The 71019-nt window shown below is 39.8% G+C and overlaps 2 protein-coding genes across 4 annotated transcripts in view; both read left to right on the top strand.

Moving 5' to 3' along the window:
- Window positions 1-22766, top strand: part of PIK3AP1 (phosphoinositide-3-kinase adaptor protein 1) — a 47020-nt gene extending 24254 nt beyond the window's left edge. For 2 of the 3 annotated variants that reach the window (XM_035330429.1, XM_035330427.1), the window contains exons 4-17: window positions 279-423; window positions 1878-2020; window positions 3167-3299; window positions 4036-4232; window positions 6389-6578; window positions 12813-12908; window positions 14327-14506; window positions 15345-15407; window positions 16343-16548; window positions 18137-18209; window positions 18528-18683; window positions 20335-20405; window positions 20944-21059; window positions 22144-22766. In XM_035330429.1, coding sequence (XP_035186320.1) covers window positions 279-423; window positions 1878-2020; window positions 3167-3299; window positions 4036-4232; window positions 6389-6578; window positions 12813-12908; window positions 14327-14506; window positions 15345-15407; window positions 16343-16548; window positions 18137-18209; window positions 18528-18683; window positions 20335-20405; window positions 20944-21059; window positions 22144-22198 — 1824 coding nt within the window. In that variant the 3' untranslated portion in view covers window positions 22199-22766. The remainder of the gene's footprint in view (window positions 1-278; window positions 424-1877; window positions 2021-3166; window positions 3300-4035; window positions 4233-6388; window positions 6579-12812; window positions 12909-14326; window positions 14507-15344; window positions 15408-16342; window positions 16549-18136; window positions 18210-18527; window positions 18684-20334; window positions 20406-20943; window positions 21060-22143) is intronic. The other variant, XM_035330428.1, reaches the window with a different exon arrangement.
- A 2836-nt stretch (window positions 22767-25602) lies between these two features.
- On the top strand, window positions 25603-69785 carry TM9SF3 (transmembrane 9 superfamily member 3). The gene is made up of 15 exons (XM_035329622.1): window positions 25603-25809; window positions 33827-34022; window positions 40481-40603; window positions 43823-43983; window positions 46268-46345; window positions 48146-48277; window positions 48796-48962; window positions 51544-51638; window positions 53513-53643; window positions 61289-61428; window positions 62933-63001; window positions 63091-63237; window positions 63666-63749; window positions 63859-63935; window positions 68146-69785. The coding sequence occupies exons 1-15, from the start codon at window positions 25696-25698 to the stop codon at window positions 68211-68213; spliced, it is 1782 nt and encodes a 593-aa protein (XP_035185513.1). The 5' UTR covers window positions 25603-25695; the 3' UTR covers window positions 68214-69785.
- The last annotated feature ends 1234 nt before the right edge of the window (window positions 69786-71019 follow it).

The raw sequence follows: 71019 nt of genomic DNA, 5'->3' as shown, positions 1-71019 counted from the left end.
GGAAGAGGCTGCTGTGGTTGAAACTAAATCAGATTATAAATACAGCATCACGGAGTTTTATCAGCTTAATGTCTGTATTTGTGCTGGTGCAAGCTGTAACAGAAGCCACCTGCCTATTAACTCAGTGACTGGAAGATGTTACTGAAAATCATTCAAGACTGTGGAAATGACAGATGTTAACTTGTTAGTCGCAATAACAACAAAATCCCTGGAAAAGGGGCTTAAAATAAGTGTTCTTATATTGTGAAACTAAATAATCTAATGCCTTTCTCTCTTAGGTGCAGACCACTGTTTATATTATCATGAAGTGTAGACTAGATGGCAAAGTGAAAACTGAAGTGGAATTCTCTCCAGAGAATGCATCGTCTGTGTGTGTGCTGGCTGAGATGGAGAATGAGTACACAATCTCCGTGGAAGCTCCAAGTAAGCTGGGCTGAGATTTGAATTCCCATCTCCCCACCTCTCATTATTTCCTTTCTATCCCAACCTACCTGTCCTGAAAAGTGTCAGGGGTGTAAGGGTGGAGGTTGAAATGCGGGAAACCAAGACCAGGAAATCTTGAACTTGCATTCTCATCTATGATGCTTTGGTGGTGTGGAACTGAGGAAACTGCTGCTTGGGATCTCTGTTTTCCTCATAGCAGTGGTGGGGTTGCAATGTGGAAATAACTTAGTCGGAGTTCTGAGGAAAGATTACAACTTGTGAAGCACTTTGAACTTAATTATGTGTTAGTATGTTGGCAGGCATGAAGAGAAGATAAGTGCTTGTAAATAACTGCATGATTATAACAGTACATGTTTAATACGTGATGATCTCTGTGTGATTAGAGCTGAAGCTGTTTATCCTAGCTTGTCTTTTAATTCAGATGTGTTCTGTCATTCTAGATATTTAATCTTACAAAAGCTTAAGTTGTCTAAACTTCTTGTTCAATAAACATTAGTGGCAAGATTTCTGATCTTCTTAGTATTCCTGGGTTGTTTCCCAGGATTATTTTATTTAACCTACTGTGATCTCTCCTCTTGAAGAGTCAATGTATTAGGTCTGGGAACAGATGCTAACAACCAACTCTGAAAAAGTCAATGAAGTGGATGGGTTTAAGGAAGACTACCTCAGACACATACAAATATTCAGCTTAATCTGTCCTAAATCAAGACTTCTGATTTAAACACTTACCTGGAAACTAACATGTGCTTTGGATTATAAGCCTGCCTTTCACCTTGATGTAGTGTACATATTTTAGCTCTGCAGTTTCTAACAAATACATTTTGAATTCCTTTCAGGTGTGACAGTAACCATTTCATTGTTTGCTTAGTTGTTACAGCCAGGCATATATACGGGGAAAGATTAATTTCAGTGGGATTCAAAATATGTGTGCTTCAGAGCTCAGACCTATGAGTACACACTGGGTAAAATATTAGGAAGCTCCCAAGCCGCATGTAAGAGAGAAATCCTGTGCCTGTGTAAACTTGCAAAGCTGAAATTCTTCTAAGCTGATTTCATTCAGAGAGTAGTGAGACTGACTCAGGATGCAAAATCCCAAGCCAGAGGTGGAGAGGGGTGAGGTTCTGTAATTTGAGGTGGTGTTATCATTAGTGGTCCAGACTAGGGTTAGCAGATGACCTAGAAGGTCACAGGTGATATGCTTTGACATGCCAATGAAGGAGGCAGTTCCAAATTACTTTAATACTTGGTATTCAGACCAATATCATCACCTTTCTTTTTTTTTTTTTGTGACTTTTTATGATCTCTATACAACAGAAACTATTTTGGTATCCAGTTGATAGTATCTCCAAATTCCTCCCATACTTGGAGCATTTGATGAAGGCTTGTTCCCATCGTTTGTTCTTAAAGGTGATTTCTTCTCTTTTCTTTCAAAGATTTAACCTCGGGGACAGTGCCTCTAAAGATATATTCAGGGGACTTGATGGTGGGAGAAACGAGCATCACCTATCATACCGACATGGAGGAAATCAGCAGTTTGCTGGCAAATGCAGCCAACCCTGTACAGTTCATGTGCCAGGTAACAACTCTAGCAAACAGCTGCTTTGGAAACCATCTCTTCTCAAAGAGTAGATAGGAGGACATGAGCTACCTTGTGGCAACCACTCTTGCTTTTCTGAAATGCAGAAATGCAAAGTTGTTAGGCCTATGAGAAGGTACCTAGAACTCCCCTTAGATCAAAAGCACAGGTACTTTTCCCGTATCTGGAGCAAATAGTTAGCTAAGGCAATTCAGGCTATTCAACTAACAAAGAAAATACTATCAGCCAACATCCATGTTTAGACCTTGATTTGAAAAGATTAGGGTGACAGAACCTGATACAGTAGAAAGTACCACATAAAATGTTTGGAAATTTGTACCAAAGGATTTTTGGAAAAGATGTGAAAATGTAACAAAGATTCAAACGAGCTGACTGAAGAAGGTTAAAATAAATGCTAAGAATAAGCAAATAGTTTTATTTCTTTAAAGCCAGTCCTCAATTCTCGTATTGTATTTTGCCCAGTTAGGGTACCTGAACCCCGTTACAGAGGTAAAGCTTGCGCGAGCAAGTTCTCCAGATCTGTTGTCTGTGCTTCCTGACTCCATATCCCTGATGAGCTGTGTAGCAGAAGCCTATGGAGAGCACTGTTAATCATCAGCATTCCTGGAGCAGAGGAGACCGTTTTTCACTTCCTTTTTAATTCAAGTTAAGGAGCAGCGAGTACTGGGCTGTGCTCCTTCTTGGGGTACAGGCGTGCTTCACAGTCTTTGGCTAAGCACCAATCCAAAAGCCAGGATGTACACCAGGGCAATTCAAAATTGACCTATTCATACTTAGAGCATGAGTGACACTTCACTGGAGCAGCTTCAAAAGTGAGATTATGCCTGTCAAGGAAGTAGGAAGTAAGTCTTCTGTGCTTCCAGTTACAGGAGTGACTTTCACCTTGCACTCTGTCTTGTTGTGGAGTTTGTAGTTATTATCTGTTTAGATTAATCATACTTTGTTTCTGGACCAAGGAGTTCTTCATGTTCCTTGTTTGATCTCAACATTGCCACCCTCAGTGTCTATGCATACTATTTCCTGATATATTCTAAATAAATAAAACTTAATACATCATCCTCTAAGTCTCATCTTAAATGACTCTCTAGACTTAACCAAGCAAAATCACTTCCCATCTATTTCTAGGCCTTTAAAATTGTGCCATACAGCATAGAAGCACTGGACAAATTGTTGACAGAGTCACTGAAGAAGAACATTCCTGCCAGTGGCTTACACCTATTTGGAATCAACCAGCTGGAGGAAAACGATATGATGACAAGCAAGTTGAAATATTATTTTTTCTTTTGGAACTTCATCTGTATCAGTAGTTTTTCCTTGGAGCACCTTAATACTGCAGTGTTTGGTACCTGCACAGGCTGTCTCAAGTTTTGAATCTCAGCCAGGAAGCTAAATTTCAGATGATGTCTATAGAAGGGAGATCATAGTTTGGTTGTGTGTCCCTTTTTTTGTACATTTCTGTCTCACTTTATTGTAGTGTGGCAGATATAGCTATGTAGACAGCTTCAACCACAAAGTGAAAAGATGATGCCCCCAGAAATGTTTGCCTTATTTTCTCACCTGTTCTCCCAGTTCCATGTGGTATTTTTCCCCAGCACAGTCTTTTGCCCCCCTACCCCATGAGTCTGTTCTGAGGTGCACAGTGGGCGCTTGGCAGTTGGATCGGTGTGATACCATGGTTTGGTTCCTTACAGCAGCTGGAACTTACTGGAATGATGATTTAAGAGGTCCTTCTGTACGTGTGATCCTACATACATGTGGCTAGTACAGTGCCAGATTCCCCAAAAAAGACCATAGGAATCAAATGTGGAGATGTGCTAGATACCTCAGGGAGTTTACTTGTGCAGAGCTAGCTCCGTTTTGAAATGGTGTGTGTACTTCTCAGGGCTTTCAAACCTGCTTTGGTTGGTGTGTTTGCTAGGAAGTCTGTTTCTCATCTGCTATCTCTGTTGCTGCTAGAAAGAAGTTTAAATTCTAACAGACTTCTCTTCTCACAGATCAGAGGGATGAGGAGTTGCCAACGCTGCTTCACTTTTCTGCAAGATATGGGCTGAAAAACCTCACTGCTTTGCTGCTGACATGCCCTGGAGCACTGCAGGCATATAGTGTGGCCAACAAGTATGGCCACTATCCAAACACAATAGCAGAAAAACATGGCTTTAAGGACCTCCGACAATTCATTGATGAATATGTGGTAAGAGGAAACAGCAGTCCTTCTTTGTTCTTTCAGCAGGTTTGGGCAGTGGCACCAAGCTCAGCACTGAAAGGGCTGTGGGACCAGGAGCGCTGAGGTACAAAATGGTGTGGTAGGGAGTACATGGTAGATGTCCAACTACCATGAAAGCTTCCATGTGGGAAGGTTGATTTCATCTCTGGAGCCAGGAAAGTTCTTAGAGCTTTTCAACAGAACAAGTAAGATGGAAGCAGAGCCTGCCATGCTGGGTTTCCTTATTGTTCAACCATCTAATGATGTTTCTGCAGCCACATGGTGCCTGATGTATTCTTCTAATCTCTGGTCTCAGAAAAAACTACAGCCCCTTCATCCCACTTACTTTAGGGGGTAATATGGGAACTGAATATGTTTGGGAAGGTGCAGTCTGAGGTACATAGTACATAGTCATAGTACAGCCTGATTATTAGCTCATTCACAGCTGATCTTTGTTCTACATGAAATGCATTTTTTCCTGTGTTGGGATATCTGTCCATTCTCCACTTGTTCTAGCTGTGCAAGCCCAATTCACAATTCGGTTCTCCTTTGAGCCATCCCCAGAAAACAGCACCCTGACTCCTTCCACATTATGATGTGGACATCCCGTCCCCTCCCCACCATAGGCAGGGATGCCACCCACTAGATCAGGTTGTCCAGAACCCCAAATTATTGAGTAGATTTTATCTGCCTTTGCTTTTTGTTGAAATGGTGTATGTAATTGTCCCTAGAAGTTGCCTGAATGGTGGGATTTGAGTATGCCGGTCTATTACAGCAGTACTTAAGCCCTATTTAGGCAGCATGGGTAGTTCTTAGACTAGAGACTCACTTCTTGATAAGAAGATAAATTTAGGGTTATATATCAGAGCTAAATAAAGGTCATATCCTGTCCTGAGATCAGGAAGGCTGCAGAAACTGTAAACCACGATTAAAATCTTTGCATTGGGGTAAGAGAGATGCTCAGGAAGTCCTTTCAACTTTATTGCTGTGCTGTGTTCCTCCCATGTTTTCTTTACCAGCACAGTGACAGAGCTATGTTAAGAGTAGGTCCTGCTTACTAGCCATCAAACTATCTGTGCAATTTAGCACCACAGCACAGAAATAATCTGCACCAGTGTGTCCACAGCAGGGTAGTGACTAGGAGCACTGTGCGTTTAGGAGTAGTACTAATATGGACATCTGAAAATCCTAGTAACCCCCTTTACTCATCTCATTTTATGTCTGGCAAAAGTTCCTCTTCACCTCCCTAAAGCATTGCATGAGCTACTGACCCATTTTGGCTGCGAACAGAAGCATGTGTAGACAGTTTTGACACATGTCCTGTGGATGAAGGCCAGTGAGGTGATGGCTGTGGATAGAAGAATGTCTTGTAGTATTGCAACCAGTTAAGATGTCTGAGCTTGTGACAAAGTAGGAGCTTGGTAAGGAAGCTGGGATGAAGTTTTTCATTTTGCTCTCTTGTGGTGTTTGGTAAAGATCAGCACTGCCCTCCACACCTTCTCTTTTCTCACCTCATGTGGCAAATGTATGAGAGGGTTCTGCTGTCCTGTGAATCGAAAGTTGCCCATATTGCACAAGCAGCTGCCTGCTGTGACATTTCCTGTTAGTCTCACCAAAAAAGGTGGTCTGTGGACTCCCACTCTGTGTGTTACGTGCTGCTGCTAGCGCCAAGAAATTGAAACTGAATCTACAGTGAAGCTAAAACTTTGCTTTCTTGAAAGCACTCCACATGCGGCAAGTTTTCCCCCTTATGGTCATGTAAGCTACGCTTACACCAAAATAGCCTTTGACAAACCGTTGTAATTTTAGAATGAACTTTGCTATGTTCCAGGAGCTTGAAGACATCAGGTAGAAAATGAAACTGAGGGACATAAAGACAATTCTGGCTATTCTGAATGTTTCAGCACCTCCTCGTTTCACCTTTGTTGCCTAGTGTTACAGCATAGATCCTGAAGGCTGGCCCCAAACAGCTGTAATGGAGATTAAATTCCTTTGAGAAGCCTTAGTCTTTGGGAATGGGCTGCTCTTGGATGTATTTTTTCCATCAGTGGTGGGAGAAAGATGGTTTGCTTTGCATTGATTCTCCAGATTCTTTTTTTAAATGAGCTTATTTTGTTGTTATTCTTGGACTCCTTTCTCTCCAGGAAACAGCAGATATGCTGAAGAGTCACATTAAGGAAGAGTTGATGCAAGGCGAAGAGGATGAGTCTGTTTATGAGTCCATGGCTCACCTTTCCACTGACCTGTTAATGAAATGTTCCTTGAATCCTGGCTCCGATGAAGAGCTTTATGAATCCATGGCTGGATTTGTCCCGGGTGCCCCGGAAGACCTTTGTATGTATAATCACTGCGATATTCTGGGCTTAGAAGCCTCAGCTGCTCTGTCTCTCTTATACAACAATAGTGCCCTGGTTGAGTTTCAGAGTGAGGGCTGGTTATAGCTTTTCTGATGTCACCATAAGGAACCTATGCTCTGGTTTTGACATTGGCTGGCTGATAAAATTGCCCTAAGGATTTCTGCGATTGCCAGGGTACATGGTCAAGAGCCCTTTCCTCAGAGTTTTGAAGACTGAATCCTGAGCAAGTGATGTAGCGTTTGGAAGAGAAAGTTTCTTTTGTTTCTTGGTTCTCCCTCCTGAGATCCAGGGATGCAGAGACGCTGACTGAGTGGAAGACAACTGTGCAAGATGTAATTTTACTTACAACTGTGAAATACTGAAAGATTTCAAACATGAGTTGAGCTTCTACCTCAGCAGCTTAGGAATAAAAGAAAGTGAATATCTAGAAATGTGTTCCAAAAAGATAGAAATTGAAAAATCATGATCCTAATCCACCTTCTTTACTGATGAAAACGTAGAGCTAATTCTGGTAAATATAGCAATGTTGAACTTTTTGACTATTAACATTCAGTGAGGCTGATTGCAAATATAAAGTTAAGTACTTACGCTAAGCAATTGTAAATTTGCTGTTCTTATCTTCCTGCTTGGTCTTGCTTCATCCCGCTGGTACATTTTATGTTTCCCATGATAAGCAGAAAGTGTAGTTTATTATAGTCTAAGTACCTACATAAGGACTTCCAGTGTTTCTGCAGCTTTAAGTATATTGCCTTAGGAGAAAAGCTTTTCCTGCTGAAATACTTTTGCTTGTAGACTGTATCTGTCCTGGGTTGTTTTTCTTCTCTTTTAGATTAAACAATGCTATAAAACACATTTTTATGGGTGATGGAGTCCAGAAAACTCTCGGTTCTCTGCCTGAAATCATATATACCTCTCTGCTAAATTTTGTCTGGCTACTGTGGGGTTAGTTGAGTTGCTGTCAAAACCAGGATTATTGTGCCTTCAGGTGGAGAGTAAGCAGTAAGGGCAGTTGTACTCCTATGGAACAAAGGGGCTGTTGTCCACAGCAAGGGGGTGGGAGTTTCTAGGTATTCAGGAGCTCTGCCTGCTAAAGTCAGTGCATCTCTGAATGGGGTTGATAGAATAATTCTGCAGAGAAGGAAAAACATGCTTAAAACCACTGAGACCAACTTGTTGTCTTCCACTCCTCAAACATCTAGAAATCCCAGACACTGTGCAGGGGGATATTCCTCTCTTCCATGAATGCAAGTCAAACTCTCTGTAATTTACCACTTTTCAACTGGACTCTGAAAAGCCTCTCTGAAATATCCTCATATTGGTTCAGATTTAGATCAGAATTGCTTGCTGTTAAGAAAGCTATTTGCCAATTCTGTAGACTGTTGGTGGAAGAGCTAATTATTTTATGACCCTTGCTTCTTCCCTGCTGAGGATCACCACCTTTCTGTGTGCCACCTGAATTGCTTACATATGTGCATTCTTGCCTGTTTCTGTCAAACTACACTAAGTTTAATGGTTTAAGTATACAGGTTTTCCTGCTCCCACTTACTCTGGCAGATCTTAGGAAGGAACTTGGCTGCTGATGGAATACAGAAAACAACCTGCTTGGCTGACAGGCATGGAAACGGAGAGCTAATGAATTGGCAGCCCTCAGATGGGAAAGTTGTGCATTCAAAGCCTAAGTCAGGCTGCTTTTCTTAGGCTTCCTTAGTAGTGAAAGCCCAGCAGGCCACTGCCCTTTTGGGGACAATTCTGCAAGAGCAGCTACATCAGTAGTGTGGTAGAGGTCTTTAGGGTCAGCACCAGAAACTTTTCCTGGTGTGTACACATGCTGCGGGTTCTGCAGGGCTAGTAGGACTGGAGAGGTACAAACCCAAGCTTGACTCTGAAGTAGATATTTATGATTTCTGTACTAAAAAGCATGGCTGGATAAGTCTGTTTTATAATGTTGGATAGATGTGCTTATTTGTAACACCTTAGCAAGGGCAGCGAGTGTTCCCTGCTTTTTCTGGAGATCTCCCGACTAATTGCTCTTGTGCACACTTCTTTGTCACCTTCCACTCAGGAGTCTTTTACAGAAAATATCTGTATTTCTTATGTTGTCTGTTAGTCTTTGCCTGATGAATATTTACAGCTTGTATGAACAGTGCTTAAAATGCCATAACAGGTGCCTGTTTCATAATAGGTAAAGGTTAAACTGGCGCAATGTTCCACAGCTGGTCTTGTTCTCTCAAACTGAAGGAGTTTCAACATTATTTAGAATACCAGCACAGAGGTAAACTCCCACTGAAATTAGTGGGAGTGCTGGCTGGCTTAGGACTGACATCACAAATAAAAACTTCAGTCTTTTGTATTGTTTTCTGAGGACAAAAAGCTTAGTAGGAAATAGTAAACAGGTCTTACTGAGGTACTTTCTGCAGGTCAAAATAGCCCTTGTGTAAGTACTTACAGTTGTGGTCTAGAGGACAATACGTGTTTTTTTTTTTTTTAAATGTAGACATACTGTGGCAGCATGCCCATTTATTGTGATCAGAATGTGCTTCCACCAGCTTTTTGGGGACTGATCAAAGGAAGGTTGGTACCACTGAGTCAATTAGCCTAGCAGAAACTGATTTGAAAACAAGGTAATGCAGGGCTGGAGCCGTTGTAATGAGTTAAAAGTAGCAGCAAATATTTAGATGCTGGAGTGTTCTGCCAGTTCTTGTATTCTTCATCCCACTTTTTTTAATGCATTTTTTTCCTATCTGCTTTTGGTCCTGGGGAAACAGAGACAGTGCAGAAGCTGTACAAGTGCTAACTTTGCTTAAACTCATGCTGCATGAGAGCTGCACACAGCTGTTTTGAGTTGCTAATTGTCCCTGTAAGCTTTGAGATAAATAATGGGGTTAAAAAATTGAAAAGATTTTCTTCATCTATAGTAATATACTGCCTGCCCTTCTGCTGGAGAGGAGTGTTCTTTGCAAGTTAGGTCTTAATTCCCTGAGCACTGTAAATCATAAAGTACTCCTAACTAAATCACTGGAAACTTACTAGTTTCTGTTATTACCTACCTTTTTTTTTTTTTTTTTTTTTGGTGAGATTGAATTGTCTTATTTAATTTCTTATTACCAACTGTAATCATTCCTGCTTCAGAAGAACACTTCCCTTTTATTACCTTTTCAAATACCTGTAATGTCAAACAATTTTCTTGAGTACGAGTGGAATTTGTTCTAGGTTGGTGCAGGTGGCAGGCAAATATTTAGGTGGATCACTCACACACTGTAACAAACAGCAGTTGAATGGCAAGAAAGGGAGGTTATCTCCATCCTATTGATCTGGTAGTACAAACTACAGCATTAGATGAAGAGCTTTGCTTTTTCTTCTTTCCCCTCACCAGCACCTCCTGAATTTTATAAAACAGTATTTTTGACTATGCTAGAGCTCAGTGTAGGGGTGGGGTGCTGGGAGTAAGGGCTCTTGAAAATGCTGAAAACCTGTTTGATTTATGTGAAAATTAAACTGCCAGGTTTCTGCGTGTGTGTTCAGAAGTGTCTGAAGTGCCTGATTAGTTTTAACAAAAGGAATCCTCAAGAGTATGGAGTGTTAGCACCCCTTATAACCTTCTCTAGTATCTCTCATGTGCCGCCTTACCTTCCAAGCTGACTTTCCAACTGTAAGGCTGAAGTCTGCTGTGACATTTTATCTGTGGAAACTGGTTGTATTTCCTCTATCCAAGATCAGTCACTAGCAGTGGCAAAGGGCTGGTGGAAACAAACCCCAACTCCTAACGCTGTTTCCATATCTATGAACTGTGTCGACATTCAGATCTAGAGTGTGAATTCCATCCTTTATCCTTGGGAGTTTCAACTGAATAAAATCTATTGTCCTGTAATTTGCAGATCTCCAAATCCTAAAAAGCATACAGTAGCTGTGATGCCCTTATTCTACTCCTTCCCCCATTATTTTTATTCTCTTGAGACCAGGTTTTTAACACTCTCCTCACTGACTTTCATTTTTTCTTCACTTAATGCCAGAAACAGCAACCTAATATTCCTTGAATGAACTGTGGGAATCAAGCAGAAAAATATAACTTAAAAACATCTGGGGTGTGATTTATACTAACATGTTGAAGCCTTTGTCTTAGTTAATAAAGGACTGTTCTCTCTAGAGAGGTAGCTTTCTTCATGTTCAGGAATACTTAACTTCTATTGTTTACAAATGTTTAAAGGGGGAAAGGATACGATTGCTTTCTAAAGGGTGCCCATATATGCCTATTTTAGCTCTAGTGAAGGGTCAGTAGGTCATAACGTGTCTTCTGTATGTCTCGCTGCACAGTGGTTGAGCTGCCTTCTGAAGTCTTAAGCCCAGCAAAGGGAAACTAAAACTCTTTTTGAAAAAATATATTTTAGTTACTAAATTCTGAAGACTGACATCTAGGAACTCCCACCTTACCTCTCTTCCCACTAGCCCTTCAGAACAGCATTACCCAATAGCCTCAGGAAGATCTGGGGATCTTTCCTGGCTGCGATACCCAGATTTTGTGTGTGCCTTCTTGTTGCTTCTGTCCCACTGTCCTGGATTTGCAGCAAGTGGAACAGAAGGTGTCATTGGAGAAATTCAGAATTTCTTTTCATTTTTGGTACACAAGTGAGATGTTAGAGCTTATCTGTATGCAAGACAGCCCCATGTGCCAGAGAGTCTAAAGGTGGCAATCATATCTATTAAGTGAAACTAACTGGTTCATAAATTTTACTGTATTTAATATTAAATAAAAATTTAATATTAAAACCTGCAGTATCCTGTTGCTCTGCTGGTTTAGTAATTATGTTGAGCACAGCCAAAACTGGGAGGATAGTGCTCATTCCATAAAGAATCAAAGGAACTTTGCACACCTGTCAGATTCTGTTCTGCCCCCAAATCCATCAAGTATTGGCTTTGCTCAGGGCCTATACTTGCTCCAGGTTTGTTTCTGAAAGCTATGTTAAAAATAATAATCACGTTTGGCTGCAAGGTAGAAAAATTATAGGAAAAATACGGGTTTGTAATGCTGATTCTTTACCATGCTCAAAGGCCAAATCTGGGCTTGTGTAGCATAGCAATATTAAGTGAACTTTAAATTAGGTTGGTGGTGAGCAGATTAACTTCAGCAGCGTGAAACTTGGCATGAACTGCAGAGCTCTGAGACACTGCTGATGTGGTTAATTCGCACAGCATGCAGTATTGCTGTGACTGTACGGAAGGTAAACCTGCGAGGTTAAAGCTAGGCTGGGCATATTCATGTAGCCATAACTGGGTCCTTTGACAATGATTCTTTAATAGGAAAACCAAACAATAAAAAAAAAAAAAAAAAAAAAAAAAACAACCAAACGAAAACAAGAAACCCACAAACAAAAAATGAAAACCAAAACATTCTAAGAAAGCAAAATCTTGGTAGCATATTGTTAGCTTTTACTAGTCTCCTCATCTTTACAGGAATTATAATGTAATCCAGAGTGCTATTTTCTATTCTCAGTTAATCCAAACTATCCAATTTATATGGTAATAGATATTTTGCAATATGCCTCAACAATTCTTTTATATCACTCTTGTTTTTAATATAATTATGAACATGTGAACCTAACTTTTTATCATCATAGGGTTTCAGGATTAGTTTTAGAGTTGCAGTTAAGTTGATCTTTAAAAAAAAAAAAATCAGAAACCTTCATTGCAAAATGAAGACCTCACAAAGTATCTTATTGTTTGCTGTCACTCCTTTCTCAATACTAATTTATCACTTGACCCTCTAAATACCTTCCAGTCCAGCTGGTTAACTCATCAGCTGTTTTGACTTTTATTGAGTAACGAAACAAAAGGTATCTTGTGTGCTATGGACAGATGGCCCATAATGTCTGGTTTTGGAAAGTCATGAAGTTTTCACCAATTTTGGCCTACCAGGAGCGTCTGCTTGGAGCCTTGTCAGAAGTTCTCAGCAAGCAATGTTAGTCACATCTATCTTCCTCAAGCATAAGTGTCAGGCAGCTAGCAAAGATTTGTGCAGGGTGAACTGAGGATAGCAACTTCTGAGCCTTTTCTGAGGTAACTTTCTTGTCAGGTGTCTGATTTAGTCTTTGATTTTCACCATAAAATGAAAATTCAGTCAAAAATATGCCATTTTATATTATATTGTTCCACGTGTTTAAGGGCATAATCAACAAATTCACCTTTCTGTGTTTTTTTTTTTTTTTTTTTTTTTCAGATGTAGAGATGCTTCAGTCCAAGCCAGACACTCCAACTGCCAGAGATGAAATTTCTCTAAATACAAAAGACTCGATGCTCCGCAAGTTTTTAGAAGGTGAGACCTATTTGGAGAGGAGAACAGCATGGTTGAGCTTGAAGTTTCTCCTTGATCTGTTAAGCATAGGAGCTAGTCCTCACCATATGACATGGACAGCCTTGCTTTAGCGGGTACAAATGAGATGCAACAGTAAAAGCAGCCTGTGAAGCTTGTGACATGACTTCACAAATGTGGTGAATTTCTTAACAAGGAATGAGAGAGACTTCCCGTTCCAGTCTTTGCTTACCTACAGGTGCAAACATGGCTGATATCTATTCAGGAATGGCTGTCTTTGTACCTATCTTTGTGATGGGAATTCATTCTGGTGTCCTGATGCTGGTGCAGGTTCCCTTTGTGAACAGGGGCAAAGTATAAGGTAGAGCAGCACAAGCTAGGGATTAATTTTAATGCAGGTGCTTTATTCATGAGCCCATCTACTGAAGACAGCAGCCTGAAAAGAGGAAAAGTACTTTCGGCTCCCAGACCTGCTTTGGGCTATTCCCACTGTGCATGATTGGGTCATCCACACCTTTTCCTGAGTCACCAGGTTCCATAGGATGCAGACTCGCTTCTCATGGGTGACCCAGCTGGACTCAGAGCAAGTTTAAATCTGTCCTTTAACATCTTGTTCTGTTTCCCATGCTGATACTGGTGCTCTGTCAGTTCCTTTGCATTGACTCAGCTAGGTGTACCAGCACCACTGATGGACACTAAGTCCAATGGTTATTTATTTCTGACTTGATAACAGAGGAGGCAGTTAGTCCAGGGGCTCTTAATTCTTTCTATGATCTTGAGTCGGTCATTTGCCAACATAGAGACAGAGGGAAAACTAACTGTTAAATTAGATATGGCAGCATGTGATGAATTTGCAGTGAATTTAGAAGTGAGAATAGAATGAAGACGATGAGGTGGTATAATGGTAGCTGGGACTTGTTAAGTGCAAACAAGTACATCCAACTCCTTCTGAGACATTGTTCTGAGATCAAATACACTGTCAGCTGATAGCAATTGCTTTTTTCAAACAAAAGAAGAAGTCCCTGTTGTACTCTATAGATGACCCAGGTAGCTTTTGGAAGCCAGTGCTCTATTTGATTTGTTAACTACTGTGACATGTTAGTTAACTGGAACTTAGAAAGCTACTGGTGTTAGTGCTTAAAAACATTTATGAGACTTTCTACTTTTTTTTTTTTTTTTTTAAAAAAAAAAAACTGGCTTAGTAGTAAATTGGCTTAGTAGCAAACAAATGCTACTAGGTATTACTTACTTTATCAAGTCCTGTTTTGAAGGTCTTTGGCACGTTAATTCACTGCAAAACTGTATATGTTTGCCTAAGAAATAGTCAGCTTGGTAAGAATGTGGTACGTGGTACATCTGGAGGGATCTGGTGTTCAGTGAAGCAACCAGGTGTTTTGCTTACAAAGTCTATTCTGTTTTAGGTGGTAGCATGGATGTACCAGAGTCAGAGGAAGGAGTTTACCAGCGGTGTGGTGAAGACCTGTATTATTCAGTGGAACAAGATACTTTTCCACAGGAAATGGCCAGCAGACCTCCAGTTCCTGTTCCAAGACCAGAATCCAGCTCTCCACAGCCAGATAATGAGCTGTACATCTCCAAAAGTGAGTTGGGTACCAGGACCTGAACTGTAGAACAGTCAACTGTAGAATGGCCCTGACGTAGGCTCCAGTTGCCAAATAAACACCAAGAAAACACCTGTGGCTTCTGTGACCCTTTGATTATTTGGCTCTGGAGTCTTTCTGAGCCATTAAGAGCACCTTTGTGATCTAGTTTCAGGTCTGCTTTTCATTTTCTGTCTATGCTGAAAATGTTTTTTTGTTTTGTTTTGTTGTTTTTTAAATCCTGAGGTCTTGGCCTGTGATTGTTCATAATGAAAGCAATAAGATAACACATTGCCTCCAGTCACTATAAACAAATCCAACTAAATAGGAAAGATTCTGATATTGTAAGGACATGATCAAGTTAATAAGTTGAGAAATTGCTGTTCTGTAACAGTATCACTGATTTGGAGCATTTGTGTAGGACAATACCTCATTCTGAGATAAAGTTTAATTGGATTTAAAGAGAACTGCCTCTTAGTTTCCTAGACACTTTGTGAAAATTTGGTCGTATGTCACGATCTAGCTAACAAGAACTCCAGTCAAGTATGGGAAAGTAATTTCAGTGACTCCTCCTTCCTCCTATTACTTTACTATGGAAAAGTATTCCCAGATTTCTCTTAGAGATGGCTGAGCTATATTCTTTGAGGACAATAGAAAGGGAGTTTTACCGTGCAGCTCGTTATCCTGTTCTCCTATGGACTTAATAGGGTCCAATAGGACTTAACAGAAGCTGTAATGTGGTGCAGAATTGAATATGATAATATGCTTCCCATATTCATTCACACTATTTCTGTCTTCCTGAGATGTATTCAGTGTTTAACGAATGTTTGTTGTACAGTTTTTGCACAGAAAGCTCAAAGACCCGAGAATCTCTATGTCTCTAGAGGAAAGGTGAAGAAAGGTAAGTTGGAGGTTTATCCTGAAAATCTTTCAAATAATCCAAAAGCAAATCTGAGGTAGCTTTAAGTGAGATGTATATGTGACAGAATAGGCTGTTTTGTAAGACTCTGGGGATAATAGTCCCATATGAATGACCTGACATTGTGTGACATTGGAAACTTTTTATATCTGCAGAGTGTGATGGGTACTCTTTTATCTCATATGATATATATCTGTTGTCTCAGAGTTTATCCTCAGTCAGGATTTTAATGATCACTGAAGTCCCTTTTTTATGTTTTGATCCACATTGCCTCGTGAAGTTGATATTCCTCTTCTGAATATAATCACTGCCTGTTGGTCAGTATTTCCTGAGATTTAACCTGTGTTGAACTGCTTCCCATTGATCTTTGCACTTCCCAAACGGTGACCTTATTCTTTAGTTTCTTATCCTATGCATTATCAGAGTGCTAGGAATTGCATCTGTGCTTTTATCTCCTGAGCTGGATACTCCTTATGTTGTAAATGAGTTGCAAGGATGAGTTTTCAACTGTTTCTGGAGTTATGCTACATGCTATCTAGGAAGTCTAGCTTTCTAATTGCAAAGGTGAAATACTGTTTTATGGATTGCAGAAGGTGCAGAAGAGAGACTTTTGAGGTGAGGAAGCAGAGTACTTTAAGGAGGACCTTTGGTACTGTTCACTTAACTTCTGGTTTTTAAGAATGGAGATTATTGCTAGGATGTATTTGCACACAATGCTACATCTCAGATTTTGTAGTCCTGACAAATAGCAGGATGGCATATGGACAAAATACTCTTCTAATTAGGGAAACATTCAGTCTCTAGTATTAACTTTTTGGCATCTCTGCTATATCAAGGCTGCTTGAATTGCTTTGTATTCAGTGAAGAGGGCAGATGCCACAATTTCAGTGATATTTTTGCTGTTGTTCTCTTTTCAGAGACAATAGTCAGGCCTGTAAGGGACCTGTCTCAATCAAGTATATATGATCCATTTGCTGGAATGAAAACCCCAGGTCAACGGCAGCTGATTACGTTACAGGAACAAGTGAAAATGGGCATACTCAACGTTGATGAAGCTGTACTTCACTTTAAGGAGTGGCAACTGAACCAGAAGAAGAGATCAGAATCATTTCGGTTCCAGCAGGTACAGACTTATTCCACTGTTTAAGAAAGACAACACTCTTTACGTATGTATCCAAAGCAGTTCAGTGTGGGTACACTTTTTTTCTGGTTGGAGCAGGAAGGCTCCTAATGCAGTCCCCCAGCCAGTAGAGTTCTCTCCTGACTCCGGAGGCTCTGTTCCTATGCAGCAGCAAGCAGATGGCTGTTTTACAGATCTGTTTATCTTGCAGTAATATTTTTAGTCTTTCTAACATGGAGATCTGTATACTAGCAGTTAGGCCCAAATCAAGTTGACTAAATTACCTTTCTTGTCACCTAGCACCTACCTGGTGGCAGGGACTTCTGTGAATGAACATTCAGGTTGTCAGTTTGCGTCGCTTTCAGTTCAGTGAAGACTGTGTCCCAGATGATGTATTGTCATTAAACTCCTGTCTTGTAAATAGTCTGATGCTTCTTCAGGTTCTTTAAAAGGCAGAGTGTTTGATGGCTTTCATTCCTAAAGCCTCCAGGACTGCCTGTTCTTTGCAGCTGGGCAAAGCAAAAGTCATGGGTGAAAGTGCACTGTTTGGGTGCTCAGCTGAATGAGGACATTGTTGTGTTGGCAGCAGCAACGTTATCACTGGTGGGAACTAGAAGTCTCATTTTAAAGTTTCCATTCTCACGTTAGTGTGGAGCTTCCTCTTCAGAAGCACTGCCTGTTTCTTTTGGAGCCTTTTGTTCATGCAGTGGCAAAGTCTGCTCCAGCACTCAAAGTGCCGGTCAGTATGCGATGCCAAACAGTATGTGATACTGTTCTGGTAGCTGTTAGGATAAAGCCAAGCCTTTAATCCTTCTCACCTGGAAGGGTTCTCTCTAAATAGAAACAGTCATGGGAAATCCCTTCTTCAACAAGGAAGGCTCTAGTAAATCTCTGTAGCAAAGGAAGTTGTGTGCTCTGAGCCCTATCCCATGAGCAGCTTTCAAGGCCTGCTACAGATCCTGCCTTGCGGTGCAGCTATTGTTCCTTCTGCTTCTCCACCTATTCAAGGACTTCTTCATTTTTACGTTTTACAAGCTGTCTCCCTTCCCTTCCACCTCCCCACCTTTCCTTACTGTAAGATGCAGTTTTCTGCCACACTTTGTTTCCAGCTACATTTTCAGGTATCCGCTGTTGCTTCAGTGGGGGAGCATCCTCAGTTCCCTCATTGTCTGTCATGCTCTGATGTTTAGCAGCCTCCTCTGTCCCCACAGTCATTATTACCTGTTCATTAGTACAGGAAGGACTGTGCAGTTATTGAATATGTGACCTGTTTCTGTGCCAGTGTAACAGCAGAGACAGAAAACAGAGGGAGTTCTAAACCAAATATGCTGCTTATCTGCAACTACCAGTGAGTCTGTGAACTTGACCTGAACATACACAATAAACATCTGAAAAAAATTGCCTTCTGAAAGGCACATACAGATTTCTGAAGGGAATAGATAGTTTCACACGGTTTGGACTTCAGCCTGGTCTAGCAGCCTTTGTTGCAGCTTGGTTGCGAAGTTAGCTGAAATATGTTACCGGTATTTTCAGAAAGCTGTTCATCCTCCTTTATCCAAAGTCTGAAAAGAATGTTTTGTGATATTTTTAGGAAAATCTGAAACGGCTACGAGACAGCATAACCAGGAGGCAAATGGAGAAGCAAAAATCAGGCAAAAGTACAGGTAACAGCCTCTGATTCTGACATTCTCTGGTAGTGAAACAGACACCAATATTAATAGGTTCTTAGGGAAGAAATGTCTCTATTGTAATTATGTGATATGTTAATACTCACATTTATGTGCCTGTTGAATAAAACATGAGGAAGCTGCTTTACAGATTGAGAAAAGGATGTCCACATCTGTGGAGTGAATCTTGATTTGTGTATATACAGTTATGATCACCCTTACACAACTGTGTGTGTTTTGGGGTGTGAAGCTGTCTCACAGAGGCTAGACTCACATAGATAATTTTGAGCTGTTCATTCTCATTTTCTCTTCCAGATTTGGAAATTACAGTACCCATTCGACATTCTCATAACACTCTGGGGAAACCAGAATGTGGCATATATGAATACACCCCTAGGAGAAATGTTTTCCCACCAAAAAAGGAGATAAAGCGAGGAGACTGGAAAACAGAAAGCACATCCAGCACAACAAGTAAGCAAACCTTGATTGTCACCCCTCAGGGTCAGTGCGTTTGTTGCTGAGTCCCAGTGCTGACGCTGCCACCCTGAACCCTACACACCAACTATTCCCAAAGCTGTAAAAGCAACTCCAGTTTCACCAAGAGGTTTGGGCACACTTGTGTCTGCATTTCTATGGGAGGAAAACCTGAAAGCTGGGCAAGAGGTTCCCTTGAGCCTGCCCAAGTAAAGTTTATCCCCCATCTCCATGTCTTAAAAGTAGATGGCAGCTGCTTTCATAGAAAAAAGTATGATCCCTTGCTGTGACTCCCACAGGCAGTGTGCTGTTCTGGCCTGAAGGGCGTAGCCATATTGCAGGCTGGGAACCTGCGTGTCTCTACACGTCATTTCCTCAATTGTTATAGATAAAGGACTGCATTTTTCAATGGTTGCTTTGGGACCTGATCTCTTGAGTGACTTGGATGCTCTGGACATTTTTATTATATTTGTTTTTTTATTAAGTTTAATCAGTGCAAATTAAATCCTTGCATTCTCACTGTGTCTTCAGACTGAGCAATTTTCACAGAAATCATTAAGATCATTTTGGTCCTCTCAACAGAACACTGAGTCCCAGTGAGGTTACTCACCTTTATGGCTCTTGGCAAGAAATAGCTGGCATACATTTGAAGTAGGTGCCAGAGGCACCTGAGCCTTGCATATAAGTGGCTGTGTGAGAATTGTTAAGACCCTGCAGAGTTCAGTGTGCAGCTTGGCTCTGTTTTCCATGGTATGATTGTGAGAACAAACTCTAACACAGTATTTAGTGCACTAAATGCTGTTTGGACCAGCTGATAATGACAGTTACCTCAGCAAGGATAGGGAAGGACTGTATATTATGAGAAACAGTCTCTAGCCTTCATTTCAGTGAGTAAGTTTCTGATCATTAATGTCTCAGTATTGTAAAACCCTATGGAACATTATGTATTTATGACTTTATGACTGAAACCAGCCATAGCAGTGTTAGAGATATTTGTGAGCTGCTGTCCCCTTCAGAGATAGCACAACTGACTGCAGAAATATTCCCTACTCTGAGTATATGCAAGTTAAATGGGTTTGCGTAAATGGTTGCTGAGGGTAGTTTGATCAAACATGTCAGTTTTAGCTCTGAAATAGACTAACAAATATTCCTGTGGTGAGTAGACATCCTTACCAGAGGAGGTGGTGAACAGCTATTGGGAAAGATAGCCTCTTAAGCAGTCAGTTATTCCAGAAATCCGTGTGTGACAGTGCCCTTAGCCATCTACCTCCATGAAGTTAAGGGATGTGGGGACTGATAATTTAAATTAACATATAGGAGTTGAGTGTGTAACACTTGTGAAAATATTTACCTGACTTGCAACATGATATTGGCATTGGACCCTTTCAGTTAGATTATGGTTGAGTATTTACCAGAAGCCTGGAGTAAAGCAGGGGAGAAATCTGCTAGAAAGAAAGCAAAGCTGAAAGAAATGCAGTTATTTGGACCCTGAACATGTGAAAAATATCAGTGGAAACAATTTAATCTAAATGAGCATTAAATAATGTGTGTAAGAGGTATGCATGAGGTTACGAGGAGTTGAGTTAGTGATTTGCAGTTAAATCACCAGGATTTAATAAACTCATTTTCTGTCACTTATTAACCCTAGGTAGCGCAAGTAACCGCTCCAGCACTCGGAGTATACTGAGTGTCAGCAGTGGGATGGAAGGGGACAGTGAGGTAAGCTTTCATCTTGGCTATATACACCTGCTGTTCTTAAATACATGGCTTTGTCTTTATACGAAAGAAAATGGGCTCAGCAATGCCAGTGCATTTGGAGAAATGGCTAAATGTAGCCAATTCTGTCGTGAGGCTAACAAAAACCAAATTCTGCTGGTGGTCTATAACCTATTCTAAAAATCCTCTTCTACTGCTTCTGTCCTCATAGTTCAGATGTTTCTGAACTGCACTCTATGCCATTAGTGCCAAGCACTCAGAAATTTTGCTACCAAAGGTGACTCACAAGCTGTAGCCAGGCCTAGTTTATCTTACTTCACAAAATACAGCACACAGACACATTACTAATAACATGTGTCTTTATTCTCCGTTGCATTGTTCCTATATCTGCATATACTAAGTAGTCCAGTCCAGAAGCTACGTGCCAACTTGGACACTGAGGAATATGTGAATATGTGTGCTTTAGGGACAAAGAAGTGTGTTTCAGAATCACTTGGATCCTGATGTACTTTAAAATTTTATTTTTATTTATTTATTTTAGGACAACGAAGTCACAGAAGCAAGTAGAAGCCGCAGCCCGGTTGCCCACCAAGCAGAGAGGCTGCCCCTCCCACTGCCTGAAAGGCCTCCTAGAGTGCCTCCTCGAGGTGCAAGCAGGTAAAGCTAAAATGCAGCTCAAACGTAAGCTTTCAGAGAACCAATATGGAAGCACTGGGTAGAAATTAAGGCAGGAAGCAAATGTCCCCTCAACAAGGTCTGGCAGACTATGAAGTGTAAACAAACACTGCTAAGCAATAGTAAGATCCTTCTCGTCTGTAATACCCGGTGAAATTGGTTTCCTGGTGCTAACCTGCCTATTGCGATGCAACAGCTGTGGCTCTCACACCCCCAGCAGTGGGCAGCACTGCTGAGGCACACACCGCGTGCCATAGCAAGGCTGGCCGAGCTCAAGTAGCATCCTGTATGTGCCAGAGGTTGAGTCCCGGATCCTCTTGAGAAGATCCTCTCAGAATATACTAAACGTTTTCCAGGGGGAATTCCCTTTTGTCATTCCTTAGGAGGCTTTTTATTTTTCTAAATTTCAGGGCTCTCCAAAGCATACTGTACGATTGGCCCCAAAGAACCTCACTGGTTTAATAAAAGTGTTGGGGAGGGGGTGGAAGTGTTGCATTGATTTGGTCAGGCCACCACAAACTTTAGTAACTTGCAAATATTCCTTTAATCCAACCACTGCAAGTCTATGAAGTCCTGAAGCCAGAGGCTTATATAAGAGTAGATGTTAATAAAATGCTTCAACTGTTAAAATAGAGATTAATGATGTGTGGAACAGTAAGTTCTGTGTTTTGGCTTGGCTTCTCTCAAGAATACAGCTGGATTTTGTATTTAGTTTGAGTACATATATTTATATTTTGAACCTTTTGCTCTTTTCCTATTGCTTTGTCTAGTCTTCAGGGAAAAAAGGCTACCATAATATCAAAGTTTTATTTCAAACAAGCATTATGACATCTCCTCCAAGTAATGGTAGAATTATTGCAAAGTAGGAGCAGAAGTAACTTGGTCAGCAACAGGGCTCTAGTACCTTGCCATCACTTCTATTGCTGAGTCACTGATAGCCTGCTTTTCTTCTTGTATGACTCTTGTTTGTACAGTATTATTAGATATGATGTTCTTGCATGCAGCTTGTTCCAGAACCCTGTTCCTTGATACCTTTTTAATGCATTTGTATTCTGTCTTTTTATAGGCCTGTAAGCTCTGAAGGCCTTTATCCTCCACCTGTGCCCCCAAGAGGTCGCTGAATCTCTCAACATCTGTGGAATATGAGATTTTTTGTTTGTATCTGTGTATTTGTACAGATATTTTTGGGGTTGTTTTAAATTATTTATAAGTGGGACCCAAATGTTTTCTCCCCTTTCTTCCTCTCTAAAGCTCTGGTGACTTTACCCATGATTTTCATTGAGACTTTTTGGCCTTCTACAACATTTTTATTTAGAAGAATTTTTGTGCTTTGAGACTTCAAGGAAAAGTCATGGTTGGAAAAGTGAACGCTGCTGTGTGTCTTGGCAGCCCTGCAGCAACACGGAGTTTCCTTTTGATCAAGAAAGAGCTTGTCCTTTTAGAAACTAAATCCTGACGAACATTGTCAACAAAGCCTTAGATACAACGTACAAGGGCTTTACTGGAAAACATGTTTCAAAGAGTAAAGACAATCATTTTAAAGACTTTGTTTGAAGAACACTCATTACAGCAGGAACAGATGAATGCACTGCTGTTTGGTGTAACATTTTGGGTGGAGACACACTGAAATTCCAGAAAATTTAGAATCTCCTTCCAGTATTCATTAAACCATAGGAGGATGAGAAGTTATTTTTTATTTAAGAATGTGTTTTTCATACACTCTTGAAAATGCCTTTCCCTATCCCTCCCTGAAGAGAACAGACATTAACAAGATGCAGCATGTGACACATTTGCTGTGAAAATTCCCAAGGTAGCTGGTAAGGGATTTGCTGTGTCAAAACAGCTGTACTTAGACCACGGTGGGGGTTCTTGTTCCTTGAAATCATCTGACTGACCTCTCAAATTAGGGGGAAGGAGGAGGCAGCACTGCTTTGGTCTGTATCTCTTGCACATGTTCATTGTAGCATTATGAAGACCTTTCCCTTCCTGCCCTGGAATAATGTAGCAGCTCTCCAGTTATAGATGTGCACACCTCACAAATACTCCTGTGGAAGCACGCATCCTGCCTGGGGGCTGGGCTTTGCTTGCTCTGCTCTGGCAGTGTGAATCAGCAACAGCTGTGTCCAGTCTTTTCTGCCTGAGGACTTGGACACTTAAGGAGAGTTTCCTGGTTGGGCTCCCTGTGCCAAGCATAGAAAGCACATAAAGCAGAAATTAATTTTGATTCCTCATCTAAAGAGGCTGGGATCGTTAAAGTAGGCTTTTTTAAGGCTTTGCAGTCTTCTGTGCATATCCTGACCCTTGGGGGACAAGTCTGGGGCTCTGGTTGTCCATGAATGACATAGATGGGAATTCTGCAAGACAACATTCAGCGCAGAGCATGAAGCCACATTGCCTACTTGCTTTTCAAGCCGTTTTCCCCCCTTCCAGCCCTGAGAGACGCACGGTTTCCATCTGGTCATGTAAGCTTCTCTTGCTCTGCAGCGGAGCAGGTACTAGAGTTGTAGCTCCATGCTCTTGCAGTGGGGTGAAGCCAGCACGGGGAGCTGCAGGAGCGACGGAGGCCAGCTATGACTCAGGCAGCACTGCAGGAAGGTGGAAGCTCCCATGGGCATAGGCGTAAGCTACATGTCATCCACATGTTGAAACCCACAGGCTGTGTTCCAAGTGGAGTTCATATAGCCTCTTCTTTTGTGAGGATGCAGGCTGGGTACTGAAGGCCTGTTGATGAAGAGGATTTGTTGTTGTTTTTGGAGCTGCGCTCCAGAGATGGGAACTGCAATGTGACAGGACTTTGCTTCCACATTTGCCAGGCACAATATAAGGCAGAAATGTGGCATGCGGGGAAAACTGCAAGAAGGCAGGAGGTGAGGAGCAAAATGTGAGTGTCCTGCAGAAGATTTCCTTTCAGAGCTGTTGGACTGAAGCAGCCCAGGGCTGTCTTCCCCTGCCTGACTTTTAATTCTGCACCCCCTGCATGCGATAGCTGAATGTCTTCTCTGAGAAGGATTTATCTGAACTGTATCTGAGCATTTGCCTTTGCATAATCCTGATAACTTGGCCATGAACTGGATTTTTATTGCTAGTACTGCAGCAAGACAGTTTACATCCAAATAGCTGAAATTTGTCTCATAAGTAGCCTTTTGGTCCCTCTCCCAGTTGCAGCTTAGCTCCTTCCTCAGTCTGGCCTGACCTATTAGACAAAAAATAAATACTACCAAGGCTCTGGTTTGGAGGGGAGGTGAGCTGGGATCAGCGAGAACGAGGAGTCTTAAAACAGTGCTCTGTTCACATCCCTTTTGCACTGTGGAAGGGGAAAGATCCAAGTGTAGCTGTAGTCTCAGGCATTCCTTTCTCACTGTCTATCTGTAAGTCTTCCTGGATTAGTTAGGCAGATCGCTGCCCAGCAGTCGCAGCAGAACTGTCACCCTATCAAGGAGAAAAGGAACAGCAATAAAATGTCTTCACTGTGAAATGCACATAAATGATTGGGGTGTAGGCATCACTTCTGCAGATCAGCAAAGATGCACCTTCTGAGCTGCCAAACTCTGTGTTCTAAGTTGGTTTCATTTCATTTCATTGCTTTTACTGTTATGGCTCAGTTATGGAGTCCCTGTAGCTGTGGGCTCTGGCTGTGCCGGAGGAGCGTGTGGCATGTATCACCACCACCCAGGGCGAGCAATGCACGGGAATTAAAGCTCAGAAGAGACCGGAGAAGAAAACTCTGTGACCAAATTGTTGATTCTGCATGAATATGCTTGGGGAGAGGAAACAAAATGTGTTTCATCTAGGATCGGAGCGACTGAGCAGGTAATAAAATTGCTGCTAATAAGTAAATGGCCTTTCCACCTGTCTGTGCACCAAGCAGTTGAGGGAGCTCAGGTGGCAGCTGGCTGGCCCAGGCCAAGTGTTTGCTCTTCATGGCGTCCCTCGCAGCAGATGGCTCTGCCTGGCCCCGCTGTTGACCGAGAGGCTTAAGTGCCGGACACACGGAGGTGCTGAAGCCCCTCTGCCTCCCGGGGGGCAGCGCCGTTTGGGGCTGGGATGCAACGACTGGAGGGAAACATGCGGTGTTGGCAAGCAGCCTAGGTTCTCCTATTCATTTATTTTGTAATGTAAACAAGAGGTTTCAATAGGGTTTGAGGAGTATTTCAGAGAACCTTGCTCCTAGGGAAACAGAGGACTGCAAATGCGCGTGAGTTCGGTTTGCTGAGATACGGACTGTGCAGGAACACGGGGAAGGCCTCACCCTGGTTGCGGAGGCAGGGATTAGACGGGAGGCGCTTTGGGGTCACCCTGCGAAGCCGGGTGCTGCCTCTTGCTGCCCGTGCGTTTACGCGAGGTGCAGCCTTCGTCCCTCAGCGCGCTCCGGCGGCGCAGCCCCGCTGGGGAAGGCTGCGGCTCCGCGGCGCCGCCATGACGGAGCGGCCCGGCCCCGCCCCGCCCCGCCCCTCCGCGCCGCCGCTTGGCCCCCGGCGCCCCCCGTAGGCGCCGCGCTCCTTCCGCCGAGCGGCCCGGATGACGTGGCCGGGCGGAGCGGAAGTGGCGTTGGCGGCGGGGCGCTGGGGCCGGCCGGGCGGCGGGGCCTTGCTTCCTGGCGGGGACGCCGAGGCCCGAGATGGCGGCGGCCGGGCCGCGCCCGCTCCCGCGCCCGCTGCTGCTGCTCCGCGCGGCCGCCGCGCTCCTGCTGCTCTGCCCGCCGCGCGCACGGGCCGACGAGCACGAGCACACGGTGAGGGGCGGCCGGGGGGCGGCAGGGCAGGGCAGGAGCCGTGCGGCCTCCTCCCCGGCGCGGGGCAGCGCGGCACCGTCCCGTGCCCTTCTGCCGCTTGAGGGGCGTTCGGGGTTGGCGTTGCGTTAGGAGAGCTAACGGGGCGTCCTGGCGCTGTGTCAAGCGGCGTGAAAGTTAAACCAACGCCGGGCGCTTGCGAGGAGCGGGCTGAGGGGCGCGGGGGTGTTCTGGCCGGACCCGGCTCCTGGGGTGGGGTTTGCTGGGGCAGTTCCCAGCAAGGCGCTGCGTGCGTCTTGAAGGGTGGTGGGTTTGGGGATTTCCTCGTAACTTGTTTATAATGGGGAGAAAAGCACTTCACAAAGCCGTCGTTAAATTCGTCTTTTTTTCTTTAGTGCTGTCTCTTCAAAAGTGAAATCTTTTAACAGCTTTTGCTCTTTTGAATAACCACCCGAGCAATTAATAATGGAGCTTACAAATTCCTTTTTGAAATCGGTTATTTTTTCACCTAAATGACTTAAATGTCCAAGATTATGACTGTCTCTCAGTTCAGCATTCTGGTTTGCATGATGTCCAGTTTAGTAACGTCACATGGAGGTCAGAAATAGCTGCTGGAAGAGGGTGGTTATCTTTCTTTGGAAGTCTGTCTTGTTGGGTAGACATATTGAAACTTTAATACTGTACAGGAGACTGGGGCGGAAGTATTAATAGTATAAACGAAGCACAAAGAGGTATTCTGTTAGCACACGTGTTTGTAGATTAAGAAGCTAAGGGAAGTGTTCTTTGAATGCTGCATGTCCTTGAATTTTCAGGTTTGAGAATGACTATGCTTGGGAGATGTATCTTTGTGTAATCGAAGTGCTTGGTTACGTTTTGGAGGCTCTCCTTGCTTGTTGTGAAGTGGAGGGGAAATAGTAACGTGCTAGTTCACACTTAGTAACTTCATCTTTAAGTCAGTGAAAGTTATTCTTTGGAGCCCACCTGACAGTGGTACGCAGTGTTATGGGCTGCTGCTTCCTTGTTAATCCTTCAGTGTGCAGCTCCTCGCTCCCGAGCACCTGGCTGCGTGGGGGTCAAGAGGTGTCGTTGTATCCTGCCCCAGTTTTTAATTTTCCCGGCAGATGTGCAGCGTCGGACCTATCTGCAGCATGCTTAATTGGAAGTACTACCTTAAGCATTTGATGCTCTGTGTTAGCAGGTTAACTTTTATATATTTTTTTTTACTGCTCCTGTAATGATATATCAGCTATAATGTGTGTCTGTATATAATACTCAAATTGGCTATTAATGTTTTATCTGTGTCCTTTATTTTATAACTGTAGAACAGCAGAAGTAAATATTATAAAAGGCAGTTGTGCAATAGAGGACTCCACGTTAAGCTCTAGGGCTTAGCGTCCTACTACTTAGAAATAAGTAGTGATGTTTCTGGGGTTATTGGGTGTGCACAGCCATATTGGATCAATAACTGAAACTATGAAGAAGCATGCTTTATCTTATATGTCTTTAAAAGCAACATATGCATTTATTTAGAGAAAGAATAGTGTAAATACAATTACATGATAAAGGCTTAGCTGCTTAAAATCCATAGTAAGTAAAGAGGAAATCAGGATTTGACACAGCCTTTAAAATCTCGGTTACCAAAAGACATCAATGTAACTTCAGACCATCACAGAACAATTTATCAGAAACTGAAAAGTTGCCTGCTGATTCTTCGACTTGTATTCATGCTTCGGAGTGTGTCGTGTCAGAGAATATCAGAGAATATCCTGAGTTGGGAGGGACCCACAAGGATCACAGAGTCCAACTCCTGGCTCCACACAGCACCACCCCAAAACCAAACTGAGAGCGTTGTCTAAACACTGCTTGGCTCCGTGCCATAACCACTTCCTTGAGGAGCCTGTCCCAGTGCCCGACCACCCTCTGGATGCAGAACCTTTCCCTAACACCCAGCCTGACCCTCCCCTGTCCCAGCTCTATGCCATTCCCTCGGGTCCTGTCGCTGTCCCCAGAGAGCAGAGCTCAGCGCCTGCCCCTCCGCTCCCCTGGTGAGGGAGCTGCAGGCCGCCATGAGGCCTACCCTCAGCCTGCTCTGCTCTGGGCTGAACAAACCAAGGGCCCTCAGCTGCTCCTCATATGTCTTGCCCTCTGGGCCCTTCACCATGTTTGTAGCCTCCTTTGGATACTCTCTTAATAGTTTTGTGTCCTGATATTGTGGCACTCGGAACTATGCTATACTTGAGGTGAGGCTGCACCAGCTCAGCCGAGCAGGATGGTCCCTTCCCTCAGCTGGCTAGCCACGCTGCGCCTGAAGCACCCCCGGGTGCAGCTGGCCCTTCTGGCTGCCAGGGCACGCTGGTGACTCCTGTTCAACTTGGTGTTGATGAGAACCCCCAGATCCCCCTCCGTGGGGCTACTCTCCACCCTCTCTTCCCCCAGTCTGTACATACAGCCAGGGCTGTCCTGTCCAGGTGCAGAATCCAGCGCTTGCTCTTGTTAAGCTTCATACAGTTGGTGATATCCCAGCCCTCTGGTCTGTCAGGATTTCTCTGCAAGGCCTCTCTGCCCTCAGGGGAGTCAGCAGCTCCCCCCAGTTTAGTATCATCTGCAGGCATACTCAGAACACCTTCTAGGCCCATATCCAAGTCATTTTTGAAGTCATTGAGGAGAACTGCTTTTTGCCTATGTTCCTGCTTTTTGCCTGTATCCTGATAATTATTCCATTTGTTGACTGTTGGCTGTGTACTTGTGGAAGCGAGAGTAGAGATGAGCTATCGGTGGCCTCATCGCAGTGCCATCTGATCCTGCGGGAGCAAGGTTGTTGGTCTAGGATTGTTGGCTTCTGCGTGCTCTTTGCTTTCACGGTTTCTGTTACCGGACTTGGTTGATTTGATGATAAACTATAAGAATACTCTGAAATACCTAAAGGCTTTTGTTTTGGTGGAATGGTCTAGGGAGTAGGTAGCATTTCAATATTGCTTCAGTTTAGTTATTAATGCTTTGTAAGCATGGAAATAAATGTCAAATAGTGAAAAATAAACACGAGATAGCCTCTGCTGAATAGCAAAAGACTTAATTTGTAATGACTGAGAACAGTATTGTTCTTGAACTTTCAACCTGATGGAGTTATGTTAAAGCCCTGAGACTGTAAATCTTGTTTAAAATTAACACAAAGTTAAGAAATTTGTATAGGATCTGTAAACCGTCAGTTAGAGAGACACTGTACGAAACACTTCCGTGCGGGTAAAATATATCTTTGCAAACAAAGCTGCATGCAGACGGGCAAAGCAGCCTGGTTCCTTTTTGAAGCTCCTGTGGTTCCATTTTGAAGAGGTGGAAGGAGTGTCACAGAAGCAGGACGAGGTGTGCCTGAGAGCCCCGTGCGCCTAGGCAGGGTAACAGTGAAAGGACTGCTGGTACAATAGCTCAGGCTGTGCTGCTGTACTGTTGTAGCCATGCTTTGGTGAGCCCTAAAATTCAGAGAGAAACGTGAAGATGTTGCTAGAAATAACTTCTTCCGTCTGAAGGAGAGCATGAGGCTGAAATCCACAGCTTAATTGACTCTGGATACGAGCTGCAGTTGCACATTATGACAACGCCTGACAGAATATCCAAGGTACTGGGTGCTAGAAGCCCAGGACATTAGTTGCTGATTGAGTCTTACTTGCTGCCTCTATTATTTCCTGCTCTGCTTTTTCCTCTGCCAGAAACAGATAACGTTGGTCCTTTTTTCCCTGAAATAAGTGCTAGCACTTTAGGCACTGCTTTCTGGGAAGCCTCACTCCAAACTTCAACCTGAGAAAAGGGGTAAAATTGTGGTGTGTCTGAAGGGAACCGTCTTGATTTGGAATCACTTTGCTGAATCATCACATAAGTTTTGGTAATTGTAATCCTCTCTGTGCCTCCAGCAGTTTTTGTAAAGTGTTTCTAATGGTTTAAAAAGATCAATAACATACCAGTCTTATACTGTTTTCTGCAGCGTTTCATTTACAGACTTAATCTAGCCTTATTTTTTTATAGGGGAAATTGTTTATTTCTAGGGCTTCTCTGCTCATTTCTACAGTTGTGCAAAGAGAACATTAAATTGTGTTCCAGATCGCGAGTGCCCTGCTGTGTAACAGGAAAGAAATGTGTCCTGTGCTGAAGGTGGTCTCAGCATTACCATGTTTGAATGGTTTTAGAACCATACAGGTGTATGGAAATTGTCTTTGCATTAAGCTTCGAGGTGGCACGCAGACCTGAGTGTTCAGTAGTTGTACTGTCGACTAATGTAAGTTGGCGCTTGGGCAGTGCGGAGTGTGCCGGCTTCATGCCTGTTGAATATTCAGCAGGGGACCGGAATGTCAGCGTGCTGCCTTGTTGCAGGTAGGATGGGCTCGGGCCACTTGTTGCTTGCACACGTACAAGATCCCTGTGCAGGCAGGGTAAGCATCCCATGCATCTATAGAAGGCATCTATCACACTTGCAGTTGGTTACAAAGGTTTTATATTGCTGTGTAAGAACAGTTAAGAACATATCATTAGAGTCTTCATCCTATCTTATTCTATATTAGTATGGACTATGTGCTATTGCTGACTTGCCTGTTAGGGTTAACAAAAGGCTATAGGATTTTGATTTGCTCTGGTGTGTTCAAAGCTCAGAGGGTACAGCGGAACAGTTGTTCATCAGCCAATATCAGAACAGAAAAAGGAGAAATTCAGGGTTCTGTTTGATCATTTTGTCTAGGGTGTCTGGCTGGTGGGTTTCTGGTGAAACGAGAACAGTTATTTCAGTATGTATTTTCTGCCAAGATGAAAGATGGTGCTTCTCCAACCCGAGGAGTGCTCATATAGTGGTGACAGAACAGTCCTACAAGAGTCTCTCTTCCAAATAAGACTTCCTTCCCTGTAAGTGCTTTGCCACTGTTACTTGCTGTAGACACTTTGACATTGTAAAGGCAAAATGCAAAACAAACAAACAAACAAAAAAACCTTGAACTCTGGGAGGCCGGAGTTTCTTGCCAGCAAATTACATTACCACTTAAAAAAAAAAAAAAAAAAAGGCTTTGTAGAACTAGCCACAGATACATCCTCTTGCATCTTCTGATGTTTAAAGAGTGAGAAAGTGATAATAGGCTTTGCTGGGACTTTGTGACAGCCTGTGCCTTAACTGCCAGGGCTTCTGCTGCCAAGGGGAGATGTGTTTTATACAAAAGAAAGACATAAAGTAAAAGAAGAACCTGGTTGAGGAAGGTTGGCAATATATATTGCAGAGAAAAATGGATGGGCAACTTCCTGATGTGGGAAAGCAACCAAGCTCCAGAAAACAGTTCAGCAGTCTGCCATTATTTTCTCTGTTCTTTGGGCTGCAGGATGAAGTTAGGATTAAATAGACATTTTAAGATGGGATGTTATGGCTGTCCAAGTTGTGGACTTCCTTGAAATGGTAGAGATGTTTCCTTTTGTGTGTCTCTGATCACTTCTATATTTTTCTTTAGAGAGAAGTTCGCTGCCTGCAACTGGGCACTTCAGCTGCCGGAGTGGAAGACATGCTGTACTAGACACTGCTAGCTGTCCTTTGCATATTTTGTTTAAATGAGGTCACAGATGGCTAACAGGAAGGCACATTTAAACCTGAAAGCTCATCCTTCTAATTGAGCATAATCCAGCAAATACAGAGAAAAGAAAATCCGTTTGATTTTTCTACTAGCCACCATCCCCCAAATTCAGACTGCAGTCGCTTAAGCTTGTTTTTCTTGCTGGAACCCTTTTGGTTTGTAAGGGCACTGGGGGCACCTGAGGGACTGCAAATTGCTGTAGCTGATGTTGGCAAGGTATGGCCTGGGAAGGCTGACGTGCCTTGTTCTTTGGTGTAGCCGTCCTGCACAAACTTTCTCTTGGGCAGTTCTGGGATGGAGGGTTCCCAACTCACTCTGAAGCAAGCCAGAAGCAAGCAGCTGAGTAAAACAGTGGTCAGCGTTGTCTTCTTCCAGGCACTGTCACAGATGAACTCACAGATGTGCCAATGCTGTCATGTTCCCTTACTGAGGGACGCGCAGACGTAGCTCGGTTTACACATAAGGTGTTGCAGGATAGGAATAATGCTAAACTGGGGGCTTGACAAGCTAGGACTATTTTGAGAAAGGTCTGTAAATATATTCTGCAGCTGTTAGAGGGAGAAACAGAAGATGGCTAGGCAGAACAACAGGAAAGAGGTATGGACCAACTTGTCCCTTGCTGCACTGGCAAGAATTAAAGGCAGTACCATGGTGCCAATTCCGCTATCTGCTGCTGAGGGGGCTGGAACTAAATTTCCTTTTTTCTTTCTCTCCCAACCTCTATTGGAAGTTGGACAAATGCGCTGCACTAGGATAACCCTTCTGGTTGCTGGCAAAGAGGAGGAATGTCTACTTTCTCTTGCTGTGCTCTTTACTTTTTCTGTTCTCCCTTACTGATGTTCTTTACCCTTCAGAATTGTTCTGCAGCATGTGCGTGCCTTTCGTGGCTGGGTTTGATGAGTGCTTTACCTCGGCTGCTGTTCAGAATGAAATTAGGAAGGTCTTGAAAATTTCTTCTTGATCACTCACATGAGACAGTGCATCTTTGTGAAGAAAGATGAGTCTTGTAATTGAGGAGACATCTGTTTAAAAGAATAAAATTATTTTACAAAATATGCTTGTATAAATCTTTGACTGTAGCTTTCAAACGCTTCATCCAAAGAATTTATTGCATCCCAAGTGCAGCTAATTATTTCTGGGTTAACCTGTTGGTATGACAGTGGTTGTTCAGAATAAGTGGAGCTGAAGAACCCTCGCTCATTTGGTAGGGGGAAATGGAGAGCTGCCTTGAGTGTTTCAATTGTGATCTATGAAATAGTTAAGGCTAGTTAACAGTTGACTTTCTTTTCTTCTCCAGTGTGTTTGGCATTTGTGAATTGGTCTTAAAATAGTACTTTATTCTTCTGTACTTAAAAAAAAAAATCAGGATCTGTATGGTGAGTGTGTTTGGAGGTGTGTACAGCTGCAAGTATTTCCTTTCTGCCTGAGGAGTTAGGTCACTGCCTCCTCATCTGTTAAACTTACAGTAGGTGAAGGAGTTGTGTTGGCTGAGAGGCTTTGTAATATTTGGCAGACCTGGCACCTCGTTGACGTACAGTCAGATGTAGTGCAAGTAACGACTGCAAATCACTTCATTCTCTTGGAGACAGGCAGTATTGGGATACCGATAGACGAATGGATTTAAGGACTTTTTTTCAGGGCCTTATGATTTAAAAAATAAAAAAAACTGGCTCCTAGCCAAGGAATGTTTTACTGGCTGACAGAAGCTGTGGAAAGTTAAGGGTGGTTGTTCCCACAAAGAATTTCATGGCAACCACCAGATGCCTTGCTGGTCTGGTTTTTCACTGTGAGTATGCTGGAAATGTATCCAGATACAGTCCTTCTGTCTGACCGTTTTGTCTCTTGGCTACTGTAGGTATGCCACAGCTGAGTTTTAGAGCTTCCTGTAAGGCGTCGTGCGCTTCTGGGAGTTTTGAATGTAATTCCTACCAGTACAGAAATGAAAAAGAGTTGCATTTTAGGAAAATAAAGTATACATGTCACCATGGGTAGATTGCCTGATCTGCTTGCTAATATTTTGTTTAACAAATAATTTGATACTTCCTTTGTCTCAGTGGAAATGCAGAGTTTTGCATTTGGCTGATAAATGTTTCCCCAAAACTTATAAAAAGTTTGTTTGAGACTTCTGCTTTTCTCCACATCATCTCACTGAATCTTCTGCTTCTCTTTCAAATTTGTGTGATTTTTGTGTTCCCTCTTCTGATACTTCAGGGTAGTCTCTCAGCTAAATCTTTTAAAGGAAAGCAGGCTGAAAGTCTTGTTCTGTAACTGCTGTCACCCAAAAGACAAAAACACCAACCTGTCTTTAAATGAAACCATTGCTTGTGATCGAGTGTCCTGCCTTGATAGTTACACAAATGAGAGAGATTCTAGAATATCTTTACGCTGCTGGGCTTCTCATCTAACTCAGTAACTTTATTTTTCAGTATCAAGATAAAGAGGAAGTTGTTCTATGGATGAATACAGTTGGACCCTACCACAATCGCCAAGAAACATACAAGTACTTCTCTCTCCCTTTCTGTGTGGGATCAAAAAAAAGCATCAGCCATTACCATGAAACATTAGGAGAAGCACTTCAAGGAGTTGAATTGGAATTTAGTGGTCTTGACATCAAATTTAAAGGTAAGCAATTGAAAGCGCGTTTAGTTGCTTTTAAAAAAACATGAGCCCGTAAAACTTGATTTTTGAGTTAGAAGAACTGAAAGTCTGCTGTCACCAGCAACTGAGTGGCTTTCTCATTGTTGCTTCTAATGCCCTGCCAGGTTGCCTGCTTCTGTTTGCTTTTCAATTTACAAAGTTTACAACACCCTTAAGGAAGGTGCTTGCAGCAGATGCATGCTTCTGAAATAACTGTTTGTATTTTATAGAGTAAAACTAAGCTTTCTGCCTATGAATGATTAAAAGTATATTTTACTGGAATTAATATTCTGCAATTACCAATTCTGACAGCGCATTTTTTTCTGTCATGTTGAATACTTCTAAACCCTCAGCAATTGGAAAGGAGGAGCAAGTACTCAAGAACTCAAAGTTCTTCTCTAATAAGTTAATTATTATGTCTGTCTGTTTACTGTCTTGTTTAAAATACCTTTGGCAAATACTTCTGTGGTATCACATTGGCTCCAACTTCTTGCAGATACATTTCTTGGTGTTATGGAATGAGACTTCTGCAGAATTTCTCTGGACTACGTTCTCTGGTACCCAAAGTCTTTCCAAACACTGTAACTGGTAGTTGCAGTGCTATAAGTAACAATAGATTCATTTTGTTTACATTGAATATAACATTTATATATTTGATCCAATTTGGGAGTCCGTGTATGTGTCTTAGATACTTTTTTTAACCATGAAGGCTATGCTTCATTGCATCAACAGTGCTTAACTGGATGGGGAATGTCAGCTTAATGTCTCAAGCCTGACCGTTTGCTGCCCGATGGGACTTAATTTCTGTAGGTTGCAAAAGTTTTATCCAGAATTTGGCATCTCCAAAATAAGAGACTTGATTATACTTGTGTTATAAGGTGGATAAATTAAATAAAAAAGTAAAAGTTGGTTAAAATCATGAACGCCTCAAAAAGGTTTAAGTTATATAAGTGATTGCATCTGTGTATTAAAGGAATTCAGAGTTGAATCTTTCCTTTAAGAGTTGAACTGTGCCTGCACAAACAATAGAAAATATTCCTGTTGCTGGTCTGCAAGATTTGTAGCCTGCTGAAAACTTTAATCAGTGTGAGGGAAATAGCCTTTGTGTCAGAGCTCATAGAATACATTCAGAAACAAATTGGAAAGAACAGAGAGGGCAACTGGCAGCAGTTCAACATGGCTGTGAAGATTAAGCAAAGCTTCTGTTGACAGAATACGATAAATATTTATTTTTTACAGCTGGTCATGTCTAATTTTTTGCTGCCTCTAATTGCTACATCTCTGCTAAGAGATTGTGTTATTTCAGGAACAAATGTACTCTCTAGATGCAGCATCAGACTGAAAAGACATAAATAGTGTTAGGAGTGGTGGCACTTTCTCCGCCCTATTCTAAAGCAAAGTAAGGTTTATTTCACCATTTTATCCCCCAGTTTATTTCCTGAACATTAGCAATGACTAATTAATTCCCCTGTCATTATCAACCTTTTGCCAGTTCAAGTCTGGGAGTACTGCAGCAGATTGTGCTGCTCCTCACTGCTTGGCACGTCTGTCCTGAGCCTGCCTCTTTCCTTATGGACCTGGAAGTAGTAATTAGTAGTCTGTTTATATAGTGGAAGTGCTGAGATGATACTGAGGGAAGGACTGGTTCAACAGCAGGAGCTGGCTGAAATGCTTGGAGAAGTTTCTTCTCCAGAGGTGCAAAAACCTAGAGCCTCAGCTGTATTGCAAGTACATGCAGCAGTGAGGCTGGTTAAGGCTTGCAAAGCACAATCTTGTTCTTCCACCTTGTAGCCTGAAGTTTTATGTAGTTTATCCTTCCAGAATGTTCTCTGCCATTTCTGAGGGAAATATGCAGAAGCAAAGTGTTACGCAAGTCCATTCTTCTGTGAATAACTCTCAAATACTTCTGAAAAAAAAAAAAAAAAAAAAAAAAAAAAAACTAAAGTGCTTGTTTCAGTAATTTTAGTTTAACACTTGCAAGAAAGGTACATAACACCTGTTTTCTTACACAAAAATAAGTTGAACTAAAGTGACTGAACTTTAATTTAAAAACAAATAAAAATGAGTTCCTTTCTTGTCATCAGAGTTTGACTTGACTGCAGTAACAGGTAAATGTGAAACTGCTTCTTGTTCATCATATTCAAAGAATTATTTAGGATGCAGCTGTCAGTAACTGAAGTACTACAGACTGGATAAATAAAAGTGTCAGTCGAATCAATGGAGCTTGTCAGTATTTCTGAAACAGAATAAGAAGCTGCAAAATCAAGGCTCTGCAGAAATGTATCCTGCCAGAAAGGGAAGTTTGCACTTGGATGCTCACAGTGGTGACTGGTGGGACAGATCTACAGGGTAACCAGGAATCCATGAAGTAGTGTTCCTTGTTGCATTTGCAAATGTCATGTGAAAGGACACCTGTGGCCGTGCAGGATAGCTGGATTTCCCTTTGGTTACAATATGGACAACGTTGGTCTTTTATTGTAGGTGTCAAATCTGTATAAATATTTTTGTGAAGAAAGTCAATTATTACCATACGCTTACCTTGTAATAAACCTTCAGGGTTTTAGTTGGCTTAATTCTATTGTCAAGCTAAATCTAGAGTAATGATGTTTTTCATGTAATATGTCAAGTTTTTTATTCAAGCATTTCAATTGACATCTTCTACACGTTACACCTGAGACTAGTGAATTAATAAGCATATTGAACATTGCCTTCACAGCAGCTTCAATTAGAAAATTATTTTTTGACATTTCCATTAGTACATTACCAATTAGAGTAGATGAATTTAAAGGGGAAAGGATTTTTTTAACATACTGAAATTTTGCACTTATTTAGAAATGTTATTAAATTACTGTACTTCTGAATAAGAACTCCTTTCCCAAAACTTCTCTTCTGCATCACCTCTAGAGAATGTGACGGGTGTTCAGGGTGATGTTCAGTGTACTAGGAGATGGTCACATAGAAGGCTTTATATGGTTTATATGTCTGTAGTTTATAGGTCTGAGTGAAACCTAATTGATCAGATTTTATGGGAAATTTGAGATCTGGCATAAGTGTACCTCCTTTTGTAATACATCTTGCTTCCGTTCTGTTGTAAAACTTTTGTTATTGTGCTACTGATGTTAGTGAACCCGCAAATGCTACCTCTTTGGCATCCATGAGGTAGGCACTATGCAATACCTGCCTCAAACTTCACATTCCTCTTACAACCATAACTTAGATTAAAAAGTATATAACAAAGGCAAAACTTTAGATCTGGTAAAGCTGCAATGAAGTAATCTTCAGCTTCCGCAGCCACTGAATGCCTTTCTAAGGTACTTTTATTTAATTGTGGCCTTAAGTGTAGCTGTCTAATCCTGTCCTGTAATTAAAAATAAAAAAGGTTTCTCCTGAGCAACAAGTGATAGGATAAGAGGAAACACCCTTAAGTTGTGCCAGGGGAGGTTTGGGTTGGATATTAGGAAAAATGTCTTAATTGAAAGGGTTGTGAGGCATTGGAGCAGGCTGCCCAGGGAAACAGCTAAGTCACTGTCCCTAGAGGTCTTGAAAAGGTGTGTCGTGCTTAGGAACATGGTTTAGTGGTAGACTTGGCAGTGCTGGGTGAACAGTTGGACTTGATGATCATGGACATCTTCTCTTCCAGCTGAAGTGTTTCTGCAATTCTGTAAATCACAGCTGCAGTGTTCCTGCTGGCTGGAGCGGTTGTCTTCGCTCCCTTTGCCTGGCTTCCTGGAGGAGCTGTTTTAGGGGAGGCGGGAAGAACTGGACTGCGTAGTGTGACTGAGAGTGAGATGTCTGCTGTTAAAATCATGCATATGTTTTGCAAGAATTAAATTAGGTTGTTTTGAATAATTCTGCTGGCTTTTCATGTATGTGCACTGGATTAACTTGTAACATAGTTGATCTAACATAGTGATCTACAGCTGATTGTTTTATCGCTGTGAGGGCTTCTTGGTGTTCCGGATGCTGGAGGGAAAAATCCCCCAAAATGGAGGAAGGCAGCTTTTTGGTGACATGCTGCTATCTGCAGACTAAGTCGGACATCAGTGCCATCATTTCCCTTCAAATGATATTTCAGTCTTTTTTTTTTTTTTTTTTTTTTTTTTACAGCAGCAAAAGCCAGTATTTACGTCCCCCAGGATTAGATGCAGAATGGCTTATTTCAGTTAGCAAAAAAAAAAAAAGCAAATTCCTAAGGTCTGAAAGCCCATGGAGGAACTTGGCATTGTCTTATAATCTAATGCCAGATTTGTTTTAGTTAATAACTGCAAACAAAGGCTGCTGTATTAAGGCTAAAATGGGAAAGGTCTCTCAACAGAGTATGTATGCGTAGTTCATATGATTTTATTTTAGTAGTAGCACTTGCTCCCATTCCTGTGTGCTGGTTCAGCTGTTTGTGCGTCTTTTTGGTGAACATACAGGCAGGAGAGAGAGAGATGCTTAAAAATAACCGGGCCTATACCACTTCCCCCAGATCATGCTTCCCTGCTGTGGTGTTCTGCAGTGCTTCATTTAACAGGCTCTACCAGTTGATCTTTTTGAAGCAACTTCACCCCTATTTTAATTCATGTGTGTTGAACCTCTCTGTGTTGAAGAATCCTACGAGAATAAAATCTAACATTAGAAAGGGGCTATGTGTTACTTCATTATAGCATAAAACTGCTAGAGAGGGACAATAAAATGCCAAGTATTATGGAAAGAATTAATCCCTACTTAGCAACAAATCCAGAAAGTAGGCATTATCTTTTTTTGTTGTTCTTTAACTGATGTCAAGGTGACTCAAAAACCTGTTAAAGTGAAAAAATACCAAAGACAGGCTTGGTTGTGCGTTGTGTTTTTTTTGTTGTTGTTGTTAACGTCATCCAAAAAGTATAGGATGGAGCTCAACAGAGACATTAATGCAAATTGAGGCCTGGATTTGTAAGTCTTTTCCCACTGTAGTGCCAGCTTTAATGGCTTTCCTCACCTGAATGTACCTGTATGGATTGTGAAGGCATAACCCACAGATGCTTCAGAATGCTGGCTTGAATTATTTTGTTTTTCTTTGTTCCCAGCCTTCTAAATGACTTCAGAGCAGTAAAATGTTTGTCTAGTATGTCAATTTGGAAAAATGATTTTTTCTTCACTATACGTATGAGACTTAGAATGCATTTGTTACATCTTGGAAGAACTAAAAATGGAAAATGTTAATGTTTCCATAGGAAATAGAAAAGGAGTTGCATCCCCTGCAGAACAGCCAGTGGCACTATTTTCTTCAGGGCTACAGGAGATTAGTCCAACTGTGCAGGACTGCTGTTGGTTGATTTCTTACTGTCTTGCTTTTCCAAGCTCTACATCAGATTTGCTTGACCAGAGTTACTGTCCATACTTCTGTTTTCACAAATTATTGTTATCAGAGATAGTATTTTGCATTGGAAATAGTCTATCAGTTGTTTTTTTTTCTGTATAGGTGATTGTTTTCTTGTTAAACTTTGTTGTAATCGTGTGTAGGAGAGCTTGAGTAAGCTGAATTTCAATACAAAATAGAGCTTTATTTGGGGCTCAAATTAATACTGTCTACTCGGAATAGGTCCAAGTTCTCAGTGGTAACAAAGGAGGGAGCAGGAAGCTGGGATTTGTTTACATTCACTTTATTTTTTACTATTTGGAAAGCAAAAACATTCACATAGAAGCAACTGTTATTCTTTATCTCTAAATCCATTGCTGCTTGAGTTCTTGTAGATATGAGCCCTTTTGTTGTGTTTCTCTTGAAAAGGAAATTGAGGTGTGAAAACGTGGCTGTTAACTGCATTACTTCTGATTTGTAGACGCTGAAAAATAACTTTCTGGCTTGAAGGGGTGAATTTTTTTTATTTCCAAATGCAGCCTCTTGTGTATTCTTTGCCTTGTTCCTCCATTTGTTTTCTTTATTTTTTTCATTTTTATCTTTACCCTGGTTGCTTTGTTTCTTCCTGTATGCTGTCTTCTTGAAATTGCTCAGAACTTTAAAATACTTTCCTTTATAATGAACAGTATTGCTAGTGCCAATGGGGACAGTCAATGAGCCTGGAAATACTAAAATGGAGAGTGAATATCATCTATAGTTTTATTTGTTAATAATTTCATAGCTTTTGTTAAAGTGTTCTCACAATCTATATGACCAGATAAAGCTACCATCAGCAAACGGATCTTCATCCTGTGCAGGTAAAATAGCACAAGGAGACTTTGAAACATTCCTTATCCAGTCAGTGGGAAGCTTCTTCATATGGAAAGGCAGAATTACAAGAACAGTCATGTAATTGCTTTAATGGTTCTGTTCTAAACGTCCTTTTCTGTTACCTCCTTGAACATAGCCAAGAAGAGTTAAAGACTCCAAGAGTGCCCATTCTTCCATCTGCTTGGTTTCTCTTCGTTTGCAGCCAGCTCATTAATAAATCATTAACAATGCTTTAATATTTTTTTTTCAGACGATGTAATGCAGACTACTTACTGTGAAATTGACTTGGACAAAGGAAGAAGAGATGCCTTTGTGTATGCTATCAAAAATCACTATTGGTACCAGATGTATATTGACGACTTGCCGATATGGGGTGAGTGATGTGCACTAACAACTTGATTGCAGCTACAGGATTACAACCCACTGTGCTCACGGGTTCTGTGAAGTCATCGATGAATAAGCTTCATTACAAGAAACTCACAAGCATGTAGAATTTATGTAACCAAATAATACAAATGAGTTGAAGGAAGAGAAGGGTGACAAGTACTAATGAATTACACAAGCAGCGAAAGCCAGTTTTGTTTCTCAGCTACTGATTTAATAATACAAAATTCTTAGGGTGAAATTCTTTTAAAAGTTCAAGTAAGTGGTAATTAGGTCAAAGATAAGTTCTGTTTTAGTGTGTTCACGAATCGCAACTTCCGTAAAACATTGTCTCAGTGTTATTTTGGTAGTTCCTCAGTGTGTTAATAACACAAGGTCTATTTGATTTACTTTTATGGTAATTTTGTGGCTTTTAACAGCTTTGCATGTGCAGTCTGTGGTTATATGGATTAGTTTTATTTCATATGTTCCTGTACAGTTCTTAAAATTGTTCTTGCTGAGTACTATTAATCTGGTCTAGAAGTGCTTGTGTGTTATATCAATTTTATGTGGCTTCACTGCTGTTGTCTCGTAAACTCTGTTTTTGTCACTCCCCTCTACCTAGTCACAATCCTAGTAAAGAAAGCTCTGCACATTATGCTTTGTACTTTACAGTAATAGTGATCAACCAAACATCCCAAACTCTAACCTCCCTGTTGTTGATGTAAAATGAAGGGAAAGGAAAAGCACCACAAAACGCTGTTACAGTAAGGTTTTTGTTGCCTGTGTTATGAGAAAGATATGAAACCCCAAAATAAACCCCACAACACCTGCAAAAATACAGTTTAAACCTAGTGGTAGAAGTCCTTCGATGGGTAGCATCATTCAGCATACTACCGATCATTTCTCCATTCTGACAGAAGCTGGGTTTCTTTTTTTAGCTCTTACAAATTTAGTTGTTTTTAGAAAGTAACTGACTCTTGAGTCCTAGCCAGAAATGCTAGAGCTTTATTTATCCGTTAGTCAGGAATTCTCTTCCTTTTTTATTTTTATCTCTTTTTAAGAGATACATTAGTGTGTCTGACAGAAGGACTCATACCATCTTAGTTCTTTTCAGCTGGTTTGCCTAGGGTGTGTAACAGCTCTGTGCCAAGGCTTGGAGTAGGTCCTAATCAGTAGCCTTTACTGTGCTTCTTGTGCAACTTCTGGGAGGCTTTTTAAAAAGTCTGCATGAATGACAGTCGTTGCTGCATTTTTTTTTTATGGTTTTGACTTTTTAGAAGAGGGAGGGGGAAAAAAGACAACAGATTTTCCTAGATTGGTGGCAGCTTTAGACTGCCCAAGGCTGATGGATGCTAGGCCGGTGATGTGGCCGGTCTCAAAAACTTTTTTGACTAATTTTTCTCATTTTGTTTTTGGATTTTTTCATCAGCTCAAATACTGAAGAACAAATATACTTACAAAACTTTCTACACACTGACAATTTTATGATCTGAAAAATCTATTTTAATGGGAATCTGTTTTTTTTTTTAATGTTCTTCAGTAGTGTGCTCTCTATGCACTAAAAGTCATTCCTAATGCTACAGCTTACAAATGTGCAGTCTCTGGGTATCCTCTTCTCTGGGCTCATCCAGATAGTTCTGTAGTGCTCTCCTGTCTCTTGAAAACTTGAGTTAAATTCATGTTGTATGTTCTTTGTGGTTTTCCACCTATTAGTAAGGCTTACTAATGTTGACGTCAGCGTGACATGCAAAACCATTAATGTTTGACATTATTCTTAGGAAGTCCTCAGAACATCCAGTAAGGAGTACTCTACTTTCAATAAAGTCCAGGTGTGAATACCTTTCTTAACTGTTGGTGACTAAAAGTAATGACTACAAACTGCAGTTTGAAGGCTTTGGAAGGATTGCACTTCATCTTCTGACCTGAAAAGGGCAACTAACTCTTTTTAAGTGCATTCAGATAAAACAGTTCAATTTTCTGTTTTCTCCTGTTCTGCTGTCCCCCAGTGGAGTAGCTAGGCTTGTCTGTTTCAGGACATCTCCCAAAGTATATGGAGCAGTGTATTAATTCATTCCTTCGGGTGCAGCAATTGATCAGAATGTCCTTTAAGTGGTGTAGAGAATCTGTGTTGTCACTGTTTTGGATAATGCCATGGGAACAGATGGTGTGCCAGGTGTTAGACTGGATGGCATAGGCACAAGCTGGCAAACTGCTTCATGCATGTGGCATATACAAGGCAATTCTGACAGATGAGCAGGAGTAGAAAATACAACAGAAAAAGACCTCCTTGAAAATTAAAAGCACACGTAACATGTAAGTGCCATTCCTTCACACCTGCTTCTTTGTTGTAACCTGTTTCATGTCCTTTACCTACTTACTCTCTCTCCCCCTCCTGGTCTTTGTATATCTTGGGTGCTTTTATTGTAGGTTTCCATCTTGTATGTCATCTTCTCTGTGATGTTCTTGACATTTAAAGGTAATGACTGCTTGTTTTCTTTCAGCGTACTTCATTCTCTGGAATTTTTCAGGGGTAGATTATTCATTTTGCTGTAAGTTATTGAAAAATAACTTAATCATGGCTAACAATGAGCGAGCTCTTCTTCAGGAGCTTCTGAGCAGTGGTCAACATTGGAGGTGACCAAAAATCTTCAAGTAAATGATTTTTTGGTATTTTTTTTTTAGTGAAAGTAACCGAGGGAGTAGTCTGGAACTGTTTTTTGGGGGGAACTATCAGAAACTTGAGCGCAAGTGAGAGCAAAAGGTGTGTTCTGGGGATCAACTAAGGAGCAGAGAATGAAAGCAGAGTTCTGAAAAGGAAGGGGAGTGAGTGAAGGGATAGACAGAACAAGGAGATGAGAAAATATGGAAGTCTGGGGCTAACTTGTATTCATGGAATTTAAATCTGTGTTCAGTTCTTCATCAGGTAAGAAGTCTATATAAAATTAGAGGAATTGTTACTAATTCTTTTGTTGCTTGTGCAGTATTTGTACCTGAATGCTTTGGTGTGTTAATGCCACTGCAAAATGCTTCTTGTAGGTGACTGTATTACATGGACTGCACATTCAGTCATAGGTGGTAGAAGGAACGTAAGGTCTCTGTTCTCTTTTTACTATAGTAATATTACTTCATAGCTGCCAAAACTTTTGTAATCTATATTTTTAAGCATAATTACATAATTTTTGAAAAGCATACCTGTAATAGATGCTTACACTTGTTTCCTGTACAGGTATTGTAGGAGAAGCAGATGAAAATGGGGAAGATTATTACCTTTGGACTTACAAAAAACTTGAAATTGGTTACAATGGCAATAGAATTGTGGATGTCAATCTGACCAGTGAAGGAAAGGTGAAACTGGTGCCGAACACAAAAATCCAGATGTCGTATTCAGTAAGTAATCTGGTGATGCATGTGTAATAAGAAACTTTACATGGTAAAAGAGCTTTAAAATAGTTACTTGTATACCTACAGCTATGTATGGATGTAAAATTATATTAGAGGAAGATGCATCTTCACTTATTCAAGTATTTTTTTCATTACTGAAAAATCTTGGCAGGTTTATTAAGAGTAAATATAAAATGAGTGTTTTTGAAATACTTCAAACCTAACAAAGCTACTATATCTGCAGAAAAGTGCTTTGATAGAAAAGGAAGATGTCCAAAAAGATATGGAGTCTAGAACTGTAGAGGACCCCAAAGAACCTACACAATTCCTTAATATTTGCAACATCTGCAACATAAATTTGAGCTGGATTCTGAGCTAGGAGCAAAACCCGGTATAAACCTGTATATTTTGCTGGCAGTTAGTATTAATGCTTGCTTTGTTTTTACAGTTGCAGTAGAAATTTATCTTATTTGTATAGCCTTACTTATAAGGTTTTCTTTGAAGCCTTCTGCTTTTGTATTGAATTGTTACGATAAAAGGTAATGAAACAATAGTGTTTGTTCTGTGATAATGAACAGGTTTTTTAGTTTTCCCGTCTTTGATTATTTGACATTTCATGAATCTCTAATGGATCACTTCTCTCATGTTCACCACATGTATACAGAAACTAGTTCTTACTGCATCACTTTTCTACAGAATGTTAGCAGTAGGTGTCAGCATAAGATTTTATTTCAGAGAACATTCTTGCTGCTATTATATTTGCCTTATTTTTAATAAGTTGTACTGTTTGAAGTGCAGGCAATTGTTTTTATCTGTGCCTTCTCAAGTTATGTTCCTGCTGCAAAATTGACAGATTTTTTTCAATTTTCTATTTCAAATACCACCAGCATTGTGAAGTCCATTTGCTCTCTTAATTTGGAGATGGACAGTGCTGAGTAGCTGTCAGTAATTAAAGTAACATGAGATGTTTCTTTTAAACACTTCTGGTGTACAGACCTCAGGACTTACCTTCCCATCTCTTTTGGCACCACTGGACAGTTGTTGGGCTCGCATGTGTGTGGTATTTAACTCATGAATTGTATCTGGTGGACTTACTTTAAACAACACTTTTTAATGGCAGATGCTCTAATGAGAAATGTATCTGCTTAAAGCGGTGCTGAACAGCACTCAAAGTTTTGAGCTGTTAATTTGAACCATGCTGTAATTTGACATGATAACATTAGTGTCATACCTAAGAGTGAGTGTCATCTCTAAATCTTTCAGTTTTAGTATGTCACAGGACTGTGGTGAGTGATAGGGGTGTTTAGTTATGTTTGTAAGCTTGCTTCTATAGTGAGTAAGAAAGCATCTTCTGGAAAAGATAGATGCTTGTCGTTTATCTTAAAACATGCAAAACAGAGCTGCATTAGTTTCACGAGCAATAAAAATCATGATGTTTCTTAATCTCAGCATGCTTTCGAAAAAAATATTAGCATACATTTGTATTTAATTTCTGAAATCGCATTAAAAAATTTGAATAAGAACAATTTTGTGAAGGATTCTGAAAAATACTTTTTGTACCATATTAGCAACTTCATCAGCACAGTTAACACTTCCAAATCCAAAGCAGTGCTCTGTGGAGCTTAGGGAATAGACAGCAGTGATGTATGCTGTACTACTTTGTGACAGTATGGCCATAAATTTATACTTTTCCAATTGTTTTCAGCCTTGTTTATTGCTAATTGAAGAGTTTACATTGCAGAATGATGTGGCCTTAAAGATTTGAGGTGGCAGCTTTTTAGCTTGTATCTTTCAAAATTTTAGTGTCTGTCTTTTTGGGTCCATCTTGAACCCTTTTATCCAGTTTCCTTCCAGGCTCCTTGTATCTCAGTTTGTGGCCTTTTATTTCTTCTTGGCATGTTTTAAATCTCCTCTTATATTTTCTCATCTCCCTCACTTCTGCTGGACTGCTTTTTTCTTTGGCACTGTACTCAGAGAATTTGAGTACAAGAGGCTGATGTCATTGAATACCAGTTTCAATGCATGGCAGCAAGATGGATTTCAGCTTCTATGGGGGGAGCAGTAGAGGAAGTTTTTCATCACTCATTGCAACACTGGTAATGTTCTCCACAAGCCTCTTTCTGTCCGAGACAGTACATGGAAATGTTGAGAAAGGAAGCCTGCAGTCAGAAAGCAGTCTTCAGAAAAAGATCTAAAGTGGATGATTTTAAAAAATTGTTTTGGGTTTCTGCACGTGGGTATAACGGAATATTATAACAAGCTTCTCAAGTGTAAGTTTTTCTCTTTTTAGGTGAAATGGAAGAAGTCAGATGTGAAATTTGAAGACAGATTTGACAAGTACCTTGACCCATCTTTCTTTCAGCACAGAGTATGTACTAAGACTACCTTACAAAATATCCCTCTAAAATGGGTGTGTTAGTTCAGATGATGTCATGAAATTTTTTGTCTGCTCCTATTACTGTTCTTCTAAGGAGAAAATGAGTCAGAGGGACCAGTTTGAAGCAACCAGTGATGAATTTATTTCTGGACCTTACATTTATTCCCTCAGTGTATTGGTTGTGTGTTTTTTTTTTTGTTGTCCTTTTTTTTTAAAGGAGCATTTTGGGGTTTGGGGTTACTTTTTCTTTAAATCGCTTGCCTGTTGTATGCTCTGGCAAGCTGGCTTCTGCCTCTTTTTCTCTTTGCAAATTTCAGAAATGGCGTTTGGGTGGCCCAGAGGTGGGAAACTGTATTTTTTAATATAAAAACATAAGCTCAAACAATCACACCTAATCATAAAGTGAACGTTGAAACTATCTCTGAATAAAATCTTTCACAAACACTTTGAATATAATTATTTGATTGAAACATTGGCTATCCAACGTGCTTTTCAGTTCTTAAAATCTTAATTGTGCTGGACTCCTTAAACTCAATATTGCTGTGTTGTAAACTGCTTGAGAATTAGAAAATTAATTAATTGAAGTTGCAGTCTGGTACATCAGTTGAAGTACAGTAAGCGATGTGGAAGGTTTCTATGTAGAATCCAGGACTGCAACAACTTCTCTAACTTCTCTGAACAGACCTGAAGAACCTCAGCTGATATGGCATAGAACTACTAGGCAATGGAGGGTTATATAATAAAATAAAAAAATCTTCAGGTTAATTATTTCCTCTCTTTATTGTTCCTCATGTCTTTGTGGTGTGTAAATCTGAGGTTTTCATCACATTCAGCAGCTGGCAAATAAATGTACGTCTATTTACTTGATGTTGTGAAATTTAATTCTTGTTAGTCTGATGTACTGATATAGACTGGAGCCTACTGGACTGCTGTATTAATGGTAAGGTGTTTTGGGACAACAAGACAGGCAGGTATAAGACTGCTTTAAGTGGTAGTTCTGTTGCTTTAATAGGGTGGCTTCAGTTTTCTCTAGTAATGCAGTAAATGTCTGCATGCAAGCTTCAAGTGTGCAGCAGATACTAGGCAATTCAAGTAGATACATTCACACACTCAGAAGTGATGAAACTTCAGGGACACAACTGTACAAGTCCACTGCTTGTCAGTTGAATGACTACAACTGAATAACTACAGTATGTACAATTCTGATTGAAGTAAATGCAAGGCAAAAAGGATTAGCCTAAACCAATTGATTATAACAGTCGTGATGGATTAAACCTGTTAGTACAATCTCCTTAAAGGTTGTATACTGAGCTACGCTTCTTGCTAAAATTAGAAGTTTTATGTTATGTTTAGAGCTTGGTAAAAAATAGAAAGCATACTTGTCAGAGGCTGTACTTTGGTCCTGAGCAGAGGAAATGTTTGTTGGTTTTCTGATGGGGAACATACTTTTTACTATTGGAAACCTCTTTAGGACGGCAGCAGTACATTGTGTTGCCTTTACTTTGCCCAAGGGAGCATGCATGGAGTTGTTCAAACCTTGCGTTTGCTTAACTGAACTGTGGTACCTTGGTCATGAGGAAGTTTGGCTGTTGAAAAGCTTTGTGTGGTGTTTCACAGGCCAGTTTTAGCGGGGTGTTAGCGGACTATGCAAATCTAGTGTTGCTTACATTAGTGCTGCTTACTTAGCTAGTACTGATAAGCTGTTCCATTAATCAACGATATATCTGCATTGGAGCAAATTTGAAACACATTTATGATTCTGAACCTTCAGGATGTGTTTTCTTTTTGTAGATTCACTGGTTTTCAATTTTCAATTCTTTCATGATGGTGATCTTTCTGGTTGGCCTAGTGTCTATGATATTAATGAGAACTTTGAGAAAAGATTATGCAAGATACAGCAAGGAAGAAGAAATGGATGATATGGTAAGATCTGCGTTAACATTTTTATTTCAGGCTTACTAATTTCTCTTTGTATGTTTGTCATGTTAGCTGTGATTAAATGGCTTTTTTTGGGTAGACAAAAAACTCCTGATGTGTGTCTTGAAAGTGTTAATGGTTTCCTTTGTAACACACTCCTAGGCTGCAACCCACAATTCTGTCTGTAGTCACTCTGTTAATGTTCATACTCACACTCAGATGAAATGAGGTCCATTCTGAATGTGTAATAGACGCCTGCTTTTACGTCTAAGCGCTTCAGAGGATTTTGGAGGCAGGGAGGGAATCTAATAGAATTTACTGCATCCTGCATTTAGATGGTAATTTTTAGCATCTTAGTAAGCATCTGAAGAGTAAACATCTCGCTTGAATGCATCAAATCTAGAAGAAAAGTGATACGCTTGAAGTTGCTTTACTAAATCAAACCTTTAATATATGATTAGCTTGTGTGTTTGTCATTGATTGTGATGACTAGACTTATTTTTTTTTTTTGTTGCTGTTCCTAGGACAGAGATCTAGGTGATGAGTATGGGTGGAAGCAGGTCCACGGAGACGTTTTTAGACCATCCAGTCATCCTCTAATATTTTCATCGCTTATTGGTTCTGGCTGTCAGATTTTTGCTGTCTCTCTCATAGTCATTGTCGTTGCAATGATAGAGGATTTATACACAGAGTAAGTGTAATTATGCTGTGCCTCCCACATATAAATGAATAAATGAGCAAAATAATTACAAAAATAAATGTCTTAACCGGTCTGGAAAAAAAAGTGTTCAAGAGTTTGTAGCAAATTATCAGTAGTAGTATTTAGGAGAGGTCTCTTAATTTTTAGTGACATTTTGTTGTACTATTGTCACATGACTTGGTCTCCTTTAACTTCACTAAGCTTTTTAAAATGACATTATGAAACTGTAGTTTGTTCCTCTGCAGCATTGCTGGTAGGTTATTTGGGAAATAAGTACATGGTTTCACTCCTGTTTTCATCTGGAGTGACGGCATTTTCCTGACTTATCCTTTTTTTTCCCCATTCTGTAAAGATTGTAGTATGACCTTACTGTGCTGTGACAATGCATTAATTCAATTTTATTCACAGCTCTTGGGACTGGAGATTTAATCTCTTACATTTATGGAATCAGATGCTTCTCAACCAGTGTTGCATGCAAAGCCTCCAGCAACAGGTGATCTTTGGTCCTGACTGGAGACAACTTTCTTAAAACAAGCTGTACTCCAGTTTCAATTTAACACACCAATTATGGTTTGCCTAGGTCTCTACCTTGCTTTTGATTTTGGAAAGTGGAGAAAAGTTGTATGTTTTTTTTGTGTGCATGTTCTTTTTCCCTTTCTCTTGCATATCACCTGTAACCATTGGTTTAACAAGTTGCAATACTTCTGATATACCACTAGAGAGAACTCTTGTTTTTGAATTTAGCTGCCTTTTAATGGCATGTTTACAGATCTACTCTGTAGTCAGTATCTTGGTGTATTTTCATTTTTCATAGGGTGTTATTCCCTTTTTTGGTCCCATTTGTCATATTTCTGGATAGGCTTATATACACATTTTTAATTGTACAGCATATTGGCCCTTTAAGAGAGGGATTTAAACCATTTCAGAATGTTTGTGCGCTGTAGTGAAGCTGTACGTTAGCAATAGTAATTGTAAAAGGCATCAGAACAATAATTTAAAAAATTGTGTACTTAATCTTTTATTGCAATAGGTCTTTTTATTACTTTCCTAGTGACTTTAATTCTGTGTGTATAACTGAGTAGTTGACCAAACCTCATACAAAGAATTTGTATGTTGAGGAAAATAGCAGTGCAAGTTGGAAAATGCTGTAAACCAGAACTACAGAATGATTGCCTATCGATGTTCTTCAGGTCTGTTAAAACTCTTAGAAGTCAGGCACCTGATACCAGCTAAAAGCCTCTCAATGGAACTTGATCATGTCAGCTACTAATTTATTAATACTGGATTGTATTTTGAGCAACTTTGCCATTAGAATATTTAAAACATAAGTGAGTAACCTTTGAGAATAAGAAATTTTGAGATAATTTCAGATGAGCATCTGCTGGTCGCTTTACGGGTAGCCTGTGTTTACACATGTCACTTCAGACTGTGCTTGATATGGGTTTTTCTGTATGTTTCCAAAGTGGCTTAAATCAGGAGAGCTGTTAAAGCTGGTCTCTGTGTAACTTTTTAAAACAGAAAAATAGCTTTTTCAATACAAAAAAAAGAATAGAAATGTTCTTGTTTTTTTTTTTTTTTTTAACAAACAAATATTACTGCACTGCCCCTTTAGAGCCTGTGTGACAAGCAGTATATTTACTTAGTTTGCTTATTCCAGTCATGAAACTGACTAAAGATTGCTTCTTTGAGTAAGGCAGGCATCCAGTAATTTTTCATCAGAAGCCAAGATACCAGTAGTCTGGAATCTCTCAGAGCAACTAATGGAGAGATAATACAGCGAATTGGAATTCTGCTGCTGCTTTTTGCTACCAAAGGATAGCAGAGGGATGTGGGGAAATAGCTCTATTCATGAATAACATGTCTAGCTATTCTTAGATATCATTTTAAAAATGTGTTTTGGGATGGCTTTTATAATTTAAAATTATTAGTTTTTGCCTGTAAAGTTTCAGAAGATAGGCCAAAATGAGTGCTTCAACATTTAATGAGGTGATAATTTCAAAATATCTAAACTCTTCTGATTTGACTATTCCATGCTGATTTGTGGCTTCATTATAGTTTCTAAATCAGGTTTTCTAATTTTCTGCAATATGAACACTTCCAATCTTACATGTTAATTTCTGAGGGATGGCAGAAACATCATTCAGAATTGGTCTATTTTTGTTAACACTGGCCTTGATATTAAGCAAAGAGTAACTTCTATCTGCAGTAGTTGAATCTTACGCTTAATATTAAATAGTTCTTAATACAAATCAAAATGCAAGTGTATTTTGGTCTGAGTTGAGATTTTGTACTTAATTCCACTGAAAATTAAATGCAGATTAGGAAAGAATGTTGTATGTTGCACCTCTGTTTTCCAGATTGAATTAGATTTGTCCAGAAGCTTTGAATACAAACAGTTATCATTTTTATGTTGGTTCTACAACTTACTTCCTTTTAATTTTCATATTACATGAAACTACTATTTTTTGTTTATTAACTTATAGTAAGCTAAACTCGCACACTTCACATTTTGCTTTAATACTGTTTGCTTTTCTGTTTCATTATTAAATTCTTATTAAATTACTTCTTGCAGGAGAGGATCAATGCTTAGTACAGCTATATTTGTTTATGCTGCAACATCCCCAGTGAATGGATATTTTGGAGGAAGTCTTTATGCTAGACAAGGAGGTAAATTGTTTTCATGTTTCAGCATTTTTTTTACTTTGCTAAACGGAAATGTTATTTTCTGATTTACACTGGTATAGAAGTATCTTTGTGGAGTTAGACCACTCAGATGGAATCCATTAGGATAGAAATTATTTTGAATATATAACTTTTATGTTATTTTCTATTATTGTCTGTGTATTCTAACTAAAGATAGCTGAACTACTTGGTTAATTTAAAGGTAATAAGTACTATTAAAGGTAATAAGAGCTATTAGCAGTTGTGGCTTTTATGAATTGCTTGTTATACTCTTCCGTATAGTTGTGCTTGCGTCATGACATCCAGAGAGTAGTACAATCTTTCCCTCTTCTGTAACATATGCTGTTAAGCAGCTCGTGTCATCTCCAGATGACTCCTACATAGCCCTACTCAGTGGGTACTGTTGGGTTTTACTAGCACTGAAAGGATGAGTGTACAGTACCTACTAGGACATTAATTATGGGTAAGGAAAAGTGTTTGTAGTGACTTTGAAGGAGATTCTTCTCCTTTTCAGTATGTGCTCCGCTTTGTACATAGCAAATTGAAAATGAGTGTCAGTAGAGAACAGAAACCCAACAGAAGTGACATAACAGATTTGGACAGTGTGTATTCAAGTGCTTCCTACCATACCTCTCAGAGTTATGACTAATGGCATCCTTGTAGTTCCACTAGCTTCATCCATTCCCTATGCAGCAATGAGAGACTAATCAATATCTATTATCTTCTACAGTGCTTTAGGGAAAATAATTCTGGTGAGTTTGCAAAGGATGTTTACCTCTTTAACACGACATATTTATTAGTATTCAGTGTCAACTACACTGAAATCCATTCTGAGTTTGGAGGTTAGATGTCTATATTCATGCGTTGTATGTATCAACCTAATGATTTGTAGGTAAATCAGTTACTGATCTAAAATGTTGTACTTTGCTCTACAGCTGAGCCAGATTTGCATTTTGCCTCCAGATCAAATGTAATAAACTGTGAAATGCTATTATGTTGGCTCATGGTGAAAATGTATATGATGGTCATGAAGAGTGTGTGCTGTTTTTTCTGGCTGCTTTCTATTCAGTGCATCAATGTTCTTCATAATTAAAATATATATATGGCATTTAAGAGCTTAGAAGGTGAAGGGAATACAGATAGTGAAAATTCTTAATGCATTGCCCAAGAGGTGCTTTGGTTTTGAGCTCCTTGGGGAGCTCTAGGTATGGTAGTAACTACTGACAAGTGTTGCTGTTTCCTTAATGTCTGGGGCTTAGAAATAATTTTCCTTCCAACTTTTCTACAATTGAAGATGCCACAGTTCAGTTTTGCTGTATGTTAAGTGCTGTGGCATTTTGCTTTATATGAAGGATAGGCGGTTCTTTAATGCATCCTGAATGTATGGAGTCAGCATAGTTGGGTCAAGTCAACATGGAGCAAGTCTTACCTGAAAGCAGCTGCACTAGTGAGCTGTCCCCAGAGCAGTGCAGAGCTCTCCTTCAGTGCTGCTGTAATACTGTCATACTGACTATCTCTGTCACTGCTAATCTGTAGCCTGAATACACTCTTATGTTTCATACCCCAGTTTCTTTGGCCAGCTTAGTCAGCATATGCTGCCAGCCAGAAAGTGATCGCACTGTATCTCTTTCTCTTGTCTTTTCACCTGGCCTAATAAATTGATTAATGTGCTGCATCTTGCAAGTTTCCAAGAGCCAAATAAAACTGTTAGTTGAACTTGGCTCTTGTATCCTTGTAGTATGTTGTTACTTATTTCTTTTATCTTTTGGGGGAAAAGAACTAAGTACCTAAATTCTGGAGAGCTTGCTGGTATTTTGTTGAAAAAGTTATCAATTCCATCGGAATGTTCCCTCTTACAGGAAGGCGATGGATAAAACAGATGTTCATTGGAGCTTTCCTTATTCCGGCAATGGTGTGTGGAACTGCCTTCTTCATTAACTTCATTGCCATCTATTATCATGCTTCAAGAGCTATACCGTTTGGAACCATGGTGAGTCATTTTAATGGAGAATTTAAACACCACTGTAGACACAAGAAAACTACCTTTTAATCAAAATACAACTGTGAGTCATAGCTTTAGCTTTCTAGTTAGAAATGTATTCTGAGAGGGTTTTAAGTTCTTCAAGTATAATTTCTTTTAATCACTACAGCTATTGGGTGCCAACAACAGTCCTCTGCATAAAATGGCACTTCTGCTTTCTGTTCAGTCTTCATTCTGTAACAATCTTAAGTACAGCATGGAAAGTTAGTAGTTTGATTTTTCTTCTGGATGACCAATGCAAACTGGCTATAAGCTAAAATACAATACAAAAAATACAAAATAACTGTTTTTTTTTAATGGAGTAGTCATTACTTCTCATGTTTGTTCTGGTTATAGTTACTTCCTTATTAATAGTATTTTTAATGCCTGCCTAAATACGAAATTATACATTTATTAAATTAGTTGTTATAAAACTACTAAGTACAAAATCAAGTTAAATGTGTATAAACTGTTTGCTTATTTTTTGTGGTTCTTTTCTTCAAGGAGTTAGGTTAAAATTTTATCTTTGTCTGTTTTTATTAATCGGTCTGTGCCCCAAAGGAATATTGTATTGGTTTATCTTTCCTAAGCTTGCAGCCATGTACAGTACTGTCAGAAAGGTTTACAACAGTGATCTCTGACATGTGTAAAGAGGCTCTGTTTTACTGCTGAGCAAGCATTTGTGATATCAGATTTCTCACTTGTATTCCCATTTGGAGCTCAGAATTGCTGAGGAAAGGGAATTCCACCTGGGTTGGAGTTTGTCTTGTAAATCTGTTCAACTGACTTGTATTTTAAGATCATGGAAACATGTATGTGTAAAAGCAAATGGGAATATAAATCTTCAAGGGTCACTTAATCGGGATGTTAAGACTCTTTATACATAGTGATTTTAACGATCTTGAGTTTTTATGAATGTTTGAATCATTATAACTGGTCATAAAACTTCAGTGGAGTTAGCAAAGTTTTAGTAGGAGTGGGTTATGGATTGGAAACTCCATCAGAATAAATAATGCTCTAATGATTTTGAATTAACTAATGAAGCTGGTTTGTAGAAGGCAATGAAAATTGTTTGAAATTACCATGTTATGCTTCAGTCTGAAGTCCCGGGAAGCTTCCTAGCTACATGGATAAGATACCTTTGTATCTTTCTGCCTTTGTTTTTAATGTAGTGAATCTTACACAATTCTCTGCTGTAAACTTACTGCTGATTTCTTGTTTTCGGAAAGTAAAATCTCTTTTAGCTAAATATACTAAACTCAGAAATGACTTCGTTTGCCCTGGGATGTCTTGAAGCCACCCTTCTTGATTTAGTTGCTGGCAAGAATTAAACTTTTTTTCTTCGGTACTGTAAAACTGGAAAAAGCAGATACTGAGTTTGAAAAGAATCACCGAGCTAAAAGGTTGCTAAAAGTCTATGTTTAAATATGGCATCCTGTGCTTTGCCTGTTTCATATTGCTCCTTGCCAGTGAACCTGTAGGACTAGTCTCTTCTCTGTGACTTAATCCCTCCCTCCAGACAGATTTTTCTGTTGAAGGTAGGCAAGAGCAGCTGATACTGCTGTCAAACCAAGGTATCCAAGCTAACATGCGGTGGTTACTTCTTCAATCTGCCTGGTATATGCTCTTCTGCATTTTGTGTTTAAATGCTCAGATTGATTGGGCCCTTCAGGACCTTCATGCGTGTCACTGTCATTTCAGTCTGTTTTGAACATCAGAGCTTTGTCCGCCTGGAGTATCTTACTCCTGTTGTCTGGAATCTCCTGAAGGATGTAGTAGGTACTGGGAAGATCTAGAGTTTGTTTGTGAAAGCATTTGTCAGTCTTGTCTCTGCATGTAGCCCCTTTGGATATTCATGCAAGCTACACTGTTACAAACCATTATGCTGGGAAATATACTATGAGCAGGAACAAAGGCTTTAATTTCTTCCCTGGGGTATCTTTGTTGCCTTTTCCTTCAAAATACAGTAAACAATGTGACAGATTTTATTCAAATATGAGAGCTTTTTAAAACCTAATGGTTTAACACTTCTAAATCCCTAAGCATATGAAGTTTATATAAAAACCTGTGTTTTGTTTCATCTCTTCATTCTTATAGATGCAGAGTGAGTGCAGTTCAATTCTTTGGAGCCCAATTTGTTATTTTGGAGTTGTTTTTTGTTTAAAATATCACATTACTGCTGAACATGAAGTTCTTCTGAAGGTGTTGTACACCTTGGCTTACCTTCTGTTGATTCTTTGCAAGTATTTTCAATGTAATGATCATTTTTCTATTTTGTTGTGTTTGAATTATAAACAGAAAATGGATCACGGGACAATTGAAATAATTTTAAATAGTGGTAAGTGAAATGAGCTCTCTTACTTTCACAAGGAATGTGATGGTAATCCTACACAAAAATACTTAGAAAAGAATCATGGAATCATTAAGGCTGGGAAAGACTTCCAAGATCATCTGGTCCTACCGTCCCCCAACCACTAATATTGCCCACTAAACCATGTCCCTCAGTACCACGTCCAGCTTTTTCTTAAACACCCCCAGGGATGGTGACTCCACCACCTCCCTGGGAAAAATTATTCATTGAGTAAAAATTCATTCAAAATTACTTACTAAGTAATGCAGAATTTCTGTAGAGTACACCATGACAGAATTTAAAGAGGCCACCTTAATGCTGGCATTTAACAAGTTGTGACTGGGTACGTTGTTCAGTGTAATATATAATTTAAAGATTCTCATTATGGCTAGTATGACTAATATTCTGACTACAGAATCTGAACAGCTTATATTAAACTATTTTGATTGAACCATTTTTGTTTTGTTTGAGCAGTAGGATCCTGTATGGCTAACATTTCCAGTATGCATTTTTAATGAATTAAATAAGGTTATTCACATAGAATTTCTCTTGGGATCAATACCCGAGTGTTTGCATCATTTATACCTTGTCTAAACTGGAAAGGTTTCCTCCGACAGATAGCTTAATCCAGGCTGCAGCCATCTCTGACAGCTTTACGCTGAGTATTGGCTGCCACTGAAAATGGTCGACTTGTTATCACCACAGATTTTTGTGCATTGAGACAGATCAGAAAATGATCTGGCTGAAATACTCCTGGCTAAAAATAGTAAGAAAGAAAAAATCTAGTAATATACATTTAGTGGACTGATTCTTCAGATTGCTTGAAGATGACTGTAGAATCTTTGTCAAAAACCTCATTTATGCTGAAATAGATACAGCTTAATGCTTCTGGCTACATTTTTTACAGTTCTGTTCTTTACACAAAGTAGCACCCTAGATTAGAAATACAGTTGTAATAAAATTAATAACACTTTATTTTGAAGCCTTCTTTTCTTGTTGCATGTGATGTCTAGGCAGATTTTGTGTAGAAAACTTTCATTGTACAGATTTTGTACCTCTGTACTGCGGGAGAGTTTCAGGCAGTCTGAGGATGCATTTTTGGTAGGTGACAGGAAAGATGGAGCTGCTGCTTTGACAGTTAATTTTTATTGCTTTTCTCCTTTGTGCATTAAGCAGTCAAGGCACCGCAGCCTGCCAGTAGCTGTTTAATATTAGATATGCTCATAAAAATTTTAATTATCACCTTTGAATGAAGTTTAATCTACAGTTGTCAGAAAATATGAAACACATGGCACTCAAACATAAATTATATTCTTCTCAACAATGTTTCCTTTCAAATAAGGAAAACTGAATTCTACACATTCAGTCAAGGGCAGTAAATATTCTTCCCCCTCAAAATAAAAAAAGGGAGGGGGATTAGAAAGTATGTAAGCTCGGTGAGGTTGATGGTCTCTCATATGACAACTAAAATCTGCAACCTAAGTCATGTACTGATTTATGAATAAGATATTTTATATAACAAAAAATGCAGTGGATGAAATAAGTAGGTTTTAATGTACAGGCTTGGTAGAAAAACTCATGTAATTTGCCTTTATTTTTATGGATTATGGAGAGTGTGTGCTTGGTTTTTCACTGAAAAACTGGGATTTCAGATGTAGTAGATCTGTCCACATAACTTGTATTTTCTGAAATGGTAGATAGCACCGTTCTCTGAATTTCTTTTGGATGATGTTACAATAATACTTCTCTTAAAAGGCTCATTACGACCTAATTCTCGCACCTCTGCCTGCTATTATTGATTCTTTTTAAAAATTAAAAAAAAAAAAACAAAAAACTTTAGCCTCCCTCGGCCATGAGGTGCCTCTGTGGGAAGGCAGAGCATGCTTATGTGTTGATCCTTCCTTCATTTCCTCTTACCATTTGTGATGGTGAACCAGAGGCAAGTTGAGCTCCTCTTGCCATTGTAATCTCATTCTTTGAAGTCTGTGAGGCAGAAATCACTCTTCTCTTTTTTCAGATAAGATACTTATTTACCCCAATACCCTGTGTTTGCTTCAAATTGGCTTGACACTCTCTAGGCATAGGCATTGCCCAGTCTGCATCATCACTGCCCTAAGCCATCTTTGGCAACACAATACCTATTTAATTTGGGAGAGAGTAGTGATTTCACCTCAGATCTGAAATTTAAAGGAATATGCCTGAAATGGCAGAAGCAAAAAAAAAAAAAGCTGGTTTTCTCCAGTCATCTCTCGCATACAGAGAAGACTGTCACTGCCAAGAATGAAAAAAGTAATTTTAATCAAGCATCAGTCTGAGCAGGTAGGCTACCTTGTGGGTCAGATGGTGAGTTGAAAGCAAGAAAGAAGGTGCACATCAGCAGCGTGTGTTGACTAAACAACACCGGTTGTTTTTTCCAACCTTCTAAGACTAGCAGGTTGCTTTCACCAGGGCAGGATTATTTCACAAGACAGTACATCAGCTTGGACAGTTTATCAGAGGCAGGTAGAAGTGGGAGACATGGCTGAGCTTTCCCTATGGTCCCCCCTTGCTCATTTAGTCTGTCGCCCTTTGTACTGCAAAATCATCTCAGGTGATTTTTAGACTCCTTAGTGATTCCAGGAAAAAAACATACTCCAAATCCCACTGTCCTCAGACCACAGCATTGCATTAAGACAGACGGTTACATTGTTTAACAAAGCACTGGTTGATCTTGGTGCAGCTTACTAGATCTCACTGAAGCTTCTAGCTGTTCTGTCTGAAATCTCTTCATTTTTCAACCAAGTAGAATGGAAGGTAGTGCAACATTATCAGTCATGGCTTGGCTGCTCTGATAGTGAAACCACAAGCGCTCAGTTTTTCTGATGTTTGCCAACTGCAGATGTACTGGGTACAAGTTGGCAGCACTTAAGCCATTATTCAAGGAACATTGGTCTGTCTTGGCTTGTTTTATGTAGGTAAACATTTTTAGGTTTCAGTGCTGCTTGTGAGTCAGTCTCCCAGACAACACAACAACCATGCCAAGGAAGTTGGGCCTACTCTTTACCCACCTGATTTGATTGCACTCTGTAGTTAGTGTCAATGGAGTGGGATGCTACTGACTGCCTTTCCTCCTCTCTGAGTTTGCCAGATAAGCAATTAAACCTGGATGATTCCTTCCCTGAGGTTATATTATTTCCATGCAGATTCTCTGTGGTATATGAATTTTGCAAGACAAACAATTACAGGCTTGTAGGTTTGAGCTTGGAATTCAAGGCTGTTGCTGGAGAGTTTGTTTCTACAGTAGAGTAGTGGGTTTGCTCTCTACCAGTATCCCTAGCCAAAGGTTATTTCTAAGATCAAGAAGTGAAGCTATGAACACCTTGATAACGGCACTGTAGAAGATGGTTCTAACTGGATGAGTAATGTGGATGCCCAGCCCCGCTGCTGCTGAGCTTTGTGTTTGAGCCAGGTCTGAAGCCTACGTGGCAGCACGTGTGGGGAGCACCATGGACAGAGAGAGCCAGCCCACCGCGCCCTGTGCACACAGGATGCAGAGCCAACCTCTTCTTGCAATGGAAATGGTTTCAATATGGTCAGCTCAGAAATTCTTTGGATCCTGTCCAGGCCTTAATTCTTGAATGTCTTTCTTCCCCTTACAGCTCACACAAGCTGAGATTTTTTTTAGTCAAGATCCATTCAACTTTATTTAGTAGTGATTTCAGAATGTTACTTATTTTTGTGGTACTGCTTCTCTTGTCCTGTTATGTTGAAGGGCTTTTAGAGGATTTTAGTAAATGTGGAATTCATTATGTTGTTCTTTACTTCATAGTTTTTGGCGTTTTTCTCTGAAAATTCTCATCTACTCATTCTTTTAGATTGAGTAGCTTTCAAGTGCAGGGCTTGCATCCATTAAGTGATTCATATGCTTCTATAATTCATTCTTAGGTGACCTCAGTGTCCTACCTAAGAAATTGTGCTTGTTTGCTTGTGTTTTTCCAGTAATGGAAGATGATAAATGGGAGATATTAGATGTGTATTAAATGTATAAAATCTACTTTATTATTGCCAAGTATAAATGCTACTTACCTTCTCCTTATTTACTGCTGAAGCTTCAGGTTTTAGTGGCTGATGATGTAATGCTTTAATAACATCTCAAAGAAGTACAGAACAGTCTGGAGAGCATTTCTGCTCATTGACCACCTGTTTAGTGTACCCCTTCTGAGAAGCATAAAATCTTGCGCCATCTGACCCCAGGCAATGTTTTCCATTCACATCTGGCCCAGGCTAGTGAGGGTATGCAGATCAGTAACAGAGGGATAATCCACTCTGTTTTGTCAGATGTTACGTTAAACTCATGTGATTGACATAACGTTAAGTTTGTGTTGAGCTAATGTAGTACAACTCCTCATTGCAAAAAGTTAACAAAATATTTGATGCTAATTCATTTTGTGCTAAAGATTTGAGAGTATTTTACATCTTGCTAAACATTTAAAATTATCCTGTTTTGGAAGATAAAAATACATTGCCTTCCAGGATAGCAGAACTACATACATATGTTGGAAAAAAAAAACTCATGATAAACTTCGAAGGAGGATGTTCCATTGCATAGCACAGGAGTATTGGCTTGACTTTGCTGCATTGTGCGTAAACCTAATCTTTGTATGTAAGTAGGGCCATTGTGCTTCTGCACTGAGTATTTTTGCATACCAGTGGTCATTTGTGTTTTTGGCAGCTCTTAATTACCTGCTTGGTTGAAAAAATCAAACCCAAAATTTTGATTGGTAGCATTCTGACATGGCTTCACAATTCTTGTTTGGGTTTCTTTTTTTGGCTTGGATGAAAAATCTCGTACCTGTATTTGTCATAATTATGTATGTAACTGCCTAACTGCTAGATGGTAAGTCCGAGGAATAAATCTGCAAAAAGTTAAGAGAAGCTGACAAAGCTCCAACTGACAAAGCACCATGAAAATTTCAGTTGCGTTCCTTTGTGATGTATTGAATATAATGATTAGAAGAAGAACAGTTTTTAAAAAATCTATAATAGTTCTGTTTCCTGAATTTATATAAGAAAATATCCTTAAAACTTTTTAATAACTTCTACTATAAAGTTTCTTAGGAAATAAATACTTTAATAAAGTAGATGTATATCGACTAATTCTTCATAACCCAGGAATATGATTCTGCAGCAATAACTACTAAGGACTAATATATACAGGATATATTGGTTATCTTCTGTCATCTTTTTAAACTTTTTTTTTAAAAAAATATTATTTTTCATTTACAGGTGGCAGTATGCTGCATTTGTTTCTTTGTCATTCTTCCACTGAACCTCGTTGGTACGATTCTTGGCAGAAATCTGTCAGGACAGCCTAATTTTCCATGTCGTGTCAATGCAGTGCCTCGTCCCATACCAGAGAAAAAATGGTAAAGACAACTGTGCATCTTAACTAGATGTATTCACTTCAGTAATTTAAAATGACATTTCAGGTGTGATTATTAAAAGCCTTTCTAAAGTAACTTTTTTTTTTATTATTTGACTTTGAGCTGTATCTAGAAAGAATACCCGTACTGAGATTTTCTTAGTATGTTTTTTTTTTTTCCTGTTGGATAAAAGCACCATGAGCGGGGGTAATGGTTAATAGTTGTAGCAGTTCTGGATCACTGGTTTACATTTGGCCTTAAGTGCTCTTTCTTCAGTCTCTTATGTAAAAGTGATGATTCCAACCCAGTTCTGATATGGGTATCTTGAAAATAAACTTCTCCTCTTTAGTTAATGCCTCTTACAAATTTAGGATTGAATGTGCCTTAGAGGCAGACCTGTTCTGTTTAATGGTTTCCATGTTCAAGCTGAGACATTTGCAGGGTGAAGGTAGGGAGAAGCTTGCAATGCTCTTCTGCACTTTTGTTGATGGCACAGAGCCTAAAATACTTGAACTATACAGTTTGAATCGTGAATTAATTATTTTTGAAGTCTATGTAAAGGAGTGCCGGTTCTTAAAAAGCAGTCTTAATTTTTTGGCAAATTTAAATGCAGTCATTTTTTCCTATTAATTTATTTCAGTGATGGAAGCAGCAAGCTATGGAAATGAAAGTATCCTCAGAGCATTTTTTAAATATATTTTTCTTTCTTTTCCTGTTCATAGGATTGGAACAGAGTGTTAAGGGGACACTGAAATGTGTACACCCACAGTAACCAGGAAGTGCAGCACACTTAATCTCTTGTTAGTGGCAGGCTGTGCAGCTCACATGTTAGGATTTGATTTATATTGTGGCATGTATCTGGGGAATCTGATGGATATTGCAGGATTAGGATGACAGATTAAAAGAAATAAGATGCTTTCCATGAAGCAAATGAAAGTGCACACCATGAATTTAGACAAGTCTTCAAGCAAATAATAAAAGAAGCTGCAAATGAAGTCACAGGTTGCTAGCTAGATTGAGCATCATTGCAAGTACTGGGCAGAAATCACCTTTAGTAAGTGACAGGACCATCTGTGGGTAGCTGAGTATCAATTTTTAGCCATGTGCTTATGACTCAGTATAGCATTAAAATGAACACTGGTTCTTAATTATATAAGCATTACTCTGAAATTTTCATTGCAGTATTTGCAGTATCTGTGGTCATCAACAGCACTGAGATTTTACTGTCTTCATTGAAGGCTAGTGGGTGTTACGGGGTTTGTTTGTTTAGGCTCTTTTCAGGCAAAAGAGATCCATTCTGTAGCTGGTAAGACTGGTTGGATTCCTGACCGTAGGCCTGTAAATAAGCGTGAGCCTCATGTTTGTTTCTTATTTCCCCCAAGGACTCCCCCTCCCGCACATGACATCCTATTAATTAATCCATATTATTTTCCTGGTTATATGTCTTAATATATGTTTATAAATAAAAGATTAAAATTGTCCCTAAACTAGTTTTAATGTCTTTCAGGTTCATGGAACCGGCTGTTATTGTTTGCCTAGGTGGAATTCTCCCTTTTGGATCAATTTTTATTGAAATGTGAGTTGGTCAGAGATTTCTCCATTTGATTTAAAAATAATTTAAGTACAATTACAATATCATCTGCATATTTTGTTTGCTCTCTACAGGTATTTCATTTTTACTTCATTCTGGGCTTACAAGATCTACTATGTTTATGGCTTTATGATGTTGGTTCTGGTTATCCTCTGCATTGTGACAGTTTGTGTGACTATTGTTTGTACCTATTTCCTGCTAAATGCAGAGGATTACAGGTGGTAAGTATTCAGTTATTTGCTTAGATGAACAGACTGAAAGTTTTATGGAAAAGCTATATCTCAGCAGTGTAGACAGGTCTTCTCAAAGTATCCCAAAAACAGATTTTAGCTGTAGGGAATAAAAGCAGTTCTCCGACCCTTTCTATCCAGGAGCTTTCTCAGTGAGTGCACATCTGTCCATGCATGTATATATGCATTAAAAAATATGCTGAGGCACGAAGGAATATAAAGAAGGGTCATCGCTGATATTAGTGACAGATGTTGCAATGGAAGCTTTTGGCACTTGTAGCAAACAACATGTAGATTTTGTTAAATAAATCTATAGAACAAAGGTGCTTTGTTTTTAGGGCAAGTTTTTAGTGCATTGTGCATTTTCTTGGGAAGATTTTTGGTTTAGATGTATAATGGGCATGCATGTTTACTTTCAGGCAATGGACAAGCTTTCTTTCTGCTGCATCAACTGCGATATATGTTTACATGTACTCCTTTTACTACTACTTTTTCAAGACAAAGTAAGTGGTAGTTTTCTTTCTTGAATATCAGATTCCCGTATTGTCAAAGAAAAATGCATTGAGAAAGATGAGGAAAAATAACTAGCATAATTTCTTATCTCTTTTTCAGGATGTATGGCTTGTTTCAAACATCATTTTACTTTGGTTATATGGCAGTATTTAGCACAGCTTTGGGAATAATGTGTGGTAAGTTTCAAATATATTGAAAATTTTCTATCAGAATTTTTCAGACTGTCATGTTTCTGGTTTTAGATCTGTGTTTTGGTGGAGTGTGTATGTGGTGCAAGATCTGCTCAAAATAGTGTACAAATCTTAAAACTAATCTTACAGCTCTCTGTTTATACTTTGTTCCTATATAATAGTAGTTTGGATAATAGTAGTTTAGTTTGGATATTAGGAGGAACTTCTTTACTGAACGGGTTGTTAGTCACTGGAGTAGGCTGCCCAGGGAAGTGGTTGAGTCACCATCCCTGGAGGTCTTTAAAAGACGTTTAGATGTAGAGCTTAGGGATATGGTTTAGTGGGGACTGTTAGTGTTAGGTCAGAGGTTGGACTTGGTGATCTTGGAGGTCTCTTCCAACCTTGACTATTCTGTGATTCTGTGATTCTGTGAATATAGGAGGTTCCCATAGATTGTGTTTTCTGATAATTTATTTTAAATTTTAAGGAAGAGCATTTATGCATTGTGCAGAGAATTTCAGCCTACATGCAAGGTTGAAAGACTCAGTATTGGGCAAGAATACAGTAATAGGTTACATTTTTAATGCAGTCTAAATTCTGCAAAGTAAGTTCCAATTTAAGTAGAGTCCGTGTTTTTTTTTGGTTTTGAGTTTTTACTGTTGCTCTGAGACGAGGAGCTAGGTACACACATTGGTGGTGGTGCAATGCTGATGGCGCTACCTGATGTTTTTATGTGACAGTCCAGAAAGGACTGAAACCTCAAGACAGCATTTGAAAAATGAGTATTGGAATATTCACAGGTGAAGAGAATGCAAAGTGTTCTTGTGTGCAGCTGGGTTTCATTGCTTTTTAAGATACAGTTTTGAGAGTTGTTTAGAGGAAAACATCCCTCTTGTCATGGAAGTCACCTGATGAAGCCATTTATGCTTATTCACCTGTTACCTTTATTTTTAGTCTTTGCTCTGACTTTCAGGAAGTGCTACTTTGGTTTTTTTTTGCACTTTCCTATGATGTTACTTGCTTTTCAAGTATGATCCTTATTTAATACTTTCCTTCCTATCACTGAATAGTCCTATAGCCTCTAGTGGAAGGCTTTCTCTGAGTTAGATATTTGAGACCCATCCCCAAAGGTTAATTTTACTATGCTTTTTGAAGGGGAGGATGGAAGGAATCAGCTCTTAGCTGCTGAGTACCTGTTACCCATTTCTCTCATGAAATCTAATCTTGCCTCATTGGGTTCTTGGCACATTATAAGTCTTCCCTGCTGTTCTGGTAGTCCTGCAGCCATTTTTTTTTCTTTAATAGGCTTATACTTTTCAGCTCTAATCTTGTCTTTATAAAGTGCTCAGGCTGGTATTGATTAAAATGTCTATGATGCAGAAGCCAAGCTTGCCCACCGGTTTCAGTAATTAAAATGTTTTGTGTTCTTTTTAACATGGAAAAGGAAGGTTGTAAAAGGTTTTCTGTCATGGTAGGACACTACCTGATAGAATATTGGAAAGAATTCTAAATTTATTCAAAATCAGAAAATACTTGTGTGTGAAATCTGATTTCCACAACTGTCTTGAGATTTTTTTTTCCTTTTTCTTTTTTAATTGTGTTGGAAGAGAAGCTGTGAGATTCCTTTTTACTGAGAACTCCTATTTCCAGCATGCTGGGGGAAGAAAAAAAAATCCCTATCAAAAAGCATTTGTCCAGTGAACGTGCTGTCATTGAGATCTAACAACGTGTTAGCACACGCTGCACATTCCGTAGTGACTGTACATCTGTGGTGAAAGTGTGTAGAGCTGTGCTTTGGATGCTCATGTAAATTAGCATGTTCAGTATCACACAGCTGGATATAAAACAAACTAGTTAGGACCAAGGCAGTAAACTAGTATCTTCCAACTCTGTTTTCAGTGCCTCTGATTATGCATACTGAACTCAAATCCCACATGTAGTGGGATGCTTTGATCCAAAGTTTTTTGCCCTCTACAGAGCATCTAAGCACAGGGACTGGACAGTAGGGAGCCCATGAGAATTTCCAAATCTTTTGAGCTCCTCATACGTGCCTCCTAGTGCCAGAGAACAAAATTGTTTCATGAACTCAGTGTATGGCTTAGGAATTAAGTAGTATAGAATGGTCTTTTGCAATACCACACTTTGGCATCCAGATAATACTGTAAGTATGACTGAAGGATGTTTGAAAAGCTTCCATGCTTACAAAGACAGAGCTGTAGTAAGTGCTAATTGGCTTGAAGTAATAGATGGGAAATAATCTGTGGTTTCTTTGCAGCTGCTCTTCCTTGCTATTTGGATTCTTTTGGGTTCTGTTCATTTAAAGGCTTGTTCTGCTGAAATATGCTTACAGTCTATTTCTCCTAAACCTGTGTAGGCTAGAACCAAATTAAACACCTTATCAATGTGATTGCTTTTTTATTTAAACGAGCCTCCATTTGTCTCAGGAGGGCATTCCTTAATTGTTTGTCATCATTGTCTAGTGTTCCTCACCCTCCCCCTGCTTTTATTCAACTTCTGTGAAGTAGCCTTGAGGATTAATTGCTGGCTTGGACGTGGCCATGACTGGGTACTTCATGGATAAGGCTGCTGTGGTTCATGATGGGTTGTGACTTGTTTATGGAGTTTAGAGCTGTGGTCTCCTGTGACTGCTGCTCTCTGCTCTTCCCTCTCACTTCCATCTCATGCACCCATTCTACAGATCCCAAATGAACCACAATTAGTGCTTTGCTCTCCCAAATGTCTGTGATATCTGGCATCGCATTACTAGAGAAACCCTCAAAGAACAAGTTCTGTGATGCACCTGAGTTTAGGATCTGAAATAAGCATTCACAGTAGCTGCTTTAATAGGCAAAAAGTTATGTCTTAAAACAGGGGTCCAGTGCCCTTATTTCATCCGTTTGCTGCCTGCAACAGAAAATGAGTTTCTCCACAGTCTACAGAACAGTCTGTGTGCTTCTGTTTGACTTCAAGCTTATGTCAGCTGTGCACGTCATTGCCAGGTCTCCTCTCTGCTGCATCCTCAGCACACTTGCTTTTGAGCAGCAACCTGATCTTGTATGCACTGTATTAATTTTAATTGGACTCTACTTTGTCCAAGTTTGTAATACAAGTACTTCATTTGCTGACTAGTGGAATGATTGCTGTGATATTTTACACTGCTTGAAATGCCATGCAACAACACAGACTGACTACAGGCTCTTTATTATTCTAGTGGCACTGGAATCATTCATCAGGTTTGCTTTGTGCAGATCTCCTGATTTCATATGAATGTTGGGCTCTGGGGGTCTGAAAACCAGAATTCTGTGCAGGTTTAATGGCTGGACTCATGAATTACCTGAGCACTCCCCAGGATTTAAAGAATTGTCCCAGTTCTAAATAAATCTGTGGTCAGCAAAGGTAGCTGAAATAAAAGCACTGGACAGTTCACTGCAGGTATTGTATGACAGTGACATTTAATCAGCCTGGCAAAATAGGTTCTGGGTTTCACCAGTAGGCTGCTGAATCTCTTTCTGAGAAGAGGTCTTGGTCCTGTGCATTTTTTTTTTTAATTTTCCAGGTGTCCTTAGTCCTGCAGTATTTTGGATTTAGCATAAACTGTTGCCCCTATCAAAAACGCAGTGACCTGTTCTTTTACTACTGCTGTGACAATGCATAATCTGCTCATGACTCTTACTAATTTGAAAACCACAGGTTGCAATTTCCTTTAACTACTAACTGCTACTAGTTTAATCTCTTTGTACAGACCTCCTTGGAGTTTAAGACTCCTGGGATGGGGATCTATTATTGTTTGTGCCTTGTGGGAAGGAAAAAGCCATCTGCCAATAAAACACTCATCCAGAAGGCATGCAACTTCTAATAAAAACCCGCCCTCCCATCCACCTTCCCTGCAGAGTGGGTGATTGTATGTTTTTTACCCTCTGTTCAGAAAAAGGGACCTGCTTATTGGCAGCAGTGGGGGAGCCGCTATATTTATCGAGGCCAAGTGAGCATGGCCTCTTGGTAAGATGGCTTAATAGATTTAGTTTGCTAGGCTAGGGAAGTTCTTGCCAGACGTTCACTGGGAGCATGGATAATTGGAATTTGAGAAAAATACTGCAGGTAAATAATTTTCTGTGTGCAGAGAGCATGATTTTATGTGACTTTGTGCGTGTATGTTATTTCTGATTTATTTTGATCAGCTCTCTGACGTATTCAACATTTTCTGTTTATCTTGCAGGAGCTATTGGTTACATGGGAACAAGTGCCTTTGTTCGTAAAATCTACACTAATGTGAAAATTGACTAAGGAAATAAGAAAATTGAACTATGGATCAGTTCCTGTTTTCAGGGGGATGAACTTGCACAACAAAAAGCGCGAGAAGAGATTTGGGTTTTAACACTGGGCACTATATGGGTCTCCATTTTGTGGATGGCTTAAAGTAACATCTATTTCATTGATCCTAGGTTCTTACTGACTGCTTTCTCCAACTGTTCACAGCAAATGCTTGGATTATATGCAGTAGGCATTACTACAGTATGTGGCAAATCTTCCCAAAAAAAATAAGGAAAAAAAACCTAGCTCGTTAAAGATGAATAGACTAGCTCTCTTCAGTGAAGAGGACAAACAGTTTATTTAAAGCATTTGTTCCATTCAATAAAAAGAGGGAAACTTGGCTGCTAAAACTACTTGATTAGTAGTCTTCCTGGTACTTAACATTTCTAAATTATGTAAAAATGCTGTTCCAGAAAGATTACTTTTCTGATTTTTACTGCCATTGCCAGGACAGGAGGTATGTTTTATATTTTGAATCCAGGTGCTTTTGGGTTTATTTGCAGTATCAACTCTACCCTACACATTTGTTTAAAAAATAATTTAAAATATATAAAAAAACCACCTGCATGTAATATATCAGCTATTGTTCTAGTTGGACCAACTTCCCTTTATTTATCTTTAAAGTAATATCCAGCTACATCTTAAATCCATCCAAAGAAAATACAGTTTGAAGACGGGGTGTGTTCTCTGCAATGCAATTTACTGTACAGTTAGAAAGCAAAATGTTAAATGAAGAGGATTGTTTGTTTTTTAATAAACACTCTGAGGTCTAGATTAAAACAAAACCAACGTTTTAACTGAATGTCTAAAGTGATTCTCCTTTTCTTTCCAAGTTAGTCTTGCATTTTTTTTTTTTTTGGTTTGGGTTTGAATGAGAATTTTCCTTTAGACATACAAGGGGTAATAAGTGTATATAACATTAAATAATGTAACTTAGGTGTAGATCCCAAATGTATTTGGATGTACAGATTTACTACAGAGTACTTTTCTGATGATTCGGTGTAAAAAATGTGTGAATTTGGGTGGCTTTTTACATCTTGCCTGCCATTGCATGAAAAGTTGGGGTTTCTTCACAATGTGTGTATGTCATGCTTTTCTGTTCTTTTTCCTTTCTGAAGCTCTTACAGGAATTAAATTTGTAATTTAGAACATTTTAATTTTTGTTAATCCTATCTGGACACTTGTAACATCAAAAGCACAGTTGCTTTAGAGTGTTCAGAAAACTAAAATAAACTTTTCAGACAAAAATATTCTGATTGTGGAAATAGATGAGTTTGCAGTTGGAAGTGTTTGAAAAGGCAATACCGCTGAATGCCAATTTCTGCATATGATACTAATATGGTTTTCAAATATCAAAGTCCAACGCTTTGAATTCAGAATTTGCTTGCAACTGTATTGTACAATACAGCTCCAAAGTGGATGACCAGCCCAAAAAGATTCTTCTTGGCTGAATTCTTTGTGGAGAAGTATGTTTTGTGATCCAGCTAGTGTACTGAGAAAAGAGGGGGTAAGCACAGACTGAAATAAATGGGCAAATAAAGTTAAGTCTTTCTAAGATGACTGTTAATTACGCACTGTATTAGCTAGAAAAATCCTGAGTGTGTTTGTGGCTTGATGGATTTTTTTTATTTTTTTTTTGCGAGGTGTGGTGGGAGGGGGCATCTGTCATATCAGGATGTTCTTATCAGTATGGCTGCCTGAAATACAGCACCAGCCATGGAGAAGACAACTTCCTGAATTTAAAAAATGAGCAAGTGGTTGTATTGATTAGTACTGTATTGTCTCCATAAAAAGTATTGATAATGCAGTAGCCACAATGAGAAACAACCCTGCTTCTGCAGGGGTGGGTTGGGGAGTGGGGGAGCTGAACTTACAGTTAATACTGAGAAGCGATGCATCCTGCCGTATATAGCTTCTGTAACATATTTGAGCTTTCAGCTCAGATTTTCTTGGCCAGTTTTAACCAATCTCTCAGAAAATAATTAAGTTTTGCTTCAAGTGAATGGTTGGTGTCTGTAGCTGAACACTCTGCCATTTAACAGAAGATAATTCTTTTTAAAGTACAGGCTGATTTTGAGATGGGCTCTTAAATTGTATCAACAGTTAGTTTTCCTTTGTTCCAAAACATGGAGACTTAAAGCAAAAGATGGGGTTTGTATGTGTTCTTGCTAGTGCATATGGATGGGAGAAGCCCTCTTTTCATCCATGTTCTTGTAAATCTAAAGTGAGAAGCCATTATCTCCACACAATAAATACATTAAGTACTCCTCTGAGATACAAGTTTTTTAAAGGGAATATTTTGATAATGGGTCTGTTTCTCTATTTAGAGCACTGCTATGTGATTAGTCTATCAGAAATGTCACTAAATGGTTTGTGAATTTCATTTAATCACTTTTTAATGCCACAGAACGGTGGGCTGCCTACTTGCTTTCTCTATCCTCTGGCATTATTAGCTTTTGCATATCCAGATAGGATTGTATAGCTTTTAAAGTGACATTGAAAAGATACTTACTGCACAGGCATTGCTTTTCTTTCTGCAAGCGCGTTCCTCTGGAGAAGTGCTGTTTAAATAATTGACATTTTTGCACTTCCACCATAGCACATGAATAAGTTGGGGGTTTACTTTGCTTTCCCCTTTCTTTTGGTTTCTGAAGGAGTGCAAAATGTGACCAGTTTTGAATGAACAGCTTGTCTCTATGGTTGCTGTTTGGGGAAAGGCCATTTATTTGACCCCCCCCCCCCTTCCCCCCGCAAAAACCAAAAATGTGGATATGGTGTG

This window comes from Oxyura jamaicensis, chromosome 6, assembly GCF_011077185.1.
Source record: "Oxyura jamaicensis isolate SHBP4307 breed ruddy duck chromosome 6, BPBGC_Ojam_1.0, whole genome shotgun sequence".
In the NCBI taxonomy this organism is placed as follows: Eukaryota; Metazoa; Chordata; class Aves; order Anseriformes; family Anatidae; genus Oxyura; species Oxyura jamaicensis.
The sequence above is the reverse complement of the archived record's forward strand: the minus strand, read 5'-3'. Positions and strand labels throughout refer to the sequence as shown.

What these genes read in the sequence shown, in the direction of transcription:
- TM9SF3 (XM_035329622.1), top strand. Translation starts at nt 25,696, where the DNA reads ATGGCGGCGGCCGGGCCGCGCCCGCTCCCGCGCCCGCTGCTGCTGCTC. An exon ending in CATCTTTCTTTCAGCACAGA is followed by an intron (nt 46,346 to 48,145) that starts GTATGTACTAAG and finishes TTCTTTTTGTAG; the next exon opens with ATTCACTGGTTTTCAATTTT. An exon ending in CTATACCGTTTGGAACCATG is followed by an intron (nt 53,644 to 61,288) that starts GTGAGTCATTTT and finishes TTTCATTTACAG; the next exon opens with GTGGCAGTATGCTGCATTTG.